The sequence below is a fragment of the Lithobates pipiens genome, unplaced genomic scaffold (assembly GCF_037356315.1).
Source record: "Lithobates pipiens isolate NorthernLeopardFrog02 unplaced genomic scaffold, aLitPip1_a1.2 Scaffold_18, whole genome shotgun sequence".
NCBI classification, from domain to species: domain Eukaryota; kingdom Metazoa; phylum Chordata; class Amphibia; order Anura; family Ranidae; genus Lithobates; species Lithobates pipiens.
In genome coordinates, this window is record NW_027507758.1 from 226,722,280 (window position 1) to 226,794,368 (window position 72,089).

The following is a 72,089-nucleotide window of genomic DNA, read 5'->3' on the forward strand; positions in this document are numbered from 1 at the left end:
TTTGCCACAAGTTGCGGGAAAATGACAAACTTTATAAATTTTTCACAAAGTTGTCACTAAATGATATATTGCTCACACATGCTATGGGCATATGTGAAATTACACCCCAAAATAAATTCTGCTGCTTCTCCTGAGTACGGGGATACCACATATGTGGGACTTTTTGGGAGCCTAGCCGCGTACGGGGCCCCGAAAACCAAGCACCGCCTTCAGGCTTTCTAAGGGCATACATTTTTAATTTCACGCCTCACTACCTATTACAGTTTTGAAGGCCATAAAATGCCAAGATGGCACAAAACCCCCACAAATGACCCCATTTTAGAAAGTAGACACCCCAAGCTATTTGCTGAGAGGCATGTTGAGTCCATGGAATATTTTATATTTTGCCGCAAGTTGCGGGAAAGTTACAAACTTTTTTTTTTTTATTTTTTTTTTTCACAAAGTTGTCACTAAATGATATATTGCTCACGCATGCCATGGGCATATGTGAAATGACACCCCAAAATAAATTCTGCTGCTTCTCCTGAGTACGGGGATACCACATATGTGGGACTTTTTGGGAGCCTAGCTGCGTACGGGGCCCCAAAAGCCAAGAACCGCCTTCAGGCTTTCTAAGGGCGTAAATCTTTGATTTCACGCCTCACTACCTATTACAGTTTTGAAGGCCATAAAATGCCAAGATGGCACAAAACCCCCACAAATGACCCCATTTTAGAAAGTAGACACCCCAAGCTATTTGCTGAGAGGCATGTTGAGTCCATGGAATATTTTATATTTTGCCGCAAGTTGCGGGAAAATTACAAACTTTTTTTTTTTTATTTTTTTTTTCACAAAGTTGTCACTAAATGATATATTGCTCACGCATGCCATGGGCATATGTAAAATGACACCCCAAAATAAATTCTGCTGCTTCTCCTGAGTACAGGGATACCACATGTGTGGGATTTTTTGGGAGCCTAGGTGCGTACGGGGCCCCGAAAGCCAAGAACCGCCTTCAGGCTTTCTAAGGGCGTAAATCTTTGATTTCACGCCTCACTACCTATTACAGTTTTGAAGGCCATAAAATGCCAAGATGGCACAAAACCCCCACAAATGACCCCATTTTAGAAAGTAGACACCCCAAGCTATTTGCTGAGAGGCATGTTGAGTCCATGGAATATTTTATATTTTGCCACAAGTTGCGGGAAAATTACAAACTTTTATTTTTTTTTATTTTTTTTTCACAAAGTTGTCACTAAATTATATATTGCTCACACATGCCAGGGACATATGTGAAATGACACCCCAAAATAAATTCTGCTGCTTCTCCTGAGTACGGGGATACCACATGTGTGGGACTTTTTGGGAGCCTAGTCGCGTACGGGGCCCCGAAAACCAAGAACCGCCTTCAGGATTTCTAAGGGTGTAAATTTTTGATTTTACACCTCACTACCTATCACAGTTTTGAAGGCCATAAAATGCCAAAATAGCACAAAACCCCCCAAAATGACCCCATTTTGGAAAGTAGACACCCCAAGCTATTTGCCGAGAGGCATGGTGAGTATTTTGCAGCTCTCATTTGTTTTTGAAAATGAAGAAAAAAAAGAATAATGTATATTTTTTTTCTTTTTTTCAATTTTCAAAACTTTGTGACAAAAATGAAGGTCTGCAAAATACTAACCATACCTCTCGGCAAATAGCTTGGGGTGTCTCCTTTCCAAAATGGGGTCACTTGGGGGGATTTTGTGCTATCTGGGCATTCCATGGCCTCCGAAACTGTGATAGGCAGTGAGGAATGAAATCTAAAATTTACACCCTTAGAAATCCTGAAGGTGGTGCTTGGATTTTGGGGTACCGTACGCGGTTAGGCTCCCAAAAGGTCTCACACTTGTGGTATCCCCGTACTCAGGAGAAGCAACAGAATGTATTTTGGGGTGTAATTTTACATATAACCATGGCATGTTTGAGCAATATATCATTTAATGACAACTTTGTGCAAAAAAAAAAAAAAAAATAATAATAATGTATTTTTTCCACAACTTTTGTCAAAATATAAAATATTCCATGGACTCAACCTGCCTCTCAGCAAATAGCTTGGGGTGTCTACTTTCTAAAATGGGGTCATTTGGGGGGGTTTTGAACTGTCCTGGCATTTTATGCACAACATTTAGAAGCTTATGTCACACATCACCCACTCTTCTAACCACTTGAAGAAAAAGCCCTTTCTGACACTTTTTGTTTACATGAAAAAATATTTTTTTTTGCAAGAAAATTACTTTGAACCCCCAAACATGAAGTGTTTTTTTAAAGCAAAAGCCCTACCGATTAAAATGGTGGGTGTTTCATTTTTTTTTTTCACACGGTATTTGCGCAGCGATTTTTCGAACGCATTTTTTGGGGAAAAAACACACTTTTTTTTATTTTAATGCACTAAAAATCACTATATTGCCCAAATGTTTGATGAAATAAAAAATATGATCTTAGGCCGAGTACATGGATACCAAACACGACATGCTTTAAAATTGCGCAGAAACGTGCAGCGGCGACAAACTACGTACATTTTTAAAAGCCTTTAAATGCCTTTACAGGTGACCACTTTAGATTTACGGAGGAGGTCTACTGCTAAAATTAGTACCCTCGATCTGACCTTCGTGGTGATACCTCACATGCATGGTGCAATTGCCGTTTACATATGCCACCAGACCAACGCTTGTGTTCCGCGTTGCGCCTTAGCAGGGGGGGACAGGGGTGTTTTTTTTTATTTATTTTTTTTTTATTATTTTTTTTGCTTTTTTATTTTTTTTTTTAAACTGTTCCTTTCATTTATATATATTTTTTTATGATTTTTATTGTTATCTCAGGGAATGTAAATATCCCCTATGATTGCAATAGGTAGTGACAGGTACTCTTTTTAAAAAAAATTAGGGTCTATCAGACCCTAGATCTCTCCTCTGTCCTCAAAGCATCTGACCACACCAAGATCGGTGTGATAAAATGCTTTCCCAATTTCCCAATGGCGCTGTTTACATCCCGCAAAATCTAAGTCATGAAATGCTCGTAGCTTCCGGTGTCTTAGGCCATAGAGATGATTGGAGCCATTCTGGTCTCTGATCAGCTCTATGGTCAGCTGGCGGAACCACCGGCTGCATTCTCAGGTTCCCTGTTGGGACAGGAGAGCCTGAGAAAACCATGGAAGATGGTGTGGGGGGGGGGGGACATTCCCTCCCACTGCTTGTAAAAGTAGTCTAGAGGCTAATTAGCCGCTAGGATTGCTTTTACATAAAAGCCGACCGCTGGCTGAAAAGAATGATACCAAGATGATACCTAAACCTGCAGGCATCATTCTGGTATAAGCACTCAAAGTCCCGCAACATACCAGTATGTTGCTGGAACTGGTTGGGCATATATTGTATTTTTTTTTTCATGCAGCCTGTGGGCTGAACGAAAAAAAAATATTGATCGGTGGGTATGCCCACCATTAGATACCACCCTTCATCCACCCACTTTCTAATGGTGGGCATACATGCACCATTTATATATGCCGAAGCATGGGGGCATCCTCCCGCAAAAGGTAGGAGCAGATCGCTCCTCCACCCCTTATGCCCCCATGCTTCGGCATATATGCTCTTTTTTAACTGTGGTGGTGAAATCACCCCCGACAGTGCTAGAGTCGCGGCTTTATGTATCATGGGAGCAAACGCTGTTGCTGTCAAGATAAATAAATCCGCTCTGCAGCAGAATGGCGTACCTGCTAAGCAAATGATGGTTAACAATAAAACAAAGTAACATTACAGTATAACAGTAGGACTTACCATACCTGCAAAGCAAATACAAAAAAAATCGCAAAAAATAACACATTTAACACAATCTGTGCCTAAAATATATATATGCCGAAGCATGGGGGCATCCTCCCGCAAAAAAGTTATGCCGCGTACATACATTCAAACTTTTCCACGGGCAAGCCCTCCGTCGGAATTTTGACTGTATGTACGTGGCATTAGGAACAAAATCGCTCCTCCACCCCTTATGCCCCCATGCTTCGGCATATATGCTCTTTTTTAACTGTGGTGGTGAAATCACCTCCGACAGCGCTGGAGTCGTGGCTTTACGTATCGTGGGAGCAAACGCTGTTGCTGTCAAGATAAATAAATCCACGCTACAGCTGAATGGCGTACCTGAAAACAAAAAATGGTTAACAATAAAACATTGCAGAATAGAATACAGTACAAAGGAGCAGAACAATAGAGAGAGAATAGAGAGAGAGAGAACAATAAAACGACAACTATTTTTGGTTTTTTTATTTTATATTTTTTTTGGTTTTTTTGGTTTTTTTACTTTTTTTTTTTTTTTTTTTTAACACTTTTTTATGTAACTTTAACACTTCTGTTGTAACGGTTCCAGCGGTTTGGGTCTCTCAAAATGTGATGGCATCTTGGGAGACCCTGTGAACGTGTGCCTAGCTTGTGCAATGCTGTACCCTACGCTAATACTCAACTAGTTCATGGTAGCGTTCAAAACACTCACCCTGACAAAGACCAGGCTGGCCAGGACAGCGGGGACAATAAGAACGGGTGTCACGCCTAAATCCGCGCTTTCTGCAGACACGACATTTTCTTTGGGGGGCTCGTTGGGTAGGGGTACTCGGGAGGACTACTGCTAAAATTAGTACCCTCGATCTGACCTTCGTGGTGATACCTCACATGCATGGTGCAATTGCCGTTTACATATGCCACCAGACCAACGCTTGTGTTCCGCGTTGCGCCTTAGCAGGGGGGGACAGGGGTGTTTTTTTTTATTTATTTTTTTTTTATTATTTTTTTTGCTTTTTTATTTTTTTTTTTAAACTGTTCCTTTCATTTATATATATTTTTTTATGATTTTTATTGTTATCTCAGGGAATGTAAATATCCCCTATGATTGCAATAGGTAGTGACAGGTACTCTTTTTAAAAAAAATTAGGGTCTATCAGACCCTAGATCTCTCCTCTGTCCTCAAAGCATCTGACCACACCAAGATCGGTGTGATAAAATGCTTTCCCAATTTCCCAATGGCGCTGTTTACATCCCGCAAAATCTAAGTCATGAAATGCTCGTAGCTTCCGGTGTCTTAGGCCATAGAGATGATTGGAGCCATTCTGGTCTCTGATCAGCTCTATGGTCAGCTGGCGGAACCACCGGCTGCATTCTCAGGTTCCCTGTTGGGACAGGAGAGCCTGAGAAAACCATGGAAGATGGTGTGGGGGGGGGGGACATTCCCTCCCACTGCTTGTAAAAGTAGTCTAGAGGCTAATTAGCCGCTAGGATTGCTTTTACATAAAAGCCGACCGCTGGCTGAAAAGAATGATACCAAGATGATACCTAAACCTGCAGGCATCATTCTGGTATAAGCACTCAAAGTCCCGCAACATACCAGTATGTTGCTGGAACTGGTTGGGCATATATTGTATTTTTTTTTTCATGCAGCCTGTGGGCTGAACGAAAAAAAAATATTGATCGGTGGGTATGCCCACCATTAGATACCACCCTTCATCCACCCACTTTCTAATGGTGGGCATACATGCACCATTTATATATGCCGAAGCATGGGGGCATCCTCCCGCAAAAGGTAGGAGCAGATCGCTCCTCCACCCCTTATGCCCCCATGCTTCGGCATATATGCTCTTTTTTAACTGTGGTGGTGAAATCACCCCCGACAGTGCTAGAGTCGCGGCTTTATGTATCATGGGAGCAAACGCTGTTGCTGTCAAGATAAATAAATCCGCTCTGCAGCAGAATGGCGTACCTGCTAAGCAAATGATGGTTAACAATAAAACAAAGTAACATTACAGTATAACAGTAGGACTTACCATACCTGCAAAGCAAATACAAAAAAAATCGCAAAAAATAACACATTTAACACAATCTGTGCCTAAAATATATATATGCCGAAGCATGGGGGCATCCTCCCGCAAAAAAGTTATGCCGCGTACATACATTCAAACTTTTCCACGGGCAAGCCCTCCGTCGGAATTTTGACTGTATGTACGTGGCATTAGGAACAAAATCGCTCCTCCACCCCTTATGCCCCCATGCTTCGGCATATATGCTCTTTTTTAACTGTGGTGGTGAAATCACCTCCGACAGCGCTGGAGTCGTGGCTTTACGTATCGTGGGAGCAAACGCTGTTGCTGTCAAGATAAATAAATCCACGCTACAGCTGAATGGCGTACCTGAAAACAAAAAATGGTTAACAATAAAACATTGCAGAATAGAATACAGTACAAAGGAGCAGAACAATAGAGAGAGAATAGAGAGAGAGAGAACAATAAAACGACAACTATTTTTGGTTTTTTTATTTTATATTTTTTTTGTTTTTTTTGGTTTTTTTACTTTTTTTTTTTTTTTTTTTTAACACTTTTTTATGTAACTTTAACACTTCTGTTGTAACGGTTCCAGCGGTTTGGGTCTCTCAAAATGTGATGGCATCTTGGGAGACCCTGTGAACGTGTGCCTAGCTTGTGCAATGCTGTACCCTACGCTAATACTCAACTAGTTCATGGTAGCGTTCAAAACACTCACCCTGACAAAGACCAGGCTGGCCAGGACAGCGGGGACAATAAGAACGGGTGTCACGCCTAAATCCGCGCTTTCTGCAGACACGACATTTTCTTTGGGGGGCTCGTTGGGTAGGGGTACTCGGGAGGACATAAGAATAATGCCTCTCATGCAGCCGGCTTACTGCATCTGGTAGGGGAAGGTGAGGTGGAGCACCGCCTGGATACAGAAGGGCTCTGACGATATCCTCCTGGAATTTGAGGAAGGATCCAGTCCGTCCTGAAGCTTTGTGTAGTACATAAGCATTCAGTATAGCCAATTGGAATAAATAAACAGACACTTTTTTGTACCAGCGTCTGGACTTACGGGCAACTAGATACGGCGCCAACAACTGGTCATTGAGGTCCACCCCTCCCATGTTAAGGTTATATTTGTGGACACAGAGGGGTTTCTCCACAATACCAGTCGCCGTAGGAATTTGGACCGTCGTGTCTGCATGAAGGGAGGTAAGAACGAAAACATTCTTATTATCCCTCCACTTCATAGCGAGCAAATTATTACTGCGCAAGCAGGCTCTCTCCCCCAGCCTAAGACGGGACTCTACAAGCCGCTGGGGAAAGCCCCGGCGATTAGGTCGCACGGTGCCACATGCTCCAATCTGATGATCAAACAAGTGACTAAACAGTGGCACGCTTGTGTAATAATTGTCCACGTACAAGTGGTACCCCTTTCCGAATAAGGGTGACACCAAGTCCCACACTATCTTGCCAGCGCTTCCTATGTAGTCAGGGCAGTTCTCCGGCTCTACGTGACTATCTCTTCCCTCATAAACCATGAAACTACGTGTATAGCCTGTGGCCCTGTCACAGAGCTTATACATCTTGACCCCGTATCTGGAACGCTTGTTGGGGACTTATTGTTTGAATGACAAGCGACCAGAAAATTTAATCAGGGACTCATCAACGCAGACAACTTGATCGGGAGTAAACAAGGCTGCAAAACGTTGGTTGAAGTGGTTTATGAGGGGCCGAATTTTGTAGAGCCGATCGTACTCAGGGTCTCCACGAGGACGACAGAGTTCATTGTCGCTGAAGTGCATGAACCGCAAAATCATCTCGTATCGTGCCCTGGACATGGAAGCAGAGAACACGCGCATATGGTGAATTGGGTCAATGGACCAATATGACCGCAACTCACTCTTTTTGGTTATGCCCATGTTGAGGGAGAGGCCCAGAAAGATTTTAAATTCGGAAACCGTAACTGGTTTCCATTGTCTGGCAAGGGCGGACTGGGGAATAGTGGCGATGTGTTGAGCAGCGTACAAATTGGTTTGGTCCACAATAGATCTATAGAGATCTTCGGTGAAAAACAGTGAGTAAAAGTCAAGTGTCGTAAAATCAACTGTTTCCACGTTAATGCCAGGTTGGCCAGTGAATGGGGGAAGTACGGGTTCTGCAGAAGTGGTGGGCACCCAAATAGGATTGGCGAATTCTGCAGGAAGGGCACTATGGGTACGACGGGCCTGTCTTTGTTTTCTTGGTGGCAGCGGGACACTACTTGTGCTTGCCACCTCGCCAGCTTGAACTGCACTTATGGGACTCGCCACGTCACCACGTGTTACTGCAGTGCTGGATGTAGGTCCAGGGTGTACTAGGCCGCTGGTGCTTGCCAGTTCACCAGAAGGATGAGCGGCTCTAGTACGTCTCTGCTCCATACGAGTGACCTGCGGTTCCTGCACCTCAACAACAGAATACATACGGGATTGGGCACACCTGTTCTTAGCAGCGGCCTCATCTCCGTCGTCAGAGCTATCTGTCATGGAGCCGCTGTCCTCTACAGGATCGTATTCTGAGCCTGAATCTGACAGATGAGTGACGTCCTCTTCACTATCTGTCATGCTCAGAAACGTGTAGGCCTCATCACTAGTGTACCTTCGCTTTGCCATTTTGGGCTCTAAATTTAGGGGTACACTAGTGAGACTCACAGGTAAAAAAGCACCTAGCCTGTCAGCGACTGTTTCAAAACGCTACAAAAAAAACTGTTAGCGATCGCAGGGATCAAGCCTGACTCTGCGAACGCTGCAGTTATGTGTGTTGTGTTTTGTAAGTGACAGTGATCGATCGATACTGCACTTGGGTGGGCTGGGCTGGGCTTGGCGGAGGGGCTAAACGCAGGTGCTAGCGGGTATCTGGGCTGATCCCGCTAACAATGCGTTTTGGGAAACCTAAAATGCTGGCAACGATAATATATATCTGATCAGATACTATATTACTAAGGGAGGTGTATGCTTTGCGCGTGGGTGTTAGCGGTACTGGCACTAACCTGACGCTGGGGCGACGCAGGCCTTATCTGACCCTAAAAAACTTATATCACCCGCCGGGTGATCAGGGGGTTAAACCTTTATTAGGTAATAAATGGCGGGTGCCCTGAAACAAAAAAAAAAATAACTAACCAACCAGCGTCACCTGTAACAGTTATATGGTGATCACTGGTGAAAGGGTTAACTGGGGGGCAATCAGGGGGCTATGCGGTAGTATATGGGGGTCCCTGACGCTATAAAAAGCTGCGGCGAACCCAAATACTTACCTGCCTATCTAGGGTCACCTGTGACACTAATACAGCGATCAGAAAAAAATCGCTTATTAGTGACACTGGTGACGGGGGGTGATCACGGGGTTAAACCTTTATTGGGGGGGGTTAGGGGGGCACCCTAGAGCTAAAGGGGGCTAGCCCTAATTGCCCTAACAGTTATTACAGTCACAAATGACACCAATGCAAAAAAAAAAAGAAAAAAAAAAAATGCACTTGGTGTCACTGTGACTGGGGGGGGCAGGGGTGATTGGGGGGTGATTGGGGGTGATCAGGGGGGTGAAAAGTGTGCCTGGCGTGTTCTACTGTAAGTGTAGTGTTGGGTGCAACTTACCGATCCTCTCTCCTCCGTGCCGGAACGAAAAAGACCGACACGAGGAGAGATTACTTCACTTCCTCTCCTGTGTTTACATTACAGGAGAGGAAGTGATGTCACCGAGCATTTTCATTCGTCGGGAGCGATCGCGAGGGGGTGGCCATGAATGAATGGCCGTCCCCTCGTCCGGGATCGCTCCCGAACGAATACCGACCGCCGCAGGCACCGGGCGGGGGCCCGATCGGGCCCCCGACCCACGGGAGGCAAGGGACGTACATGTAAGCCCTTATGCCTGCCCGTGCCATTGTACCGACGTACATCGGCGTGCGGCGGTCGGCAACTGGTTAATATAGGCTTACCTGTAGGTAAAAGTGGTTGTATAGGGTGTACAGGGTGTACATCCACTTTAATCTGACCAACACAGTATTTTCTTTCCTATTATTCCTATTATTATCAAATCAATTTCTCCTCTAGTCCCTCATGCTTTCTTTCTGTACAGCACACATTAAAAGTACTCACTGATTTCTTCCTTTTTATTCCTCGTAATCATAATGTACATACAGTATAGCGCTGATCAGGGGAGGCTTGTTCATTAAGGGCGCACAGATGCAGCCCCCTCTGTCACTCCACTCTCCTACAGGGCAGCCATCAGAAATTTTGGGGCCCCTTACACAGCTTTAGCCCCGGGGCCCAACCCCCAAATTTCTCCAGGGCCCGCCCACTGGTCATCCCACCGAATCGGCCCACTGGCCATCTCACCGAGTTCTTCGGTGCACCCACTTTTATTTTAACACTCCTTAATATATGAAAAATGGATTAAAAGTCATCAGTGCTTTCAATATATAACAGTAATGCCCCTTTCACACTGGGGCGGTGGGTTTGTCAGCGCCGATATTTTTAGCGGTGATTTACCTTCAAATTTGTGGTGCTATTCGGACGCTAGCGGGGGTAAAAGTGCCAGCTAGTGGCCGAGAAAGGGTTAAATCCACCGCAAAGTGCTGCTGCAGCAGCACTATGCTGGCAGTATAGCCGCACTGCCCCAGTCATTTCAATGGGCAGGACTGGTGGAGGAGCGATATACACACTGCTCCTTCACTGCTCCAAAGATGCTGCTAGCAGGACTTTTTTTAGTGTCCTGCCAGTGCACCGCACCTGTGTGAAAGCCAGCCCGCTCCTCCAATGCTCCTCCCCATTGAAATCAATGGGGCAGCGCTGCGATACCACCGGCAAAATGCCGCTCCAGCGAGCAGATTTAACCCCTTTTTGGCTGTTAGCTGGGGCTTAAAACCACCTCGCTAGTAGCCAAAATAGTGCTGCAAAAATGACAGTAAAGCGGCGCTAAAAATAGTGCCGCTTCACAGCTGACGCCGGTGGAGGCACAGTGTGAAAGGGGTCTTAGGATGTCCCATCCAGAAATTTCTTCATGCTTTCTTTCCTCTTCCTCTCCCCAGCAACCAGCCAATAAGCGGGGGGGGGTTTCCAATGGCGAAAATGTGTGATCTCCTGCTGCCAGCTGAGAAGCAGGGGGGGTGGGGCTTGAAAGTGTGATCTCATATTTCCTTCTCCTCTCTTCAGCTGCCAACTCACTCATTGTCGGGGGGGATGCGACGGCTGGGCCCCTGGAGACATGCGGGCCCCTTACAGGTGTAGTGTCTGTACCCCCCTGCTCTCCTATATTACTAATGGATGGCTACTGCTGCCACCCCCTATTCAGGCGTCTGGCCCCTTTTCGGATGCCAGGCACTTGAATTTCAGCGGTGGGGATGTTTTTTTTAAGCACCCGATTAGAGCCATAGGCTCTAATATGCTTCAAGAAAGGTGGACTTGGAGCGCAGAGCATTGTGCTTGCAGTCCATCCAGATGTGTTAGAAAAGCAAATTTAAATTTGCTTTTCTAACACTGAATCGCCTCTCTGCCAATCAGGTAACATGGGTCTGATACCCTTACCTGATTGGCTGAAGGCACTCCGATTGGACACCTATCAAAACAGAATAACAGAGGAGGGGGAAGCTTGGAGGACACAGGAGCCGTCCAACACCTCTCCACCGTCACCGCTGCCTGAATCGCCACTAAGATGGGGTAAATGTTGAGCAGGCAGCAGGCGGCCAGGGGTCACATATGATGGGCACAAGTTGCTGCATTTGATGGGCACAAGTGGCAGCATTTGATGGGGCACAAGTAGCAGCATATGATGGGCACAAGTGGCTGCATTTGATGGGGCACAAGTGGCTGCATGTGATGGGCAAAAGTGGCTGCATATGATTTGAAGAAGTGGCTGCATTTGATGGTGCACAAGTGGCTGCATTTGATGAGCACAAGTGGCTGTATATGATGGGCACAAGTGGCTGCATATGATGAGGCACAAGTGGCTGCATTTGATGGGCACAAGTGGCTGCATATATCATCAAGCACAAGTGGCTACATTTGATGGGCACAAGTGGCTGGCTGCATATGATGGGCACAAGTGGCTGCAGCTGTTTTTTTTCAGTATTTTTTAGTTTGTTTGCCCCCCCGAAACATTTTGAGCACCAGCCACCACTGGTGCTGATTTTCTTGTTATGTGAGGTAACATTTCTCTTTATCTATGTCTACTGCATTAATGTGTGCTGCTCTCAGTAAGGCAGCCATTGTCCTCCTTTCTATAACGTTTTTACTCTACTTTTTCTCTGCTCTTCTTTTTTCTTCTTTGGCAGGATTTCCTGTATTTCTTTTTTTTGTTGCGCATTTGGTCATACACAGGACATGCCTTGATGCATTGCTTGCTACTTTTATATGCTTATATACAGTAGCTGACAGATATTTAGATGTAATGCACATGAAAGGGCTTGCTGGATGTTTTCATCCATTTGTTGGCTGTGTACACACATGCCTAGATGGCAGGCCAGATGCCTTTATGTACTGATAGTTCTAGGCTAGCGGATTCCATATTCTTACCCACTGTACCACATGTTTCCTGTGTATGTTTGCCCATGTTTATTACTTGTTTAATCTGCGCTCTTTGCAATTGTTATAATTATTGCTAGTATTGGACCCTAAAGCTGGCCATACATCCATAGATTATCTGCAGATTTTCTATGGTTAGATGGAAAAAGTGAAACAGATTTTTCCGTTAGCTAAGCTGTGTGGATGGAGGAATCTCCCACTTTTTCCATCTAACCATAGAAAATCTGCAGATAATCTATAGGTGTATGGCCAGCTTAAGGGGAGTGGTGATTTCACTCCCTCTGTCCTGTGCTTGTGTCTATTGATTGGTTGTTAAATCTGAGAACTGTCACATGGGGGGAGGTCTTATGTTCCCTCATACCTGGAAGTGCTGGGTATTTTTGCCAGATGAGATGGTGGAAGGAGGAATGGGAAAACAATGATAAGGATAATATCAGTGAGTGGATGCACTCTTGACATTAAGTGGGGCAGTAAAGATTTAGTCCTCACTAGAGAGAGTCCACCCTCTGTCTACCTTTTTTCCATTGGCAGGTTGCCTAAACAAGCGACATTTGGATTTATTTACTATAGAAGTTCATAATCCTTACACCATAAATTGAGTAAATATTCTCTTCAGTTATCCAGTCACATGAAAAACTATTTTCCTGACAGACTCCATGGCAGCAACGTGTGGGTTAAGTCCCGCCTCCACTACCCTATAGGACACCACTCCCATAAATCTTTGCTCCCTGCCCATGGCCGTGTTCTTTTTTTGTCCTCCTCCGTAGGACCAGACGTTATGGTCTTTCTACCTGAAGATTGCTCCCACACGGTTCCATTGTTGGTTTGGCCGAATTGCGACTGGATGGAATTGTCGCATGACTCCGTTAAGCCCTAGCTACTAGCGGGGTATGGAGTGGGCATTGGATATAAGCGCTGGAGGAAGCCAGGAACCTAGCCACTGGCAGGCAGGCTGCGCATTTGGTCGGATAGTCCAGCTAAATAGCAGGTGACCTATTTTGCCCTGAGAAGTCCGGTATGTTTTGTTCTTACCTTCGGCCTGGAGACGATCGTGTGGGAGCGGTAAGATTGTTCCTCTTTTTCATGGCAGCAGTTTGTGTTTGTTCCTTGCTTTTCCTTCATTTCCGTTCGTTTTTTGTGTTTTCATGTATAAGGGTATAGGCATGGCGGCTGGATTAGCCTGCGTTCCAGCCGCCGCTCACTTCCTGGGTTTTCGTTAGATACGTTCGTTCTGCGCATGCACGAGTGCGGCACAGGAACGAGGCTTGGTTCGCGCATGCGCGATAGCGGCAAAATGACGCTATTCGCGCATGCGCAGTAGCGGCGCACAGGATACGATGATGGCGTCACTAAGGCGCCCTATTTAAACATAGGAAATAGCCTGCAAGCTTTGGGATTGCTTGTAGGCTATTATATGACTTCCCCTTGTCCAGGATTTCTTCTGTGGAGGTAGGTGGCCTTCTGGGAAGAGGGGGGTGGGCGTGTGTGTGTATGGTGCTCTCAGCCTTACTTATATGTCTTTGCAGCATTTATGGAAACCCCTAGAGATATGGACTCACCTCCGCCTGTATTTGGCCAGCCCTCTCATAATAGGTACTGTCTGGGGGGGGGGAGTAGGGGGGGTGGTCCAGTATTAGTCAGTCTGTTATCTTTCCTTATCTGTGTGTCTCTTCTATCTCTGTCTTAGCCCATCTAGTTCAGAACAGCAACGCAGCTCAACGCATAGAGGAAGCGATTCTTCTAAGTCTTACCACCGGCATTCATATTCTAAGTCTAAACATCACGGCTCACCCTCAAGATCCGGGCGCCGTAGCGAGGATCGATCTCGCTCCTCCAAGGCTCATCCAGCCGTTCAGTTATTAATACTTGCTGGGGATGCAGATCGCAAGTTCCTACTGGGAAATCCCTGTGTGACCTCTGCTTTTCCAAAGCCTCTAGTGAGAGAGGGGGTACGGACCAGCATCTAAGGTCCCTTGTGGAAAATGTGGTGAAGAATCCCTCAAGGGGATCGGTGCCAGTCAGGCTCCTGTGCCTCAGTCAGAGTCACCTCAGTCTCCAGTCAGGGAGTCACATGCTCAAGAGCTTCTGAGGAAGATAGTACCTGTGTGGGGTTTGACTTTGCCTTACTCTCCCCCTTGGTGAAGGCTATCAGAGAGGCTATCAGAGAGGCTGTGAACTTGGCTAATCCTTCCAAACAAAGGAAGTATTTTAAGCAACTTAAAAGGGAGCGTCTTAACTTTCCATTCCTGTCTGAACTTGGTGAGGTCATCACGGATGAATGGACTAAAAGTTGAGAAAAAGAATAGTATGCTCTCAAAAGTCCTAAGGTTATATCCCTTTAAGGAGGATGAGGTCAAGTATCTGGTTTCAGCTCCTCTCGTGGATGCAGCGGTGATGAGACTAGTAAAACATGTAACCCTTCCATTGGAAGATACAGCTTCATTTAAGGATGCCTTAGATAGGCGGATTGATTCCGATTTAAAGAGAGTCTACCTCACTGCTGGTTTGGCATGCAAGCCAGCATTGGCTTTAGCGGCAATGTCCAAGGCCATTGAAGTCTGGACGGACAGGGTGGATGATACCCTCAGAAACATTTCGGATGAAGTCGCAAAACTCTCCTATCCAGGAGTTACGGCTTGTATCGGCTTTTCTGGGGGAGGCTTCGATTGACATCATCCGCTTAGTGTCTCGGGTTATGCTTTCAGCTGTAACCGCCAAACGGGCTCTTGGGCTCCGTCCCTGGCTGGCTGATCCAGCATCTAAACAGGTGTGGTGCCATATCCCTTTCGAGGGTTCTTCCCTTTTTGGGAATAAGTTGGATAATGCCATAACCCGGGCCTCTGGTGGGAAGTCGGGGTTTCTCCCTCAGGATAGACGTTTAGAAAGCCAGAGGAGATTTTTTCCTAAAAAGCAATATCAAGAGCTGGCCAGGGAGGCCCGTAGCTATAGACCGGGTCGAAAATATTCCAGGTCATGGAAGTCAAGGCAGTCCTCCTTTCAAGAAATCCGCCAAGAGCAGTGCGACAGGAGAGAGGGAACCAACCAAATCTTTTTGAGATTGGGCCCGCTCAGATAGGCCAGGTGGGGGCTCATCTTCTACTCTTTCGGCATGTCTGGGCAGCCTCAGTCCAGGACTTCTGAACCGTCAGAACGGTCTCTTCAGGTCATTCTTGGACCTTCAGCAGGTCCCCAAGACTAAAGTATGTTCCCACCTCCCTTCCGACCTCAGAAGAAAAAAGGCAGATCCTGTTGGCCTACGTGAAATCTTTACTGGCTCAAGGCGCTGCCGTTCCCGTGCCAGATGATCAACGAGGGAGAGGAATTTATTCTCCTCTTTTTATGGTCCAAAAGAAAAACGGTTCTTGGAGGCCAGTCATAGACCTTACACATCTGAATCATTTTATCAAAAAGGAAAAGGTTCAAGATGGAAACCTTGTCAACAATACAACAGTCAGGCGTCTGGATGTTTTCAATAAACCTAAAGGACGCTTACTTTCATGTCTCTGTGGCAGAAGATTTTCAGCAGTTTCTGCGATTTTCAGTAGGAAAACCACATCTTCAGTTCGTATGTCTTCCGTTCGGGCTTTCGACATCCCCCCGAGTCTTTCAAAGGTGTTGTTGGCCGTAGTGGCTCTATTGAGATCCAAGGGGATTCGTCTTCACCACTATTTGGACGATCTTCTGCTGCTAGTCCAGGACAGAGACCGTCTGTTATTGCACAAGGATCAGGTTATTTCCACTCTTCAAGAATTCGGTTGGATCCTGAATCTAGAAAAGAGTCAGTTAATTCCTTCTCAGTCTCTCTTGTATTCCTAGGCGCACTCTTCAACACAGTGAAGGGCACCATCTCATTACCCGAAGAGAAAGTACCGGTAATTCGGGACAGAATTCGTCCGGCCCTCTCAGCCTCCCATCTCCCGGCTCTTCAGTGCCTGAGAATTATTGGCACTATGGTGGCCACCATTCCAATGGTGAAGTGGGCCCAATGGAAGATGAGACCATTCCATAAAGGGTTTCTTCACCAATGGTTAGGCGACAAGGCTCAACTTATCCGGATCACATCTTCAATGAGAATCTCTCTGCCCTGGTGGCTTCAGAAGGAGAATCTATTCAATTGTCATTCCATTCTCCCCATCTCATGGATATCAATAACTTTGGATGCCAGCAACAGGGGCTGGGGCGCCCACTGTTTGACGGAAGTAGCACAAGGCACCTGGGACTTCCCTTCCAGGGGGATGGTGTCGAATATTCTAGAATTAAAGACAGCCCTCCGGGCGCTCCTAGCCTTTCGTCATCTGATCTCAGGAACTTCGGTTCTTCTCAGACTAGACAACACAACAGCAGTGGCATATATAAGGTGACAAGGAGGTACTCGGAGTCTGTCCCTTCTTCAGGGGGTAGAGCCAATCATGTCTTGGGCTCAGAAGAACCTGGTCAGCATTACAGCAACTTATGTTCCAGGAACGCAGAACGTCCAAGCGGACTTCCTGTCTTGAGTCAATCTGGACAACAACGAATGGTCTCTTCAGGAGGAAGTTTTCAGGTGGATTCTAACGTTGTGTTTCTCCCCAGAGGTTGACCTATTTGCCTCTCCTTGCAACAAGAAACTGGCAAGGTATTATTCCAGGTTTCGGGATCCTCAGGCTTACGGAGTGGATGCACTGACGGATCGATGGCGGTTCAACAAAGCTTACGCCTTTCCTCCGATTCCTATTATTCTACAGTTCCTGCGGAGACTCAAATCAGAAGCAGTAGAGGTGATAGCTGTAATACCTTTTTGGCCCAACAGGCCATGGTTTCCGCTTCTAATGCTCCTCAGCGTCAGAGATCCGATTCCCTTACCTCTCAGACCCGATCTTCTATCCCAGGGCTCGAAGCTCCATCCCTGTCCGGCCCATCTATGTCTGAGGGTCTGGTTTTTGAGAGGGGAAGATTAGAGGCTCTGGGTTGTCCCAAGGAGGCCTTTCCTACTCTCATGGGTGCAAGGAGGAAAAGTACCAACCAGGTGTATGAGAGGATTTGGTCTAGATTCACAAGTCACTTGTCTTCCAAGTCTTGCTCTAATGGTAATCTGACGGTTCAGGATGTTTTGGGTCTCTTACAGTCCAGACTAGACATTCCCCTATCTGTCAGCGCTCTTCGTGTACAAGTCTCTGGAGTATCCTGGGCTAAACATCCCTTGGTTCAGCAATTCTTTAAAGGAGCAATTAGACTTAGACCACAGAGGAAACCTAGATTCCCCAAGTGGATCTACCGCTGGTTCTTGTCTTCTTCTCACAACTGGACAGAACACTTTCAATCAAAGAATTGTCCCTAATGACATCTTTTTTGGTAGCCATATCTTCAGCAAAGAGAGTCTCTGAGTTTCAGTCTTTAGGATCAAAGGATCCTTTCCTCACATTTTTTCCTGACAGAGTGGTCCTAGTGCCAATACTGGGGTCGAATCCAAAGGTTACCTCAGTCTTCCACGAAATTCAGGATATTACTCTTCCTACCTTTAATTCGGCTGGGAGTCAGGATCTTCATCCTCTCGACATGGGAATTATTCTGAAACGATACTTGGAGGCAACAGCTTCTTTCCGGCAATCGGATTATCTTTTTGTTCTTTTTCACAGTAAAAACAAAGGCCTTTGGGCTTTGGTCAGAGCCATCGCCACGTGGGTGGTTCAGGCGATCCAGTGGGCTTTTAAAGAGAAGGGCTTGGCTCCTCCTGAGGCGGTTACGGCACATTCCACGAGAAGTCTCTCTACTTCTTGGGCAGCTTCACGTCATGTGGCTCCTGAGTTTATCTGCAAGGCTGCCTCTTGGTCATCCATTCATACATTTATGGCTCACTATTGTGTCGAACCTACCAGTTTATCTTCCATTGATTTTGGTTTAAAGGTGCTGTCGGTTGACAGTGTTACATACATTTTTGTTCAGCATTTTTGCCCACCCGAGTGTGTTTGGCGAGTTATTTCCCACACGTTGCTGCCATGGAGTCTGTCAGGAAAACGGAAAATTCCTATCAAAATACTTACCGTAATTTTCCTTTCCTGATGGACTCCATGGCAGCAGGAGTTCCCTCCCAAAATGGCTGGAGTAGGCTAGTTACCGAACACGGCCATGGGCAGGGAGCAAAGATTTATGGGAGTGGTGTCCTATAGGGTAGTGGAGGCGGGACTTAACCCACACGTTGCTGCCATGGAGTCCATCAGGAAAGGAAAATTACGGTAAGTATTTTGATAGGAATTTTCCGTTTTCAGTTCACTTTGAATTCACAATCATGTGCAAGTTAAATAAATAATCAAGGATTTCCTTTTTCACAGAATTGAATAATTAAAGTGAATATTCACCCAAATTATTATTCGAAAATTCTCTTTGGTAAATAATTATATTAACTTGTATTTACTTCACGCATCCAAAGATGTGCAAAGAGTAAAATGGAGCGCACTTCACTTAAGTACATGAAACACTATATTAAATGAAGCCTAGGCTCACATCAGTTTACTAAACTGCACCTTAGTAAAACTGGCTATAGCTGTTTTTTTTTTTTGATTCAGCCAATGGGCTAAATGGAAAACACTAACAAATGAGCTAAATAAATTAAACTTAGCTACAGTGTAAAGTAGTGAGTGTACAGCTTGTATTAAGCCCCAAACACACTATCAGATTTTCTGCTGATTTTTTCCTTCAGCTTTACCAAAACCATATAATATGAGGTCAAACCTTAAGAGTTTCAATTTGTATGCAATCAGGCAGACCCTTGCACTACATGGTTTTGGTAAATCTGTAGGTAAAAATCAGCAGAAAATCTGATAGTGCATATGGGACTTAACAGTGTAAATTTGATGTTTTTGGCCTCTTGCCCAGGGGCAGCGATAGGCGACGTTAGGCATGCCCTAGCCTTCCTATCATATTGCCATATGTAGCTAGCCCTTGCTCGCAACACCATCAGGCTGTACCTAGCCGGCATCTAGCATTTTCTATCATTACAGGACCCCAGTAGTCTGTCAGTAATCTCGGCCCACGCAGTCAAGTCACTCCTATGGGGCATACAATAGTACCAACCTGTAGCCAGTGGCAAACACTTGCCTATCATGAGTGCCATCTTCAGGGACATGTCTGAAATCCTTACCCATTCTCCTTTTGGGACTGGGGCTTTGTCCAGTCTAGTCATCCAGGCAGCCATCTACCTGGCCTTCTACGGTTTCCTATGACCTAGAGAATTTACCCTCAGTGCCTCCGGCAGTCAGACACTGCTCCGACACCACCTGTCTCTCTTTCTGAAAAATTACACCCTTCATCTCACAGTCTGCAAAATGCAACAAACCAGCCTGGGGTTGACATCAACCTGTTTCAGACTAACAACACCCAGTGCCCAGTGACAGTCCTTGACCGACTATTGTCCCGGCTACCCAGTCAATCTGATGGTAGCCCGTTGCTACCCTTTCTAACAAGACCCCTGAGTGGCAGCCAGTTTATCAAGTATGTCAGGATCCCCCTAAGCAACTTGGGCTTCAACCCCAGTCAGTTCTCTGGACATTCTTTCCAGATTGGAGCAGCTTCAGCTGCCTCCCAACATGTACCAGACCACGTAATCAAGAAACTAGGCTGATGGAAGTCTGCTTGTTTTGTTACATACATCCCAAATCCTCAGGAAAAAATGCCACAAGCCTTCACCAAGCTGGCTCAATAACCACAAGAAATCAATAAAGAGTTCTTTACCTATCTGAGTCTTTTGCCCGACCAGACCACCAAGAACACTTCAGGTCTATTTATGTTGTAAGTCTTGTCGCGTGTTTATGTGATCCACACATTTCTGATTGTTTCAGAGTATTTCTGAGTGTTTTGGAGTATTTGTGAATGGCTCTGAGTGGCTCCAAACAGCTCCGAGTGTCACCGGTGCCCCCACACCTCTGGCCAAATGTGATACTGCACAATGCAGAGGCTTGAATCCTGCTTATTTTGCAATACAACATTCACAAACTTAGCCAGGATTTTTTTTAAATAATTGCTTGTATTGCAAAACGCTCGTTAACCTCGTTACCCGCAATCCAAGGTTCCACTGTACTGATATGTGTGTTTCAGATTTATAAAATAATGTAAATGGCATGATGTTATGGTGAAATAGCAGATATATATTCCACAGAATGATTTTGTTTAGCATGTAGAATGAAAACCAATGTAACCAACATAATGAACAAATTTTTCTCTCCTTGAGCGTTCAAAGGAACATTTCTGCTGCTATTTATTACTGAAGCAATGCACTGACAGCAAATGCAAAGGTGTTCATCCTTTTTTCTGCAACCACAGAAAAAAAAGGCAACAAAGATGTTTGCCAGACAAAAATAACATTGTGTCTATATAATTATACAGTTTTTTTTCTCCCTTCACTTGAATGTCAACCTTTGCAAAGTGTTTTAAAATGAAGAGTTTGCATGAAGCCAAATGTCTCTGCATGTATAAGTAAGAAAGAAGAGTTTTACATTAGACTAAAAAAACGAATGTCAGATTTAATAAACAGACAATTTCCTATGCATACAAAGTGCCAGAAACACCAGTCTTTAAAAATTAACTGCAGATATAACACAGCATACATTTTTTATTGCCGGTGGATAATGTTCTGTTAAAGGTACCCACCAAAGCTCTGCATGGCAGAATTGAACAGAAACAAAGTGAGAACAGAATTTGCAACACTGCACAGTCTTCTGGTTTGGCCATGCGCAAGGAATAGCCAAGAGTAAGACTGTGACTGTATTGACAAGAGCAAGATGAATGACCCCCTAGGGACTATAAGATTTGTATTCTACTTCGCACCACCTTTTCATCCTTTGAACCCCCATTTTAATTCACATGCAGATGAACTTAGACCAAGGCCTTAGTAAATAAGGCCTTTTTTCACTAAGGTTTGTAAGGTAGACTGGAGAATCTAAATATTTATGAGCTTCTTTCCCCTTTCCTCCATGGTTTATGATACTCTCTTGTTGAATGTTGAGGAATTACATTAATGAATGCATGCCTGCACACACAGACACAGAAACCAGGCAAGGAAAAAAAAAACACACAAAGCTTTGTCAGCTCTAATGTCGGCACTTACCAAACAGTTCCCATGAAAAAAAGACAGACAGAGAGATTTAAAATCCGTTGCCAGGACAAAAATAAATTGTACAGCTGAGCTGAAAAGAAAGAACAAAGTTGAATCCTTTCTTCTTCTAACTGCAAAGCAGTTCCTGTTTCATAATGCCTAAATTTCAGAGAAAAGCAACTTCATTTTCACAAGCGAGCTTTTTTTTTTAAATGTAGAGTTATGATTGTCACAGTACTGGGTCCTTTAAGGACAGAATAAGCGAACCAGTGTGCAATCTGCATTTTTCGTCTTGAAAAGAGTTACAACAGACAGTTTTAACAGCATAGTTTAAATCACTGCATACAAATGTTGTGCTGCTATAATGCCAAGCTAATCACATACGTGAAATATCTACCAAACCCTTTCGATTGTTTAGACAAAATATGGGTCATTTACTAAATGATGAGAAAAGCCATGCTTAGTGATAATATTAATATAACAGCATACCCATTCATTAGGACATTGAAAGAAATCCCCAGATAGTTTATGCAAAAGCATCAATTGACACAGCAATACACATATTTTTCTTCTTTAGATGGAAAGATTGTCCTTTGACTGGATTGGCTTTCTATGGCCAGCTTACAATTATAGACAATCTCATATTTGATTCTCGTTCATATGTTAGAAAAGTAACAGTGACTGACATTTATTTGTTTTTATAAAACTACCCTTCTTAGAACTGCAGCAAATGTATTAGCAAGATGTTGTGGGAGTGCGTACCAGTTGTACATGAGCCCATAATGATCAAATGTGCTTGATGAATATTGCTTCTGACATTAGTATAATGTTCTAAATAAGGACAGATCCACCTTGCACACATCTGTTTGGTCATACGATTTAATTTTGATTGAACTGAGTAAAATACCTATGTGCATTCCCAGACTGTAATACTGACAGCAATTTACGCTGTTTTATCAGAAGAAGTATCTGAGATACTCTTTGCTGACTTAAAGTGTATGTAAACCAAAATACCAAAGTGGTTGAAATAGTTTTTTTTTTTTTTTTAATTGGTGTGAGAAAATGTTTAAAAAAAAATGTTCATCTTGATATCTCCGAGACCCTCCTTAGAAGAGAGCCATTGCTATCCCATCAGCTCCCCATGCTGCTGGAGCATTGTCACCCTTCTGTTTGAACTGAAGACAGCTGCAGTTAATACTCCCTGCTGGTTGATTGACAGCTGCCCTGGCTTTTTAGCAGCCAAAACTAGAATTTCCTGTTTCAGTGATGTCACCAACAACCTCAACATTATTGACAACCTCAAGTGTCTCCCTGGCCTGCAGGGACAGAAACATCCGTATAGTAGCAAGTAGGGATGAGCTTCGTGTTCGAGTCGAACATACGTTCGACTCGAACATCGGCTGTTCGCCCGTTCGGCAAATTCCGAACGCTATGGGCCACTCGCGCTAAATTCGTGTGGCGCTCACAGCCCACAATGCACTGCGCCATCGCAGTGCATTGCTGGCTCATGATTGGCCATGCATGCACTGTGACCCCGCATGCTTGGCCAATCACAGCGCCGGAAGCGAGGAGAGCCATGATTGGCCACAGGCAAGATGCCTGTGGCCAATCATAGCTCAGGATGTGTAGTACACGCCCCACACTATATAAGTCCTTGTGTAGTGTGTTGGCGTCTGTAGGAGTTAGTGGGTGTTCTGTGTACCTTCAACACAATATACACCGATCGTTATCGGCCGATTTTTCCTACATAGCTCTTCTCTATTTGAGCCATCTGCCATCTGCAGGAGTTAGTGGAAGTTGTGTGTGCCTCCAGCACAATATACACTACCCAATTGCTGGTTTTCCCAACTCCCTTCAGGCCATTACCATGTCTGGAAGGCCAGCAAGGAGAGGCAGACAGGCGCGAGCTGATAAAAGATGGAAAGCAGGCTCTGTGTCTAGAGACAACAGTGCTGGTCGTGGACGCGGTGCATCGTCATCATCAGCACGTGGCCATGGGACACGCTTGTCCTTCTTTTCGGCAGCTGGACATGTTGAGCCGCAACATGCCAACGACTTGGTAGAGTGGATGACCAAGCCCTCTTCATCCTCCTCATCCTCTCTCACCCAGGCTCAGGGTACTAGCAAAGCAGCTGCCAACGCATCGTCTTCCCTCCTCTCAATGTCATCATCAGTTACTCCTTCCCTAGACCCACCACGTCCTCCTGAGGAGTCTCCTGAGGAGTCTCCTGAACTCTTTGAGCACAGTGTTGGGTACATGCTCCAGGAGGATGCCCAGTGTTTTGTAGGCTCTGATGATGATACTCAGCTAGAGGAAGGCAGTAGCGTGAATGCAGAGAGAGGTGATGCTCAAGAAGGACAGCAATCTGGCAGTCATGTTCCACAAGCTGCAGCATACTGCCAGGTTGCTCCAGCGATGAAGAGGGAGGGGGTGATGAGGGCACTGACTCCACGTGGGTGCCTGGTAGGAGAGAGGAGGAGGAGGAGGAAGCACATGTCCAACGAGGCAGGCTGCCCTCCGGGGGCCAGCTTAGGGGCAGCACACCAACTGAATCACACCGCAGAGCTTCGCCTGTGCAGGGCGCTGCCTCTGCGCGTTATTCTAAAAGTTCTTTGGTGTGGACCTTTTGTGAGACGAGTACATCAGATCGCACCGCTGCTATTTGAACATATGTCTCAAGCGTATCTCACGTGGCCAAAACATCAGCCGGTTGGGCACCACATGCTTGACCAGACATATGTTGACCTGCCATGCAGCTTGTTGGCAAGCGTACCTCAAAGACCCACACCAAAGAACAAAGCAGACCTCTCCTTGCTCCTCATCAGCTGGGATCTCCAACCCCACTAGACCTTCAGTCCTCTCTGAAACCTGCTCTGAGAGGAATGAAGGTGTACAATTAGGTGTGTCACAGCCAAGTGCTTCCGGGCACTCTGCTAGCAGTACACCCACGTCCGATTATAGCAGGCAAATGTCACTGCCCCAGCTGCTGGACCGGCGAAAGAAGTTCACTCCCAGCCATCCACATGCCCAGCGGTTGAATGCTAGCTTGGCTAAATTGCTAGCACTTCAACTGCTGCCTTTTCAGTTGGTAGACTCGGCCCCCTTCCGTGAGTTTGTACAATGTGCGGTCCCCAAACGCCACAGTGGCAGGTCCCCAAACGCCCCTTTTTCTCACGGAAGGCGATTCCGGCTCTCTACCGGCATGTGGAAGGCAATGTCCTTGCCTCGCTGGACAGGGCGGTCAGCAGTAAGGTGCATATTACCACTGACTCATGGTCCAGCAGGCATGGACAGGGACGTTACCTGTCTTTCACGGCCCATTGGGTCACTCTTCTGGCAGCTGGGAAGGATGCAGGACAAGGTGCAGTAGTGTTGGAGGTTGTTCCGCCACCACGCCTCTAAAATGCTACTATTGGTTGTGACACACCTCTCTGCTCCACTCCCTCCTCTTCTTCTTCCTCCATGGCCTCTTCCAGTGCTCTGTCCTCAGAACCAGCGGTGCTCTGTAGGCGTTCCAGGGGCTACGCAAGTACGCAGGCAAAACGATGCCATGCCGTGCTTGCGCTGGTTTGTTTGGGGGACAGGAGCCACACTGGGGCGGATGTTTTGTCAGCTCTGCAGGGGCAGGCTGAGAGGTGGTTGACGCCACGCCAGCTTAAGCCAGGAATGGTGGTTTGCGACAATGGCACCAACCTCCTCTCCGCCCTCCGACAGGGACAACTGACCCATGTGCCCTGTGTGGCTCACGTCCTTAACCTGGTGGTGCAGCGGTTCTTGGGCAGGTACCCAGGCTTACAGGATGTCCTGAAGCAGGCCAGGAAAGTCTGTGTGCATTTCCGTCGATCATTTAATGCCTGTGCTCGGCTGGCTGAGCTCCAAAAGGAGTTGAACCTGTCCAAGAACCGCCTTATATGTGACGTGCCCACCAGGTGGAACTCAACGTTGGCCATGCTGCAGCGGCTGCACACGCAGCAGAGGGCCATCAATGAGTACTTGTGCGACTACGGCACCAGGACAGGGTCAGGGGAGCTCGGTTTTTTCTCACCACGCCAGTGGGGCATGATCAGGGATGCATGCACTGTCCTGTCACCGTTTGAGGAGGCCACAAGGATGGTGAGCAGTGACAGTGCATGCATCAGTGACACTGTACCTCTTGTCCACCTATTGGAGCATACGCTGCGTGGAATAATGGACAGGGCACTTGAGGCAGAACAGAGGCAGGAAGAGGAGGACTTCCTTGCCTCTCAAGGCCCCCTTTATCCAGACAGTGTTCCTGCTGTGCCACCCATCACACAGGAAGAGGATGAGAAGGAGGAGGAGGAGGAGGAAGAGGAGGATGATTGTGTCAGCATGGAGGTGGAAGCTGGCACTCAGCATCAGCAGCAGCAGTCTTGTAGGGATGATTTACAGTCCCAAGAAACCGGTGGACTTGTACGTGGCTGGGAGGAGGTAGATGCGGATCATGTTGTCCTTAGTGACCCAGAGGACTCCGGACCGAATGCCTCAGCTAACCTACGCTGCATGGCCTCCCTAATCCTGCAAAGCCTGCGGAAGGATCCTTGTATTCTTCGGATCAAGGAGAGGGACCATTACTGGCTGGCCACTCTCCTTGATCCACGGTACAAGGGTAAGGTTGCCGACCTTATCTTGCCGTCGCAGAGGGAGCAGAGGATGAGACATCTCTGGGAGGCCTTGCAGAAAGGTCTATTCAATGCGTTTCCAGGGACTGGGAGGTTACAAACTCCTGGTCCTGGGGAATGTGTTGCTGAGGCATCGGTCAGAAGGAGCGGTGGAGAAGGTGGCCATCTGACCGATGCTTTCAGGCAATTTTTTTAGTCCGCAGCCCCAAGGTATGATCGGTTCCAGCAACCATCGCCAGCGTCTGATTTACATGGTGCAGGAATACCTAGGGGCAAGGTCAGACTTGGACACCTTTCCCACCGAAAATCCTCTGGCTTACTGGGTCTTGAGGATGGATCACTGGCCAGAGCTTGCACAGTATGCAATTGAGCTACTGGCCTGTCCTGCATCCAGCGTTCTTTCGGAACGCACCTTCAGTGCTGCTGGTGGCTTTGTTACCGATCACAGGGTGCGCCTGTACATCGAATCAGTTGATCGACTGACCTTCATCAAGATGAATCAGTCTTGGATCACCCACAGCTACCAAGCACCTGAAGCTGATGTAACCGAATAATTTTTTTTGAAATATCACATCCCTTCAAGACTGCCTATGCTGATGCTGAGTGACTGTCCTGTTATGTTGATTGTCTATCCTCTTCCTCCTCCGCTGATATGTTGGAAGAACATTTTTGGTTCTGGGTGATGCCATCAGCCCAATTTTTCTGCCCCTGTTTAACAGGGGCGTTTAATTACAATTTTTGATGCAATGCTTTGCAGCAGGGCTAATTCCTGCACTAAAACTAGAGTATATGGGAGAGGTTGCAGTGTGGTGGCACCAGCACCAGTGCCTAAGGCCCAATTTTTCTGCCCCTGTTTAACAGGGGCGTTTAATTACAATTTTTGATGCAATGCTTTGCAGCAGGGCTAATTCCTGCACTAAAACTAGAGTATATGGGAGAGGTTGCAGTGTGGTGGCACCAGCACCAGTGCCTAAGGCCCAATTTTTCTGCCCCTGTTTAACAGGGGCGTTTAATTACAATTTTTGATGCAATGCTTTGCAGCAGGGCTAATTCCTGCACTAAAACTAGAGTATATGGGAGAGGTTGCAGTGTGGTGGCACCAGCACCAGTGCCTAAGGCCCAATTTTTCTGCCCCTGTTTAACAGGGCGTTTAATTACAATTTTCGATGCAATGCTTTGCGGCAGGGCTAATTGCTGCACTAAAACTAGAGTATATGGGAGAGGTTGCAGTGTCGTGGCACCAGCACCAGTGCCTAAGGCCCAATTTTTCTGCCCCTGTTTAACAGGGACATGTAATTACAATTCTTGATATAATATTTCACAGGAGGGCCCGTTCCTGTGCCCACCCAGAGTAACGGTGAGGACTTATAGTGTTGTGGCACCAGCACCACAACCACCAAAGGTCAATTTTTCTACCACTGTTCAACAATGGCATGTAATTACAATTCTTGATATAATCGTTCACAGCAGGGCGCTCCAGCGCCCACCAAGAGTCACTTTGAGGGCTTACAATGTTGTGGCAAAACCAACACCTTTTTCCGCCATTTCTGCAGAGCATATAGGGCAGGCCCCTACTTTCAAACATCCAACTTACAAACATCTCCTACTGCAACCGGAAGGAGACAACATCAAGTGAGATGAAAAAAGACGGACGGCAAAAAAAATTATACAGGGGTGATAACCCTTCCCTATGTTTTCCAAAAAGCTTAAAAATAGTTTTTTTGACTGGAGCTACACTTTAAAAATGTACCAGTTGAAAATTACAAACAGATTCAACTTAACAGAAGAAATCTACATAGTCCCTGTCTTGTTTGCACCGCCTGTATACTACTGTTCTGAATATATAGGGCCTGGGGGCCACACGTATTTCCTTTTTTTAATATGGGTACGGGGTTCCCCTTAATATCCGTACAAGACCCAAAGGGGCTGGTAATGGGCAGGGAGGGCTACCCATGCCATTTTTCTCAATGATTTTCAACCATATTGCAGGAACCAGATATAACATTAAAACCGCAAGCAGTTTGAAATGACGTTATTTCTGTTAAATGTCATTTTGTGCAGGGACTGTTCTAAACACGGGAAACACGTGGCACTTCACAGGCATACTATAGACACCCCCCAGGCACAATATTTAAAGGAATATTTCACTTTTTTTTTCACTTTAATCGTCATTAAAATCAGTGCTCCCGCCAAAACGGCCATTTTTAAAAACATTTTAGGCATTGACCCATGTCCCCTGGGGCAGGAGCCAGGTCCCCAAACCCTTTTTAGGACAGCATCTTGCATATTAGCCATTAAAATTAGCACTTTTAATTTCGAACATTCGAGTCCCATAGACTTCAATGGGGTTCTAACGTTCGTACGAATTTGGGGTCAGTTCGAAAGTTCTGGTGCGAACCAAACCGGGGGGTGTTCGGCTCATCCCTAGTAGCAAGCAAAAATTGTGTAAAAATTATCTTTTTCATTAGAAAACCTACAGTATTTATATTGTATGCCTATTTTTAGATATTTTGGGTTGACATATACTTTAAAACAGCAAAACACGTACAAACTTTTATTTCCCAAGCAATTATATGCATTTATAATGGATGTAAAAGGAAGTATAATTTACTCAGGAACTTTTTACTGAATTTAGTTGAAAACATCATCTTATCCTAAATTGAGTAACAAGTAGCCATGCCAACACACAGCACACTAGAATATTGCACTGTAGTTACTGCAGTAAAACTGTGATGTCCTATTTGTGGCAAACAGTGCATACTTTACCAGGTAGATCAGGTAAAGGGTCTACAGTATTTAAAAAGCACAAGAGAAGGCATGGAAAATGAAAAATGTATTTAGAAATTAGCTGATTAATTAAATTTTGTAACCAAGTAGTACTTTCAGTTCTTTACAAAATTAAGGGGTGTACAAAATTTGCCCATATTTCACCCACAATTTGATGGTGAACATTCAACAAGGAACTTCACCTATAATTTGTCCACAATCTGGCCATGATTCTCCAAGTGAAAAATTTAATTTCTTCACATTGAGCAACATCTCTTCATCAAAAGGAGAATATATTTACTGTAACATCCACCCTATGTAACAAAAGGGTAAATGATACCTTTAGAAAATCCATATCAGGCCCTTTGGGCCTGGTAAGAATTTCGGGGGGGGGACCCTCATGCCAAAAAAAAAAAAATCTTGTGAGGCCCCCCCAAAATTCATACCAGACCCTTATCTGAGCATGCAGCCTGGCAGGCCAGAAAAGGGAAGGACAAGCGAATGCTTTGCCTACTAAACCATACAAGAACACATGCCCACCACCAAAAGCACCTTGTCCCCATGTTGATGAGGACAAAAGTCTCAACCCCACAACTGGATACTAACATTTATAAATAAAGTTGACCCAGGGAATATCCGTTTGCCTCTCGGGGGAGCAGGAAGGAATTTTTTTTCAGTTTTTTTTTGCCTTCCTCTGCATCAACTGTGGGTAAAGGATTGTATATATGGAATTGTATTATTTGTTTTCCAATTTATCGCTTGAACTAGATGGACTTGTGTCTTTTTTAATCCAGACTAACAAAGTAACTATGTTACCCTGGCTGGTAGTTGTGGGAATGTGGGGGTGACTTATAAGAATCTGGAAGACCACTTTAACAAGGAGTTCTCTAGATCCCAGCCCCCCATGTGAGTGAGTATGGGGTACATAGCACCCCTACCAATACACCAAAATAAATGGCCAAAGTAAATAAATCTCAAAGTCAGTTTTTGTCAAGTCCTTTACTTAAAAAAGAAAAAAAAATTAAATAAATGCCTCCTGTTGTAAATCCAGAGCCAATTACGATGACCGCTGGCTGCAGACCCACAAAAAAAACATCCGCAACAAATGCCTGGCTCCTGTCCACTGACAGCTAAACTAACTTGTGACATCATTGGCAGAGGCACACTGGATCACCCAGTTATGTCACCAGGTGACCCTGCCCATTAGTTTATTTAGCACCCGCACCCCCATAACCACTGAGCCAGGGTTGTGGGTCATTAAGATGGAGGCAGAGTGCTTTGGAGAGAATCTCCCCAAAGCCCCCTATGTTGAGGGCATGTGGTCTTGTATGGTTCAGGAGGGTGGAACGCTTGCTTATCCTCCCCTTTTCTGGCCTCTTCTGGATAAGGGTCTGGTATGGATTTTGAGGATGACTTCAACCAAATTTTTTTTTACTTTTTTTTTAATGCTGGCTTTTTGCATGCTTGGACCACATAAAGGGATAGTGAAAGGACATTTTCAGTATTGCATGCGTTATTTGGGAAAAATGTGTCACATAACCCAAATACAATATGCTTTAGATAATTAAGCTTATTTCCTACTATTATTTATTTTCTCCCTTTATTGAGGTACTGATGATGTGCTGCATTATTTTGCTCCAGCCAAAGGGGGCTGTGCTGAAGTCAAGCAAGCCCATATACTTCTCTGTAGAGTGCTGAGAATCCTGGGAGTTGTAGTTTTGGACAGTAGCCAAATAATGGGGCAATTGACTCCTTACGCTATAGATCCCACTAAGCACTGAGCAGTTAGAGGACTGAGAGATGATTTTTTATTAACCACTTGCCGACCGCTGCATGCCGATATACATCGGCACAATGTCAGTGGTGGGCCAATGGGCGTACCTGTACATCCACTTTAAGAGCCAGGGATAGCTGGCACACGCACACCTCCCGTGGCCGCATACAGCGTGACCGTGCCCGTGGACTGGCGGACATTCATTCTCCCGGCGATCATGTCACAGAGCCTCAGAACGGGGAAGTGCCTATGTAAACAAGGCATTTTCCCGTTCTGACTTTTGTCATGACAGAGATCACTGCTCCCTGTCATCGGGAGCGGTGATCGCTGTCATGTGACTTGAAGCCCATCCCCCCACAGTTAGAATCACTGCCTAGGACACACTTAACCCCTTCATTGCCACCTAGTGGTTAACCCCTTCACTGCCAGTGTCATTTCCATTTTTATATCACTGATCGCTGTATAAATGACAAAGGTTCCAAAATAGTGTCAAAAGTATCTAATGTGTCCGACATAATGTCACAGTCCTGATAAAAATTGCAGATCGCCGCCATTACTGATAAAAAAAAAAAAAAAAAAAAAATGCCATAAAACTATCCCCTATTTTGTAGACGCTTTAACTTTTGCACAAACCAATCAATATACGCTTATTGCGATTTCTTACAGCAAAAATATGTAGAAGAATACATATCGGCCTAAACTGAGGAAAAAAAATTATATACTTTTTGGGGATATTTATTATGGCAAAAAGTAAAAAATAATGCGTTTTTTTTTTCAAAATTGTTGCTCTTTTTTAATTTATAGCGCAAAAAATAAAAACTGCAGAGGTGATCAAATACCACCAAAAGAAAGCTCTATTTGTGGGAAAAAAAGAAAGCCAATTTTGCAATGTTGCAAGACCATGCAATTGTCAGTTAAAGTTGTCAAAAAGTGCTCTGGTCCAGAAGGGGGTAAAATCTTCTGGTACTGAAGTGGTTAAACTGCTCAGGAAAGTTCTTTCTCTTGGCACTGAGGGGGTTAGAGAGAGATTACTGCCAGAGGGAGACCATATCAGCAGATATTCGAGCCTGAGGACATGTAGGGGTAACGCAACACCAACCACATCGCAGCACTTGCAGAGTGGAACATTCACTCACCCTCTGTTTCCCACTGCCGATCACTGGTGATTGTGACAGTTTTCATGTGACGCAGTGTGGAGTGAATGCTCAGTCCATAACATTTCTAGATGTTGAAATTCATAAAAATACAGATGAGTCCATTTCCAGTAGCCTGTTTAGGACAAACAGAGCAGGAATTAATGCCACTAGCTTCCACCAATGTTCATTAGTTTCATCAATACCCTATAGTCAGTATCTCAGAGTTCCCTGTAACTGCTCTGATGAAACTATCTTCAAACACGAAGCAGAAAAGCTCAAACAAAGATTACTCTATTACATCTATTATGGCTACTCTATTACATGTTTAAATAAAGCATATAAACATACAATTCAATTCCTTTGCGTACCGTCACAAAATTCTCCTGTAAACACATCCAAATTCCAAAAATTGTAACAAAATCCTGGCATCTACTAACAATGGATTCCAGTGTGGGACCTTTTGTGCCACAGAGACCCACCTTTACTTTACGGCGTCCCACTTCGATCAGAGATCAGGCGGAGCAAAGTGAATACAAAATCTTGAATAGACATGATCCGTGTAAAAAAATGGGAACATTCACATGTGGTGGCTGCAAATATTGCAGATACATCAACATCAACCCCCAAACCAGACTACCAAATGGACGCATGTATAAACTGCAGCATTATGTCAACTGTCAAACTTACGGAGTGATATACCTACTTATGTGTGAGTGTCACCGCTTCTATGTAAGCAAAATAATTTTGGAAGAGGGCCTACAGACACATTTTGTCCATTAAGACTTGCAATCCAGAATTACCTCTGGGTCACCACGTTAAACAAATGCACAACAAGAAGAAATTTCCCAAAATACAATTTCTAGTACTTTATCGCATTCACTCAGGTTTACGTGGAGGAGACTCGAACAAATGTCTCCTCCAGTTAGAATTAAGATGGATCTTTCATTTAAATGCTACAGTTTTTCCTGGCTTCAATGAGACAATCAACTACAGGCCTGTTCTAGAAGGCTTGCAGTTGGACGGTATGGAAATCTAAACCCCACCCCCTCCCCTAGTCTTCCTTTTTTGTTCCCCCATTCCCCCTTGTGAGGTCTCTGTTTTTTAGTGTAATGATCATTTTTAAACATATTTGTATAATGTAATTTGCAGATTGATTTAATGTCTTCATCCACATTATGAAGTGCAGCTGCAGCTGCAGTTTCTATCCATGTCCCTGGCGCACAAAGGCTGCTGCCTGCCTACCCTCAGTGGAGGGGGCGGGGACAACCTTCACATTGGCTGGCCCCAGTGATGCAGTAAAACATGTGTTCAACTGCATCTCTTGCACACACCGGCCTGCCCTCCATGTGCGCAGGCGGCCGTGTTATGTGCAATGTCATCCTGCCCCAGTTGTTCTCAAGCTCTCCTCCCTCTCACTCCTGGTTACCAATTAGCCCCTTGATCTACAGATTTTATATATACAGCGATGCTGCCATGCTGTCTATCTACACTCTGGCCAGTCCTGATCTGAACCTGATAGAACACCTTTGGCATGAATTAGAGTGGAGACTGTGAGCCAGGCCTTCTTGCCCAACATCAATGCCTGTTTTTGCAAGTGCGCTTCTGGAAGAATGGTCAAACACTCCCTTAGACACACTCCTAAACCTTGTGGACAGCCTTCCCAGAAGAGTTGAAGCAGTTATGCAAAGGGTGGATAAACTCAATATTGAATGCTACAGACTAAGATTGGGATACCATTAAGGTTCATGTGCATGTAAAGGCAGGCATCAAAATACTTTTGACAATATAGGGGAGAGAGTAAGAAATATATATATATATATATATATATATATATATATATATATACATATATACATACACACACACATTATCTCACAAAAGTGAGTACACCCTTAACAGTTTTGTAAATATTTTATTATATCTTTTCATGTGACAACACTGAAGAAATGACACTTTGCTACAATGCAAAGTAGTGAGTGTACAGCTTGTATAAAAGCATACATTTGCTGTCCCCTCAAAATAACTTAAAACACAGCCATTAATGTCTAAACTGCTGGCAACAAAAGTGAGTACACTGGGCCCAATTAGCCATTTTCCCTCCCCGGAGTTATGTGACTCGTTAGTGTTACAAGGTCTCAGGTGGGAATAGGGACTAGGTGTGTTGAATTTGGTGTTATCGCTCTCACACCATGACACTTCATGGCAAAGAACTCTCTGAGGATATGAAAAAAAGAATTGTTGCTCTGCATTAAGATGGGCTAGGAGAGAAGATAGGCCAAAACCCTGAAACTGAGCTGCATACAGCAATTTAACAGGACAGGTTTTACTCAGAACTGGCCTCGCCATGGTCGACCAAAGAAGTTGAGTGCACCTGCTCAGCGTCATATCCAGAGGTTGTCTTTGGGAAATAGACGTATGAGTGCTGCCAGCATTGCTGCAGAGGTTGAAGGGGTGGGGGGGTCAGACTGTCAGTGCTCAGACCATACGCCACACACTGCACCAAACTGATCTGCATGGCTGTCATCCCAGAAGGAAGCCTCTTCTAAAGATGATGCACAAGAAAGCCCGAAGTTTGCTGAAGACAAGCAGACTAAGGACATGGATTACTGGAACCATGTCCTTTTGTCTGATGAGACCAAGATAAACTTATTTGGTTCAGTTGGTGTCAAGCATGTGTGTGGCAACCAGGTGAGGAGTACAAAGACTACAGTCAAGCATGGTGGTGGGAGTGTCATGGTCTGGGGCTGCATAAGCTCTGCCGGAACTGGGGAGCTACAGTTCATTGAGGGAACTATGAATGCCAACATGTGCTGTGACATATTGAAGCAGAGTATGATCCCCTCCCTTCGGAGACTGGGTCGCAAGGCAGTATTCCAACATGATAATGACCCCAAAAACACCTCCAAGAGGACCACTGCCTTGCTAAAAAAGCTGAGGGTAAAGGTAATGGACTGGCCAAGCATGTCTCTAGACCTAAACCCTATTGAGCATCTGTGGGGCATCCTCAAATGAAAGGTGGAGGAGCGCCAGGTCTCTAACATCCACCAGCACCATGATGTCATCATGGAGGAGTGGAAGAGGACTCCAGTGGTAACATGTGAAGCTCTGGTTAATTCCATGCCCAAGAGGGTTAAGGCAGTGCTGGAAAATAATGGTGACCACACAAAATATTGACACTTTGGGCCCAATTTGGACATTTTCATGTAGAAGTGTACTCACTTTTGTTACCAGTGGTTTAGACATTAAAGTGGTTGTAAACCATTTATAAGCACTTTTGACTACAGGTAAGCCTAAAATAAGTAGACATGTGCAGAGTAAAATATTTCGTTTTGGAATTCTGTTTTTGTCCGAAAAATTTATTTATTTAGTTACTCCCTAAATTCGTTTTTATTTATTTCGTTTTTCGTTCAAAAATTGCATTCGTCCGAAAATCCACATGAATTACGGTCCAATCTGTCTTTGAAGGCTTATGGTGTCTGTCGAATGTATAAAGAAGATTCGACGGAGCTAGTATATAGCATACTTCGTGTGAACTTTAGAACCCTATTAAAGTCTATGGGACTCCAACGTTCAAAATCTAAAATACTAATTTTAAAGGCTAATATGCAAGTTACTGTCCTAAAAAGTGTTTGGGGACCGGGTCCTGCCCCAGGGGACATGTATCAATGCAAAAAAAGTTTTAAAAACGGCCGTTTTTTCGGGATCAGTTATTTTAATAATGATTAAAGTGAAACAATAAAAGTGTAATATTCCTTTAAATTTCGTAGGGGGGGGGGGGGGTGTCTATAGTATGCCTGTGAAGGGGCGCATGTTTCTGGTGCTTAGAACTGTCCCTGCACAAAGTGTCATTTATGCAGGAAAAAAAGTCCTTTAAAATCACTCGCAGCTATTATGAATTGTTGGCTCCGTAATACAGAGAACACTCATTGAAAGTCATTGATAAAATAAATAAATAAATAAAAAAGCATGGGGGTCCCCCAAATTCAATTACCAGGCCCTTCAGGTCTGGTATGGCTAATAAGGGGAACCCCGCGTCCCCAAACACTTTTTAGGACAGTAACTTGCAGAATCTTTTCTCTCTGTCAAATCTTTTTTCTCTGTCCAATATTTTCTCTATATAATCTTGGACTAATAGAGGTAAGGTTAGGCACATTCGACCACAGGTTCTATAGACACAGATTTTTATTGTCATAGTCACGTCGAATCTCCTATTCTATATCGAACTGTTGTAACAACTAAAACAAAAATAAAGCATTTATTTATGTCGGATTCTGTGCTTTCGTTATCGTTTGTCAAAACGAAAATAGCTGAAATTCGGACGAAAATGCATTCGGACGAAAAAGAATGCACATGTCTAAAAATAAGGCTTACCTGTAGCTACCTCGGATGTCTCCTAAACCAGCACGGTCTCCTCTATCAGCATGTGTCGAAGTGATCGGCACATGTACACTGAAGCAATGGCACGTCCGTGCCGTTGGTTCAGCTAGTGTGACATCATTGCGGCTCTGGCCAATCACAGCGCTGGAGCTTGCAGTACCCAGGAGTAACTCCGGGAGTGCTGTCGCCGGCCGGAGCGGTGTATGAGGACCTCTGCAGGACTTTGATCTAAGGTATGTAATTTATAATGAGCTAGTATGTTTTATTTGGGGGGGGGGGGGGGGGGGGGGTTTACAACCTCTTTAATGGCTGTGTGTTGAGTTATTTTAAGAGAACATCACATTTACACTGTTATACAAGATGTACACTAACTACTTTACATGGTAGAAAAGTGTAATTTCTTCAGTGTTGTCACATGAAGAGATATAATAAAATATTTACAAAAAAAAAAATGTGGGCTTGTACTCACTTTTGTGAGATACTACATATATATATATATATATATATATATATATATATATATATATATATATATATATATATATATATATATATATATATATATATATGTTTCCTCTGCATTCTATTTCTGTGTTTACACTTCTCTGGCAATATCCACTGCTCCATGTGCCTGAAGAAGGGGCCCTGTGTGGCTTATGTTTACCATGTGACCAGGAAAATAAAGCTTTGGAGCTTTTTTGAGAAATCCTTGGTGTACTCACTGTGACCTGACAGGCTGATGAAACAGCTGCATAAACATTTCACTGGTGGCCAGGAAGTGTGAACTATAAGTGACAACTGCACAAAAGCATTAAAGCATTATTGGGAGCAGATTAGGACAGGTAAACCCTACCACTGAGAGCTATATTACCCCTCTCTACCTCTCCTTCTCTTTCTATCTTACTCTCATCCTTTGTAATTATATGTCTCCCTCCCCCTACCCCCCATCTCCCTTTCTTTATCTCCCAGCAGCTCCCACAGATCAGATCTCCTGAGCAGATCCCACTGAGTGCAGGACAGGGACAAGGGAGATACAGGACAGGGACAAGGGAGATACGGACAGGAGCCCAGGGTTATGTGCAGTCATGGGAGGGAGAGGGCACATGGTAGGCTGAACCCTTTGTGATCTCCATTTTTTCCTGGTGCCCAGTTGCTGATTCCCCCACTGGATGTTCTCCCTGTAAGTGAGAGGGGCAGATCCCCTTATAGTATGTGGGGAGGTACTACTGCCGGATGGGTACATAAGCTTAATACCGCAACAAAAGCAAGACACATAGCCAGACATATGGCAGTCTACAGTGTATTCTTATCAATTTTAATTTTCAAAGAATTTAATTTTCAAAATGCAGTACTTATACAAAGAACATACATGTTACTTGTGAAATCATTAGCAAATGCAAAGAGGCTTTCAGAATCTTAAAGGAATAAGTAGGTAGAGCCACAATGGCCTGCATACCCGATATTTTGCGGAAGAGTGACATTCATAAATTCCCCTGAGAGTCTGGGACAAGGGTAGGATGAGATCCGAACCCCCCAGCACCCCGGAAGGGAGCAAGCTGTGCCGGGCAGAAGGACTACACCCCTCTCCGAGCACCCAATCCTCCCCACCAGGGAAAATCTTACAAGGATACTTGAACATCAGACCTGAAGCAATTTGGGTGGCATAAAGTCAAACGTAAAACATACCAACACTGGCTTTACCTAAGACCTTAGCCATTAACCTCTAGACTGAAGGAGGTTAGGTGGAAGAAGAGCAGAGAAGGAGGAAAAGAGAAGGAAGGAGAGCTCAGAGTGAGCAGAGAGAGGAGAGTAAGAAGAGCATCGCCTAATACTCCGGAAGTAGATTAACGCGGCCGTGAGGGAGGCCCGAAGGAAACTCCCATCTGTTAGGCCCAGGGTTCCTACACCTTTTCAAATTTTTTTGTTGTGTTTAGCAGTATGCGCAAGAGTTTTTCCTGCGCCATTATCCATGATCTTTTCCTTTTGGCTGCAGAGAAGAACACTGACGGTTGTTTCCAAGCTCTGGCTACAGTGAGCTTGGCTCCTAGAAGAATTAAATGAATTAATCTCCTGAGGGGTTTGGTCACTAATGGGATTTGGTCGTTCAAGAGGGCAATCATTGGAGTTCTGGGAATCCGGCCCCCCATCAGCTTGTCAATTGAATTGAAAATATGTTTCCAAAAGGAACGGACTCTTGGGCATTCCCACCAAATGTGGACCATCGTTCCTACGTGTTTACACCCTCTGAAGCAGAAGGGGTCAGCTGTTGGGTAGATTGTGGCCAGTCTAGAGGGGGTGTAGTACCACCTCGAGATTACCTTTAGGCTGGCTTCAGTTAAGGCAGTATTCAGTATACCGCTAAAGGATTTGAAGGTGGCGGTCTGCCATTTATCCAAGTCCCACTGGAATTGGAGGTCAGATTCCCAGGCACACATATATGCTTCCTTAGAGGTCGTGAAGGCAAGAGACAAGTAGATCAAAGAAATGACCCCCCGTGGACCATGGCTTGTCCGCACCATAACCCATAATCTGTAAATTTCGGGGGGAGGGATGTATCCCTCCATAGGGATTTAAGGAAGTGTGTGATTGGTTGAAACCGGAATCGCTCCGAGTTGGGCATGTCTAGTTTTTTGATAGAGTACGTAAGAGTGAGTGGACCTGCTGCCATAAAGAAATGTCCAATTCGGTACAGTCCCTTCTCCAACCACCATTTGAATGCTAAAATCTCCATCCCAGGGTGGAATTTCGGATTATTAAAGAGGTGAGATAGGGGTCTGCAAGTTGATACCAATACCGGTGAGGAGCGTAGTTTATCCCAGAGGCCGAAGGAGTGGGACAGAGTAGGGGCTAAGATCGGGGGACGCTCTTTAGGTGGAGTCCATAATAGGAAATCAAGTGTGTATCTCGGGGTAGCTAATTTTTCTATGTGTACCCAATCGGGTTTTTCGTACTTGGAATAAATAACGGATAACTGAGCCAACCTAGCTGCCTGGTAGTATTTGTAGAGGTGGGGTAGACCTAGGCCTCCCTGTCTTCTATGAAGGTATAGAATTCTTTGTGGTATTCTGTTGCCTGCTTTACCCCAGGGTAAATTTCAGCACCTTGCTTTGGAAAGATTTTAGTCTGTCCTTATGGAAATGGGTAAAGCTCGAAAGAGGTATAACAACCTAGGGAGTAGGGTCATTTTTATTGAGTTAACCCTCCCCAGCCATGATAAATTATTCCTAGACCAGGAGGACATGTCTACATCTAGCTTTCTGTACAGAGGGGAGTAATTAGTTGCGTATAGAGATTCGATTCTAGGGGTCAGATTGATGCCCAAGTACCTAATGGATGAATCATTCCAGGCAAATTTGAAGGTTTGTTTCAGGTGAGCAACTGTGTCAGTGGGAAGTGAAACGTTAAGTGCTTGGGATTTGGCGTAATTTACTTTTAGTCCCAATATCTGAGCAAAGTCTTCCAGGGTCTTACATATGTTCGGGAGGGAGGTAATGGGGGAGGTGACAAAGAGGAGAATATCATCCGCGAAGAGGCCGCATTTGTGTGTGTGGGGACCACAAGAGACCCCTTCTATGTTTGGATTGTGGCGAAATAAGATAGCCAAAGTTTAAATCGCTATTGCAAAGATGAGGGGGGATAGAGGGCAGCCTTGCCTGGTGCCTCTCTGTATAGGGATGGAATTGGAGTAACATCCCTGAAGTCTGATATGGGCTGTAAGGTTAGAGTATAGGGCTTGCATCAGACCCATAAAGCGCGTGCCGAACCCCCAATGTTCTAAAATTGCAAAAAGATAATGCCACGACACTGAATCAAAGGCTTTGTGTAGAGACAGGAGCATCCCCTGTTGTCTGGATCCCCCAAGCCAATTCGTTTCAAGAACTGGAGACAATATCTATCGTCCGCCTTATCTGATCATGGCCTTGTCTGCCCCGGATAAAACCCACCTGGTCCTTATGTATGTAAGCGCTAAGGCTGCCAGTCTATTCGCTAAAATTTTAGTGAGGATTTTCAAATCGCTGTTTATTAGTGAGATGGGGCGATAGTTGCCTACCTCTTCCGGGTTTTTGGCTTGGGGATTACTGCAATATAGACTTTGTTAAGTTGGGGATCGAGAGGGCTTCCCTGAGTTTTAAAGTTTAAGAACTTTGTAAGAGGTTGTGATAGGGTATCGAAAAACGCCTTATAGTATGGGTTCGAGAGCCCATCGGGACCTGGAGCTGAACCCGTTTTTAGATCCTTGATTACTCCCAGAACTTCCTCCTCAGTGAAAGGGGCTTCCAGCTCTGCTCTGTGGTCCGAGGAGAGTATCGGGATGGGGAGATCATCTAAATATTTTTGAAGAGAAGCCTCCTTCCCAGATGTATGAGAGCTGTAAAGATTCGTGTAAAACGACTGAAAGGCGTCCATGATCTTGGATGGAATAGAGGTAGCACCCCGTCCAGGAATGTTAATTTTAGGCATCACATAGGACCGGGAGCGGGGCGTAAGCTTAGAGGCCAGCGTAGAGCCCAGCTTGTCACCGTGGGTGTAAAATTTATTCTTGCTCCATCTAATTTATTTATCTGCTTTGACTGTTAGGGCTAAATTGAGTTCTAGCCTGGCTTTATCTAATTGTGCTACCGTGTTGGGGGAAGGATTCATTTTGTGTACGGCCTTCAGCCATGCAAACTGTCTTTCCAGCCTCTCTATGTCTATCGCCCGCTCTCTCTTTATCTGAGCCAAAATCTGAATTATCTCTCCTCTGATAAAGGGCTTGTGGGCTGCCCATAGGGTTTCTTCTGATATCCCCTCTACATTATTGAAAAGGAAGTATTCTTTTAGGGCTTGGTTTAGCTGAGAGACTCTGGCCGGGTCAGAGAGGATAGATTCGTTAAGTCTCCAATGTCTCTGGCCCGGCCTGGGCCCAGAAGTCTGAATGGACATGAGCACCATGGAATGATCTAACAAGACCGTATCCCTAATGCATGAACGTACCACCAGATGGATAGAGCGGCTCGGCACCAAAAGGTGATCGATACGCGAGTATGCATTATGGGGGTGGGAGAAGTGTGTATAGTCGCGTTTTCATTTTGCGTTAATTTCTCTCCACATGTCGGACATACCCTGAGCATGGACAAGTTTCGCTATTTTTAAGCTCTCCTTAGTCTGCCGTGTTAGTTGTGCCGATGGGGGTTTAGTTCTATCTAGACCCTGATCAAATGCTGTATTAGAGTCCCCCCCCGAAGATAACCGTGCCCTCTAGCTTAGGAGTCAGAGTCTGGAAAAGCTGTTTAAAGAAGGATGTTTGTCCTTTATTGGGGGTGTAGTAAGATACTAACGAATATAGATGGCCATCAATCGTACCCTTGACTAGAATAAACCTGCCATCTGGATCTTTTACATCCGATAACCAGGAGAATTTACAGGATCTAGCGAACAGAATAGCCACTCCCTTGGATTTGTTAGCTGCACTAGCTAGATAAAAATTGGGGAAATGTGAGTGGAGAAACTTGGGACTGTACCGACTCGGGAAGTAGGTCTCCTGCAGCATTAGTATGTCCAGTTTAGAAGATTTATACGTGTTAAAAAGTTTTCTACGTTTGAGGGGAGAATTGAGACCCTGAACGTTGTGCGTGGCGACCTTTAGGGTTGGCTGGGCGTGATCAGCCATGGTTCCAGTGGTGGTGCACATTGCAAAAGCTACTGTCCCTTACCTTCGAAGCCTTCTGTTGTCCCTTGACTGCGGAGTAGGAGCTGATACCGTTCCCCCTGCTTCTGGAGGGATAGACATTCTCCCCCGGGAGATTCTCTGCAACAAATGACATGATTAGGCGATGCTCAGGACAGGAAAGCAAAGAGAGATAGAAAGAAAGAAAGAGGAGAGAAAATGGAGGACCTCCCTGCCAGAGGGTAAACGAACCCCAAGGCAGAGAGAGGATCCTCGAGAACATCTCACGAGCAGTCGTGAGATTATACCCACACTTCAAAGGCTCCGGGTGAAATACCCTGGAGATCCTATCCCACGAAGACCAGCTGGTGTTCAAGGGGTAGGAGGAGGCGCATGGGGACAGCCCCAGACCAGGGCGCCCTGTTAGTGCAATCATGTAAGCTCATTGAGCAACCTGAACAATAAGTGACCGTGACAACGTTAAATCCCCCAAATCCCCCACCCTAAACCCAGGGGGAGGGGGGACCCGTCAAGTAAAAACATATTGAATGTGAACCCCAGCTATATCGTCCATGGTAGGAGAGAAAATTATCCCGTTCGACTACCGAATGTTGATTGATCAACCCTTTGGGGTCCAGATAATAAAGTGTCTAACAAGATAAGAACTGTCACCGAGTATAGAACTCTAACAACAGGAACTAATGTTTTTTTTTTAGAGTTTCACGGAAGTCCGTGACCGAGGCTTAAACCGCCAAAAAAAGGAAAACAGGTCATATTAAAAAAAAAAAACAATTGAGAGAGAAAAATAGATGCATGAGCATGGTGCAATAATACGAGGGCCCTAACAACCTCTCTGCATGATCTCAAGGAGGGCCTTTGTGCAATGATCTTCGGGTCTTGGACTTGTTCCAGAGAGGATCTTGCGGGCTGTTAGGAGGGGATCGCTTGTGTTGACCTGTTGATGCAGTTGATGTGTCCATGTCCACTTCCTGAGAAATTATCTTCAAGTAAAGGAGCAGCTTTTCACCTGCTGTAAAGCTGGAGAACGCCTGATTTTGGCCTTTATAGGAGAATTTTACTGCAAAGGGAAAGGCCCATTTGTATTTAATCTCCTTCTGGGTCAGAACGTTCAATAATGGTTTCAGAGACCTCCACTGTTGTATAGTAGAAGGAGATAGATCCGCAAATATCTGCACGGGGTGGCCTTGGCAGAGTACTTGTGGCATCGAGCGGGCTTGCTTCATGACTGCTTCCTTGACGGCATAGAAGTGGGGCTTTACAATGATGTCCCTAGGAGATCCGTCTTTTCTGGGGGGACCTAACGCCCTGTGGGCTCTATCCAGTTCCAGGCGGGATGGCGGTATGTTGGGGATCAGAGATTTCATAAGGTCCTGAGTTTCTGGCTCCACATCTTGGATTGATTCAGGAAGTCCCCTGATCCTGAAGTTATACCTGCGGGACCTGTTTTCAAGGTCATCTATGCGGGAGAGAGCCACATCTAATTGGTCATGAAGGGTATGAATGAGACCAGTATTTTGATGCGACACCGCTGTTGTCTGATCTAGCTGACTTTCAATGGCATCCTGGAGCCTATGTTTTGGAGATCAGCCTTCATTTCTCCTGTTGTTTTGGCTGCTGTGGATGCAAGGCCGGTTTCCAGGAGAGTAGACAGATTGAGGTACAGGTCTGCTGCATTAAATGAATGGTCCGGGCCTATAGTGCCATGAGGAAAGGAGCCTGTGTGGGGACAGTCAGAGGGGCCAGACTGGGAGTAGGCCTGCTCTCTGAGAGTGTGGCTGAGGAGGGATTCCGTGGAGGCCGGAGACGGGGTGTATGGCTGCTGGGTAAACCCCTGTATGCCAGGGGCGAATGTCAAATGGGCTGGGGCCAGGACTTGCCTGTGTTCCGGCGTTGTTTCTGAGGCCGGGGCCTGAGGCTGAGAAGACGCTGCAGCCGCAGTGGCCATCTTGGTACACCCGGTCCGGGTGGAGACGGCAAATTCGGGCCCCAAATTGCGCCTAGCACCCGATCGGTGCATACAGGGGGAATCCTCAGTGTGTCGGGGAGGTAGTGACCGGTCCGTGGCGGAGCGATGGCGGTTGGGTCCGGCGCTGCGGACGCCGTGGGTCTGGGGTGGCACGGAGCACCGAGGTTAAGCGTCCGTCTCGGTTCCCCTGTGCATGCGCACTCCCATTCTTATCAATTTTATGCTATCCCTTGTCCAGGGTATGAGGGGGTTACCTACAGCTAGCAGCAGAAATCTTTGGAGCATGGCATTACTGTTGGGTTTTAGTACCACATCATATGTTGGGATTGTCCAATGCTGTTCCTCCTATACCATTTTCCAAATACTAGCCTTTGATCTAGGAGGTTTCCTTCTACAGTGTGTAATCTGTTGTGCATCACTTTCAACCTTCAAATCATTGTGGTATGACTATCTGTGCTCCTGTAAGTTTTTTATTTTGTTTATGTTAAAAAGCCCTACATACTGCATATGATTTTTCTTTTCATATAGTGCGTGATAAAGACACTAGTCCATACAGAGTGTGTGTGTGTATATATGTGTGTTTGTGTTTATGTCACTACCATTTTAAGAATCCCTGTAGGGGGGCGTAACCAGATGTGAGCTGCGGCGGACATTTTTAGAAAGAGCTCCGTACATCCTGAGCCCAATCCGTCTCCATCCTTACTTCATCAGACCTGCTGGGAGCCTGAAACTGTGGCTGCATGTTCCCTGGGATGCCCTGAGGTGATCGGTGCCATTATTTTGTATTTTCTCCCCTTCAGTCGGCCGAGGAGAGGTCACCGCCGGGAGCTCGCGGCCGCCATCTTGCCGCTCCGGAGGTCCGGTAATCCGCTGGAATTGGGCCGCATCGGGAGGTAGGGGACCCCCATCCACCCTCCCAATCTACTGGGCTCTGCCCCCTGTGTGCTCCGGTGGCTTGTTTGGGCCTTGGAAGTAAATGGGGAGGCCGCGGACCGCTCCGGCCTAGTGCGGCGTAGTGAGGCCTGTGAATCCCCGGTCTTTCCTACGGCGGCCGGCCGCGGAAGGCCATCGCGACCGAACAGCTTTCCGCCTGGGGGTCTGAGTACCTTTTCACCTGCCTACTCATTGCATTCTGAACTGGCCAGGCCTGATAACGCAGTGTGTGACTGGGGGGCCTCAAATCTGGATGACTCCCTGACTACCCTCACTGTTCCTTTGTGCTCAGCCCTGCCCTTTATCATAGCCTGGACTTAGCTGCCACAGTATATGCACCCCGGCCTTCCCTGATTTTCCTAGCCGTCTGACTCCCACCCTGCTGCTGCAACTGCTGGTTGAGGATTGCTGTGGATGGACACTGCCTTTATTACCACCGGGCCACCCTTGCCTGCTTGAAACCACATAATCTAGGAGGGAACTGACCTCACACTCCAGTATAGCAGTAACTGCTTGCATTGCTCCTCTCCCCCTCCTCCATGCCGGCAAAGAACAACAGCGCTACCCCGCACTCCAGCAAGAAGCAACCGCCGGTGCAAGCCAAACGCCCTGCCACCGTCTCAACTGACAGGCTCCACAATTTGCTAGCTGACCTAAATATGGAGACGAGACAGGGAGGCCCTTCTGCCCCGGAGGTCCCAACCTCTGGAGACACGGCGGTGATCCTACTTGCCATTGAAAACAGTAGATCCTCACTACTGACCCGTATTGACAAGCTCACGGAGGAATGTAACTGCATACGGGCCGACCTGGACAAGTTTAGAGGCCGCCTCACAGAATCTGAATCCCGCATATCAGCCGCGGAGGACCTGACCGCTAATCATGACCACCGCATCGAGGCGTTGGAGGGCACGGTTAAAATGCTGGTAGCTAAATCCGATGATGCCGAGAACCGCCTAAGGAGGAACAATGTGAGAGTGCTTGGATTGCCGGAGGGATCCGAGGGAGATCGTCCTGCAGACTTTGCTGAAGCCTTCTTTAAAGGCATCCTGGACCTGACTCCTGTCTCGCCGACCTACGTGGTGGAACGGGCACATAGAGTACCGACTGGCCATCGTCCACCTGGGGCGCCACCTAGACCGTTCCTGGTACGGTTCCTTAACTATCGAGATAGGGACCGCATCCTAAGTGAAGCCAGGAAACATCCAAACCTTAAGTATGAAAACGCCGAAATACATCTATATCCCGACTTCTCGGCGGATCTGCAGAAGAAGAGGAAAACCTTCCAGGACATCCGTCGATGCCTCAGAGAAAAGGGCCTACCTTACAGTATGCTATATCCGAGCCGGCTACGTGTGGTGCATGCGGGCACTGCAACATTTTTTGACTCCCGGAGCAGGCGGACTCCTGGTTCTCTGCCCTGCGATAGGGTGTCCTTGTTTGCAGTGATTCTGGTGTTGGGCTGGTGAATTTCTCTGTCCTACGAAGGCCTTACTCCTCTACAATATTACCACATGTGCTCCTGTTCCGTTCTCTTGATATTTTTGCATCCTGAAATAAACGGAGCAACGACAATTGGAAGACGGTTACATTCGGGGACGCTGTCCCCTCCCCCTCTCTTTTTTTTTATTGTCTTTTCTTGTTCGAGTCTGTCTCCAACTCAAGTACTGTCATCGCATCACCTAAGAGTGGGGGACATAGAACTATCGAGTCCTCCTCGCCCAGCGATTGGTTTTTGGTAATGGACTGTTCCAGTTTTTTGTTTGGGGATGAAGCTGACCTACCTCAATGGTTCTGGTGGGTTGGCAGGGGTTGTTTGCTTGCTGCTAAACTACTATACTTTAATGCTACCTATTTACTTAAGTGTATGCACTGTTTGTTATGGGTGGGTGTTGGTGGTACCATATTGCTATGGCTGTGGCGGGTCGGAGGGTGGGGGGACAGGGCGATTGGCTCTCCCCCCTTCGTCCGATGGGCTACTTTATTATTTATGTATATCCTAGATGGAGCTTAAATTGATGTCATGGAATGTGCGTGGCCTAAATAGCCGCTTCAAGAGAGCACTTATGTTCAAGTATTTTCAAACGCACAAACCACACATTCTTTTTCTGCAAGAAACCCATCTCACGGGCAGTCGGCATTTGGCCCTCCGCAGGAGGTGGGTAAGACAGTCCTTCCATGTCACATATTCTAGTTATGCCAGAGGAGTGTCCATTCTCCTAAACAGATCCCTCAATTGTCAGGTTGAACATGTTATCTCGGACCCGGTGGGGCGGTTTGTCATATTGCTGCTGTCTATAGAAGCCCAGTTGTTTGTGGTTGTGAACGTATATGTCCCACCCCCTTTCTCGACATCTGTGCTTCACGCAGTGTATGACAGGCTGGCTCCTCACGTGGTCACGAGACTTATCATAGCGGGAGATTTTAATGGCATTCTAGACCGGACTTTGGATACTTCCAATCCGACCAGGCTTCCGGATACGGATTTGGAGCAATGGGCCACGGCCCTGCAGCTCACGGAGGTCTGGAGGTGGAAAAATCCACAGGAGAGGCGCTTCTCCCACCTGTCTGCGGTCCACCGCTCGGGCACCAGAATAGACCTGGGCTTTTGCTCTCCGGCTATGCTCCCATTGGTAGCCTCGGCAACATACTTGTCTGCGGGAATTTAAGATCATTCCCCCCTGGAGGTCATTCTGCAGCTTGGGGGGAGGGAGGGCAGGGGTAGCTGGAGATTAGCGACTCGCTGGCTGCGGGATGAGAGGGTGGAGGAGAATATGCGAGGGCAGATTGCTCAATATTGGGACTGTAATGATAATGTGTCCACCCCACAGATCACCTGGGATGCCTTCAAGGCAACCGTAAGAGGAGATTACATTTCGGCAATAAAGGCTGCCAGGGTGGACTGTGCCTCAGAGACCAAGGACCTGGAATCCAATGTGTGTATGGCAGAGGGGGAGTTTGCGTTGGATCCTTCTCCTGGGGCATATTCCCCCCTGGCACGGGCTCGGAGGGAGCTGTCTTTACATTTTTCTAATGAGACGACCTCCTCTGAGTGGTTTCTCAGAGCCAGGGTTTTTGAGTCAGGGGACAAGAATGGGAGGCTTTTGGCCGGTCTGGTGGCTGACCCCAAATTTCAAACGGTTGTGCCCATGATACATACTGCAACAGGGGGGGTGACTTCTAACCCAGCTGACATCCTTAATGAATTTCAAATGTATTACTCCTCACTATATAGATCCACCACTGAGCAGTTGTCCCCTGAGCACCTCTCATTTCTCCAGGGTCTGTCTCTGACGGGTTTGACGGGGGAGGACGTGGCCCTACTGGAAGCTGACATTTCAATAACTGAAATAGAAGCAGCAATCCGCTCCCTACCGCCTAATAAGACGCCGGGTCCAGATGGGCTTCCAGATGACTGGTACAAAATGTACATGGCTGATCTAGTCCCGCGGCTCCATAAGTTATATGCCCTTAGTTTAGAGACGGGTTCTCTGCCTGACTCAATGACACAGGCCCACATAGTTCTGGTACATAAGCCGGGGAAGGATGCCTCCTATTGTTCGGCATACCATCCTATATCCCTTCTCAACTATGATTTAAAGATACTGACGAAAGTGTTGGCCACCAGGCTGATGGGAATCCTCCCGTTTTTGGTAAACATAGATCAGACTGGTTTTATGCCAGGGAAGTCAACGGATGTCAATATCCGTAGAGTCTTCACTCATCTGCAAATCCCTTCCATGGACCAGGACACCAGGGTTTTAGTGGCCTTGGACCTTGAAAAGGCATTTGACTCAGTGTCCTGGGCCTACATGGGAGGAGGTACTTAGGTTGTATGGCTTTGGCCCCATCTATAGGAAGTGGATTCAACTGTTATACCAGAAACCAACTGCATAAATTAAACTGGGAGGGGTGCTGTCCTCCTCATTCCCGGTGGAGAGGGGCACCTGACAGGGGTGTCCTCTATCCCCGGCCCTTTATTCCTTAATGGTAGAGCCCTTGGCAGTTGCGCTGCGATCCTCGGACGCCGTTCGGAGGGTGCGGGTGGGATCCTTGGAGAAAAAGGTTGCACTGTATGCTGACGATATTATTATTTTCCTCCGGGATCCCGGCCCGTCCCTCCGGGCGGCGTTAGAGCTTTTGTCACGATTCGCGAGCGTGTCGGGCGTAAAGGTAAACTGGCATAAGTCCCAGATTCTGCCAGTGGACCCGGGTGCTCGAAGGCTGGCTGACTCCTCACTTCCGCTGCAGTGGGCGGAACAAATTAAGTATCTGGGTATCATCATTTCTCCCAGGGTACAGGACTTTTGTAAACTTAATCTTCTTCCTATCCTACAAACTACACAGAATAGGCTTAAAGTGTGGGCCAGCCTTCCCCTTACGCTGATAGGTCGAATTAATTTAATTAAAATGAAATTGCTTCCCCCTCTCCTCTACGTAATGCGCCATTCTCCAACGTGGATACCCAAAATTCTTTTTCAGCGACTAAACTCTCACATCTCCAGTTTTTTGTGGGGCACCACACCTCCCCGATTCCGCTTATCCGTACTACAGAGACCTTGGACGCAGGGGGGTCTGGCGTGCCCTAATTTTTTTCTTTATTTCATAGCGGCGATGCTCACACACGTCCATGGCTGGCTTACCTCGGATGCCACCAATGCAGCAGTTGCCTTGGAGGCCTCCATTGTGGGATCATTTGAAGCACTGCGGAACGTTTTATTTCGGGGCCCTAGAGCTCCGCATCCTCTCACCGCCCCGATGAGGACAGTGCTGAGGGCGTGGTCTGGGGTGGTTGGTCACCGGCTGGCTGGGCCCCGGGTGCTTTCTCCTAATACTCCATTGTGGCTAAACCCCTCCCTACCTGAATTCTACTCTATTCCGGATCCGATTGTGTGGGCGTCAAGGGGCATTCGGTGTCTACACCACATCTGCGAGAATGGTGCATTACTGACATTTGACCAGCTTAAATCTAGGTTTAACTTGCCCAATGTGTACTTCTTTCGGTTCCTGCAGCTTCGCCATGCATATGGGGCTCAGTTTGGTAGTTCGCTCCTAACCTTGTATCAATCTAATATAGAGTTGCTTCTGCGACAGGAGACGCTGCTTAAACCATTATCCACGATTTACAAGGCTTTGCAACCCTCGGTTCATAGCGGATTAGAAAAACTCCGGGAATTTTGGGTGGCGGAGCTGCCGGGACTAGATGGAGAGGACTGGGAGGACATTTGGGACTCCCCTTTAGACATTTGATCTCCTCAAGAGATCGGCTGATTCAATTTAAAATACTGCATACATTTTATTACACCCCATATAGACTTCAAAGGATTTACCCTGACTCTTCACCACAGTGCTGGCGCTGTGGAGCGGATTCGGCGGGGTACATTCATATGATTTGGGCTTGCCCCGTGGTGCAACATTACTGGACACGAGTGCTCTCTTTTATTACTGAGCTGACAACGATCCCTATACCTCAGACGATGGAGATATGTCTGCTTGGGTTGGTGGACGCTTTGGTTCCCTCGCGGGCAGTCCGCACATTACTGGGGCTGCTGCTCTTCTATGCAAGGAAACTTGTTGTGCTCCGGTGGAGGGCCCCCATAATGGCCCTCACCCTGAGGGCATGGAAGTCATTGGTTAACCTGGCAGTACCATTGTACAAGGAAGCATATTTCATCCGGGATGCCCTCAGAAGTTCCAGAAGGTTTGGAATATCTGGTTAGAGTCTGAGACAACGGTTGTGGAGCAAGACGACCCTGTTGGATTGTCAACCCAATCTATTTAGTAGACAACTCCTTTGGTAAGTTTTATCTGGGGTAGAGTTTGTACCGCCCAGGTGTTCAGTTGACGCCCACTTATAGACCTTTGTTTGTAGACTGCCTGTAGTGCATCACTGAACTTAAGTTGATTACTGAAACTTACATTACTCCTGTCACTTTTAGCAGCAAGCTACGGGGTTTGGTTGTTGTATGTTCTTTGGGTTAGGCTGATGGTTTTTTGGTGTTGTGCCTTACCTGTTGTGTTGTATTGTTCGAGCCGGGGAATGCCCCAAGGCTCTGTTCTGTAACCTTCTCTTTTAAAACAAATAAAAATAATTTATAAAAAAAAAAGAATCCCTGTACATCTAATGCCCTGTACACATGGTCGAAAATTCAGATCGAAACGGTCCGATCGGATTATGTAGTTGAAAAATCTGATCATGTGTGGGCTCTATTGGATTTTTTTCAGAGGGAAAAAATGTGAGAGCTGGATCTAAAATTTCCCGACAACAAAATCCGACCTTTTGCGATTGTTTGTAGAGAATTCCAACGGACAAAGTGCCATGCATGCCCAGAATAAATTACGAGACGAAAGCTATTGGCTACTGGCCTCTACGTAGTCCCGTCGTACGCAATGAATGTCACCGCGTTCAGAACGATCGGATTTTCGACAACTTTGTCTGACCTCGTGTATGCAACACAAGTTTTGGCCACAATCCGTCAGAAAAAATCTGATGTATTTTGTGGTTGGAATGTCCGACCGTGTGTACAGGGCATTAGAGATTTTTGGCTCTTTTTTTTATCTACACTCCCCGCTGAGGCCACCAACTGTGAAAGGGAATTCCACATTCTTACTGCGCAACCAATGAAGAACCACTTACACAGTTTAGGATTAAACTGCTTCTCATCCAACCTCATTGTTTGGCTGTGTGTCTTCTCTAGTGACCTTAGGTCAAATAGTTTCCTCCTAATGCTATAGTCCGCATTTAAAGATTTGTATATTGCGTTCATATCCCCTCTTAAGAGTATCTTCTTCAGGGAGAAAATGTTTAATGTTTGAAGTTGTTTCTCATAATGAGGTCATCTAGCCCCTTATTCAGGGCTCAAGTCCTGTGGGAACGCATGGGAACAGAGTTCCTGTACTTTTTCCGCAACAGGAACTCAGTTCCCGTTAGCAGCCTTGTCCTGAAAGACTTTGAAGTATGCGAGCTGTGTGGCAGCAGCAGCAGCCGACACAGCTCGCAATAATAAGTGCCGCACATCTGACCATTCAGGCATTGCCAATAGGGGGCCCCGTGACAACTTCCGCTTCGATCTACCTGTCAATCACAGCTAGCTGACGGATAGATCAGGTCTAGGTCTAGCTGATGGGTAAATCAGCTATTCTGCTCACAGGACATGCAGGGAGAGAGGTGAGCTGAGGGAGGAACATCAGTTTTGGGTGGTAAGCTGAGCACAATAACTGGCAAAGTTTAATGCAAGGAGGGAAGTTTATGTGGAAATATGTGAAGTGTTGGAATAGCAGCGAGTGTGTGTTGGAGCCCTGCAGAGTTTGCAGCCCCCCCCCCCCAAGCTAACATACATATCCTAAGCAGGAACACATCACTATCTCCCCAAGCATTCTGTCCAGATAATGTGCAGTTAATTTATGACCTTTCCGTTTAACCCTGTGATATCCAAACTCTGTTCAATGAAAAGTGTAAACTCATCACATAAACACTCTATATACAAAATAAAATTCCTCAATAAAGATCAGAACATCACGTTCACATTTGCATGGAAGCACAATTGAATGAATGCTGATTATTCAGACAATTACCGCATTTATGTCTATTGAGGATTGTATTTTTTTATGTACTAACAGTTAAGCTTCATACACACAATACGAAAATTGGATGAAAAATACCACTTTTGAAGCATTCATGCATATGAGCGTATCATTTTTTATTTTTTTGAGAGTAGATCTTGGGTGGGAGTTCCCACACTTTTTTCCCCAGGACTTGACTTAGCTTTTGTTGCCCCTCGCTGCACTCTCTCCAGTTCAAGCACATCCTTCCTGAGGACAGGTGACCAAAACTGGACGGCAAACTCAAGCCAAACCAGAGTTTTGTAAAGTGGTAGAAGTATAATTTTATCTCTTGAGTAAATACTGCTAGCGATGTTTGTTGCAGCTTGGCATACCATTTCTGAACCTGTGACCTGCTAGGACCCCTAGATCCATCCTTGATTCCCCAGAGGTTCTCTACATAGGGAGTAACTTGCATTCATATGTAGAGATGGACGAACTTCCGACGGGACGTTTTGCGAACACGAACCGCGAACGCGGCCGAAAGTACGCAAACCGCAAAGTTTGCGGTGGGCCCCATTCTTTTTTTATATGGGAAATTTTGACAATTCAGGACTCATGAGCGCATGAAGGCAATGGAGGAGAGGAAAGGTCAGGGTAGGCTATGAAAAGGGTGCAGGAGATGATCACCAGCACCGTGATATAGAGCACTGGCACCAGCACCGTGATAGAGTGCACTGACACCAGCACCGTGATATAGAGCACTGACACCAGCACCATGATAGAGTTCACTGACACCAGCGCCGTGATATAGAGCACTGACACCAGCACCGTGATAGAGAGCACTGACACCACACCAGCACCGAGATAGAGAGCACTGACACCACACCAGCACCGTGATAGAGAGCACTGACACCAGCACAGAGATAGAGAGCACTGACACCACACCAGCACCATGATAGAGAGCACTGACACCAGCACCGTGATAGAGAGCACTGAGACCACACCAGCACCGAGATAGAGAGCACTGACATCACACCAGCACCATGATAGAGAGCACTGACACCAGCACCGTGATAGAGAGCACTGACACCAGCACTAAGATAGAGTGCACTGACACTAGCACCGTGATATAGAGCACTGACACCAGCAACGTGATATAGTGCACTGACACCAGCACTGTGATATAGAGCACTGACACCAGCACCGAGATAGAGAGCACTGACAGCAGCACTGATACCAGCAACTCGCTGCTGGGCCCCAAAAATATGACACCGCTCAACCTCTTCAAATAGGAGGGTATGGGCATATAGTACGGTGTGCTTTTTTTGTACAAGGAAGTGAGCCAAATGTAGAAAAAAGGTCTGTGTGCTCGATTAAATAAATAGTTTATAGAGATATACATGGTCTACAGGTCACATGTGTTGAATTCCTCCGAGATCCATGTCTCATTCATTTTTAGAAATGTGAGGTAGTCAACACTGTCGTGAGCTAGGCAAGTGTGCTTATCGGTCACGATCCCCCCTGCTGCGCTGAACGCCCTTTCGGACAGGACACTGGATGAGGGGCAAGCCAACAGTTCCATTGCAAATTGGGCAAGCTCTGGCCAGAGGTCAAGCCTGCCCACTCAGTAGTCCAGGGGTTCATCACTCCTCAGAGCGTCCACATCGGCCGTTAACCCAATGAAGTCGGACACCTGTCGGTCTAGGCGTTCTCTGATGCTGGATCCGGATGACACCTGTAGATGGGTCAGCTGAAAGAATGACCTCATATCAGAAGTCACCAACACATCTTCAAACTGCTCTCTTCTTGCAGGCGCTGTTGGATTGGTACCCGCAACTCTTTCTCTGGGAGTGGGAATTGCTCCTCTGCCAGCGCACGCAAAAGCACGCAAAAGCAGAATGCAGTATTTCTCGAAGCAAGGCCTGGAAGTGCTCCATTCTGACAGCCCTCTGGGATGGTGGTAACATTTTCACCATTTTGTGTTTGTACCAGGGCTCTAAGTACATTGCCACCCAGTACTGGTCCTTGACCCTTATGCTTTTTATACGAGGGTCCCTGTTAAAGCACTGGAGCATGAAGGCCCCCATTTGGAAGCGGCGTGGTGGCCAGGCTCCTGCTCATCATCCAGGATAATGTCGTCCTCCTCGTTCTCCTCTCCCCATCCACACACAACAACCGGGATCCCAGAAAGGTTTAAAGCATGTTCTTCTTGCTCCTCCTCATCTGCCCCGACACCATCCTCCTCTGACTCCTCTTCAGACTCCTGTTGTTGACTTGTCTCAGATAGAGTTGCCCCCTGGGAATTCATCCAGCATTGCGACTTCCTCATCTTCCCACTCCTGCTCCTCCACGGCTTGAACAATGACACGATGCAATGCACGCTCCATAAAGAAGACATAAGGTACCATGTCACTGATGGCGCCATGGCTGCGACTGACCAATTTGGTGATCTCATCAAACGGCCACAGAAGTCTGCATGTGTCACGCATGAGCAGTCCCCAGAACCTGTTCTGCCACAGAGTTCATACAGGTAGACGTTAACTGCACATTTCTGCTGGAGCAGCCTATCAAGCATATAGAAGGTTGAGTTCCATCGCGTCGGGCAATCGCAAATAAGACGTCTGACCGGCAGATTGTGTCGCCGCTGAATGTCAGCAAGGCGAGCTATGGCCGTGTAAGATCTTCTGAAATGGGCCGAGATTTTCCTTGCCTGCCGCAAGATGTCCTGGACCCCTGGGTATTTGACAACTAATCGCTGCACGACCAAGTTTAAGATGTGTGCCATGCATGGCAGGTGCATAATTTTGCCCTGTTTCAATGTGCTAAGCAGATTGGCACCACTTTGCCAACTTTCAAATTGAGCGGTGTTAGCCACTGATCTGCCTGTGAAAGCAAAGCTGAAAGGATTGGCGGGCCAGTGTGGTTCTTGGCTTCCAGGCACAACAGACGCAGCACGGCATGGCAACGTCTCACCTGGCATGTCGAATAGGTTCTGGAGAGCATGGGCGGTGCAGCGGAAGAGACGCTAGCAGCGGAAAAGGAGGAGTCAGCCGAGGAGGAGAGGGAGGAGGATGGAGTAGGAGGAGAAGGAGAAGAAGAGCCAGGCCTGCATGCAATCTATGGCGGTAAAACCGAATCTACACGGGTGCCACGGGTTACATGCTTGACGGCCGTCAGAAGGTTCACCCAGTGGGCAGTAAAAGTGATATACCTTCCCTGCCCGTATTTGCTAGACCACTTGTCTGTGGTCAGATGTATCTTGGCACCGACACTGTGTGCCAGAGATACATTCACTTGCCGCTGAACATGGCCATATAGCTCTGGGATGCCCTTCTGTGAGAAATACTTCCTTCCTGGGACCTTCCATTGTGGTGTTCCAATGGCCACACATTTTCAAAAGGCCTCCAAGTCCACCAGTTTATATGGCAGTAGCTGGCGGGCTATCAGTTCTGACAAGCCAGCCGTCAACCGTTGGGTAAGAGGGTTATCCGGCGTCATCATTTTTTTATGCTCGATCATTTGGCCCACGGAAGCCTGCCTTTTTGCAGAAAAACTTGAGCTTGGCATGATGGAAGGTGGAGTGGAGGACAATTGTGAGGAGAGAGGAGAAGTAGAAGTAGAAGACGAGGCTGGACGATGAGAGCCTGGAGTGTGGCTTTATGTGTTCCTTTGCTCCCACTGGGCTCGGTGATGGCAGCTCATGTGGCTTCTTAAGGCAGTCATCCCTAAGTGAGTGTTGGGCTTACCGCAACGTATGCGTTGACTGCAAAGATTGCAGATGGCAACACTATTGTCTTTAGCGGACACGTTAAAAAAAGCCCACACTGCGGAGCCATGTGACGGCGTCCTGGGAACGCCAGATGTGACCGTACATGGTTGATGCCTTGCTCCTGATACATTCGCATTCTGCTTTGTCCCTTCTGTGCAATCTAAGTTCTTCCTGCTTCTCCTCCCTATCTGCTGGTCCATATCTCCCTCTGAACTCCCCTCCTCTTCCTCTCTTGTGGGCACCCACGTGGCATCACTAGACACGTCATTATCAACGTCACCTTCCCCACCACTATAATTAGAGATCTCGGAGTAGGCAGCAACAGCGGTGACAAACCTCTTCCTTGGGCTGATCTGGGTACTGTCGTCAGGCTGCTCAGCGGCGGTTGTCGCCAAGAGTGGCTGCGCATCGGAAATGTCTTGAAATGTCTTTTTTTTATTGCGTTTTTCACTCTTTGTAGTATCGCTGCAGAACCGCTCAGCAGTCACAATGCTGTACAGTGGAAATGCACTATACTATGCTTTCTATGTGTGCAAGTATTTTATACGTGTATTACACACCTATATACTGCACACTAAATAGTGCACCTATACCAGTCCTTACAAGGACCTTTGTGGACCTAGTAGCTAGTGATTTGCAGACTGTACCTCAGTCCCTACACTGATAAAGGACTTCTGCAGAATAGGGCAGTAATTTGCAGCAGTGCACCAGTACCCTATATATTGTACGCCTATACCAGTCCTTACAAGGACTTTTGTGGACCTAGCAGCTAGTGATTTGCAGACTGTACCTCAGTCCCTACACTGATAAAGGACTGCTGCAGAATAGGGCAGTAATCTGCAGCACAGCCCTGCACCAGCACCCTATATATTGTACACCTATACCAGTCCTTACAATGACCTTTGTGGACCTAGTAGCTAGTGATTTGCAGACTGTACCTCAGTCCCTACACTGATAAAGGTCTTCTGCAGAATAGGGCAGTAATCTGCAGCACAGCCCTGCACCAGCACCCTATATATTATACACCTATACCAGTTCTTACAAGGACCTTTGTGGACGTAGTAGCTAGTGATTTGCAGACTGTACCTCAGTCCCTACACTGATAAAGGACTGCTGCAGAATAGGGCAGTAATCTGCAGCAGTGCACCAGCACCCTATATATTGTACACCTATACCAGTCCTTACAAGGAACTTTGTGGACCTAGAAGCTAGTGATTTGCAGACTGTACCTCAGTCCCTACACTGATAAAGGACTGCTGCAGAATAGGACTTAATCTGCAGCACAGCCCTGCACCAGCACCCTATATATTGAACACCTATACCAGTCCTTACAAGGACCTTTGTGGACCTAGTAGCTAGTGATTTGCAGACTGTACCTCAGTCCCTACACTGATAAAGGACTGCTGCAGAATAGGGCAGTAATCTACAGCAGTGCACCAGCGCCCTATATATTGCACACCTATACCAGTCCTTACAAGGACCTTTGTGGACCTAGTAGCTAGTGATTTTCAGACTGTACCTCAGTCCCTACACTGATAAAGGACTGCTGCAGAATAGGGCAGTAATCTGCAGCAGTGCACCAGCACCCTATATATTGTACACCTATACCAGTCCTTACAAGGACCTTTGTGGACGTAGTAGCTAGTGATTTGCAGACTGTACCTCAGTCCCTACACTGATAAAGGACTGCTGCAGACTAGGGCAGTAATCTGCAGCAGTGCACCAGCACCCTATATATTGTACACCTATACCAGTCCTTACAAGGACCTTTGTGGATGTAGTAGCTAGTGATTTGCAGACTGTACCTCAGTCCCCACACTGATAAAGGACTTCTGCAGAATAGGGCAGTAATCTGCAGCACAGCCCTGCACCAGCACCCTATATATTGTACACCTATACCAGTCCTTACAAGGACCTTTGTGGACCTAGTAGCTAGTGATTTGCAGACTGTACCTCAGTCCCTACACTGATAAAGGACTGCTGCAGAATAGGGCAGCAGTCAAGTATAATATTCTTTCTATATTTGGAAGAAAGTATATTATACGTGTACAACCCTATATACTGTATACCTATACCAGTCCTTAAAAGGACCTTTGTGGAGCTAATAGTAATAGCTAGTGATTAAACTAACTGTCCCTGCTGCACACAGCGTCCTGTCCCTCCCTGTACTGATAAAAGACAGGCTGCTGCAATCACCAGCACAGCAGTGCGCTGAACCCTATATACTGTACTACACTATACCATACCAGTCCTTAAAAGGACTTTTGTGGACCTAATAGCTAGCGATTTGTGTCACTACAGTCTCTCCCTGCTCCACACAGCAACCTCTCCCTATAATGACATAAGGCAGAATGTAAAATGGCCGCCAGATCAGGTCTATTTATAAGGTAGGGGGAATGTCCAATTGTCCATGTGCTGAAATGTCTCAATTGGCTGTCCTGTACCCCATGATGGACATGTCATCATGGGTCAAAGTTCTTTCACACTGTAAACACATATGTCCGCCGGGTGAACAGCGGCAATAGTCCGCCGATCGTGCGAACCGCGAACATGCAAAATTCACCGCGAAACGATCGCCGGGCAAACAGTTCAGCCATCCCTATTCATATGTTTAGCTCCTAGGTGCATTACTTTATATTTTTCTACATTGAACCTCATTTGCCATATATCTTCCCTCTCCTCTAATATAACTAGTTGTAAAGTTACTGTATCCTGTTGTGAAGTTGTTTCTCTTAGCTTTTCGCTTAGCTTTGCATAATCAGCAAACATTGATATCAAACTATTTATTCCAACCCCTGTATCATTTATGAGCAAGTAAAACAGAATTGGTGCCAGAACAGAGCCTTGGGTTACCCCACTCACACATCTAGACCATTCATAAAATATGACATTATTCACCACCACCTGGCTACTTTCATGCTACCAGTTTTCTATCCAGGTACACACAGCTTCATCAATGCTAAAAGACCATAATTTGTAAATTATTAGTTTATGGGGTACTGCATGGTTTTCTTTTTGAGTAATGTCTTTTTTTTATTCTTATGTATGTTGATTGTTTACTTTATTTTTTGCTGTTTGAACACTGCACTTTTTTTTCTGTATTTGTTATGTCTGCACACAGTGGTTCCTTTGTGTAAATCTGCATCTTTTTGTGCTAGCCTCTGTCTGTAGTCCAGTCCCTGTTATGACAATGGTGAGAGCTGATGAACCCCAAACTGTGTGGAGTTAATGGGGAGTGGTACTGAACATAGTACCTCTCATTTTCCCAAAATCCACAAGTTGGTAAAAAAAACAGTCAGAATAAAATCTCACATTTATGCTAATCAGCCATGGAGGATGACAAAAACACAGTCCAAGCAAGAGAGAATGCAGAGATATTATAAACCTCAACTAGCCAGAGAATTCAGGGGGGGGCCCTATCATAAATGGTCTGGAGTGTAGTTTGGGGAATACGCATCTATGAGACTTTGGTAGGGGCCTACACTGAACCCTTATACATCTTAAACTCTTATGTTTCATTTTATATTATTTAACTAAAGTAATATAGTTACTTTCCTAAATAGTGGCTACACTAATGTAGAAGACGCCAATCACACCTATATTTCAAGGTCTAGAAGGCTAATATGATACCTTGGACCTCTTAGGAGAAAGAGAGATCATAGACCTGTCATATTTAATGTCTAACAAATCCTAATTGTATTATGCTAACTAATGTTCTGTTTTTTGGATTGTGAAATCTTGTCATATGGAAAAGGATTGTACCCAAGACAGCTGGCATTAAGGGTTTGTCCACCGAGCATAAAAAAATCCTCCATCACATCTACATCACATTCATTTGGATCCTTTAATTGGGTGCAATTACTGTAGCTCCGCAACAACCTCCCCAGGAACAAATAAAGATGGCTTTATCAGCAGCTCAGATCCCTTGTTTTACTATTAGAACTACTAAAGATCACTCATCAGATTGGACTTATCATCAATTGATTCATATTTTACTCTGTATTGAGATCAAACTCACTCTACCTAAGTATTTTTTACCTTTGAACTCTCACTGCAAGAGCCATGTTTGCGTAGTTCACAAAAAATTTAGGCTTGAAGAAGCACAAACCCCCAAAACATTATATATTTTCTGAATGCAGATACCCTATAGCACAAAATAATGTTAGTTCCAATTTTTTATATCCCACAATATTTCCGCAAAGGTCTAGAAAATGCAAAATTTCTGTAAAAATGACACAAGTTAATTTTGGTGGCACAAAAACACAATAAATTACCACATTTTTTGGTAAAATATTAAAGATAAGGTTGAACTTAGTAAATTCATACCTGACATATTAAAACTTTAAATTTGCGTGCCCTTTTTGAAATGGCAACAAACTTCAATACTGTTATTTTCCATAGGGAGATATGAAGTTATGTCAGAATAGTGGGGGTGCCTTCATCGCAAGATCAAATTGAAAACAGGATACACTCCCGAGAAACAAGGGACTCTATAATGACACTACAGTCCTTTGTATCCCTGGAGAGTATGCTGTTTTCAATTTTATATTTTCAATTGGTCAGGCTTTAAAAGTCCCCTGCAGGTCATCCATTACAGAGGAAGTCTGGTGTCATAAATATGGCTCTCACTCTAGCGTGTGTGGCGATAGGTAACATGTGCATCGCAATAAACGTTTTCATGAATAGGCTCTCCCACCACATTTTTGTACACGCTGTTACATGTGTATCTGTGTGAATGGGGTCTCATAAAACATTTTGGGGAGAATTTTATGTGCTTGGCTGTAACTTACATTTTTTACAATTCAAAGAAAAATAATTACTTAACTGTTTTTATTCATCACAAAAAGTCCCCTATGTATAAATAAAAAGATGGTAATTATAAAATTTTACATTGCACAATATTTGTGCAACTGTTTATTAAACTTTTATTTTCAGTAAATAAGACACTCAAATTTATTTTGGTGCACACAAACACAATATAATTCACATTTTTTAATTCAAGAGATGCGACACAGTTTGCTTGTGTTGCCCTTCAGTTTAGAGTTAACTGTAAATCATTGCCCTACATTTATTTCTCTCACCCCAACATGTGTAGCCATACCTAAAATATGTTTTATTATTTAAAAACACTTTTTAAAAGTGTATTTTAATTAACTTTAGCACTATTACAAGTAATACTAACATTTATAGGTTAAGTTGATCCAGGAAATATCTGATTGCCTCTCGGGGGATCAACTGGATCAACTGTGAGTATAAGATTGTGTATATGGGATTGTATGATTTTTTTCCCTTTTATTGGTTAAACTAGATAGACTTATTTCTTTTTTCAACCAGACTAATGCCGCCGTATACAGGACCGTTTTTTCCATCAGAATAAACTTTGACGGTTTTTCCGACGGAGTTTCGCTGAAATGGTCTTGCCTACACACTATCACACCAAAGTCCGATCATCTACAACGCGGTGGCATACAATACGTACAACGGGACTAGAAAAAGGAAGTTCAGTAGCCAGTAGCCAATAGCTGCCCATGCAAAATCTTTGGTCCATTGGAACAGCATACAGACGAACGGTTTTCCTGATAGGAATTGATTCCCTCAGAAAGATTTAAAATATGTTATATTTCTAGGTCTGTCAGAATTTTCAAAAAAAAAAAAGAGCCAGATGAGGCCCACACACGATCGGAATATCAGATGAAAAGATTCCATCAGACTTTTTCTGCCGGAAAGTCCGACCATGTTTACATGGCATAAGGCTACTTTCACACTGGGGCCGTATGTCAGATCCTTCATTAGTATAAGCACTCCCAGTGGCTGGATTACCTGAGTGCTCAAAAAATAGAGTCTCTTCCTGAGCTACTTCTTCACATTTGCTCCTCTTAGCAAATAAAGCTTTCTACCACAGTAATGGTCCAATAGCGAGGTTTATAAAATGGGAATGGACAGGGCATACAGTAGTTTTCAATCCACCACCAATATTTGGTGTATCTACCCTTTGTCTCTTAAACAGCATTTATTCTTGCAAGTACATTTGTAGAGAGTTAAAGCATATGCCTTGATTAACCACTTAAAGACCTAGCCTATTTTTTACACTTGATGTTTACAACCCCCAAACATTATATATATTTTTTTCAGATACCCTAGAGCAGTGATGGCGAATCTTGGCACCTCAGATGTTTTGGAACTTCCCATTTTCCCATTTCCCATGATGCTCATGCACTCTGCAGTGTAGTCGAGCATTATGGGAAATGTAGTTCAAAAACATCTGGGGTGCCACGGTTTGCCATCACTGCCGTAGAGAATAAAATGGCAGTCGTTTCAATACTTTATGTCACACCATATTTGCACAGTTGTCTTACAAATGCAATTCTTTTGGAAAAAAAACACATTTTTGAATTAAAAAATAAGAAGACAGTAAAGTTATCCACATTTTTTTCATATTCTGAAAGATAATGTTACGCCAAGTAAGTTTATACCTAACATGCCACACTTCAAAATCACACCCGCGACAAACTTTGATACTTAAAAATCTCCATAAGCGACGTTTAAGATTTCTACAGGTTACTAGTTTTGAGTTACAGAGGAGGTCTATAATTATTGCACTCACTCTAACGATCATGGGGATACCTCACATGTGTGGTTTGAACACCGTTTATATACACCGTTTAGGAGATATTCTAGTGAGCAGCAACTGATCATGTCAGAGGTATCAATTGATCAACTAGGGTACAACCAGCCTGTTGTATTCTCTTGCGATTATCGCTAGCGGCTACAATAAAAGCCCCCCCCCCCCCCGCCGGGAGAAGACAATGGCCTGGCAGGAGGGATTCTTGCATCAGCACGTCATGTCTGTGTTGATGGGGGAATCAAGCAAATTTCTTTCTGGCTGCTACCTGTGGTTGCAGGAAATAAATTTACTCCATGTATGGCCAGCCTAACATGTTTGCCAGAGACAGCAGCATAAGTCACAGGAACCCGGGAGTATGTGCTAAATCTCAGTGCAATGCTCACAATCTCAGTGGGTCTTTTCTGTTTTACAATTAATCAAAACACTGGTGACAAAGTTAAAATGGATATATTTTACATAAGAGAATACCAGTGTGTGTTTTTAATGGTCAAATTATTGCTAATGCAAAATGCAGGATATGTGACTAGCTGTGATATTAACCTTTTTAAATTGAAAAATTGTTTCTTAATTCTACCTAAGGATTTTTTTTTGCTGTTGTTAAGGTAGAAGGACATATTTTAACTATAAGAAAATGTTACTAAATAATTTTTAATTTGTGAAAACCCTTAACACTCTGGTCCCTTAGGCATTCCCCTTAAATTTATATTTTGTCAGATCATTATTACACAGGTTTACAGATCGATTGGCGGAGGCCAGCTGTAAAAGTTCAAAATCAGTGGTATTTAGAGCCAGAATTTGCACATAAATGAGAAATTACAAACAACATTAGAACAACATGTTTATGGAAATAAATTAAATGTTAATGTGACCCAAAAGCAAATCAAAATTAAATTACAAACAGACCCCTTTTTCATTTCCTTTCAAATCTGCTTTTAAAGCAGATATAAAACCTGGGCAGTACAGTGGCTAATTCTCCCTAGCAATGCCAGGGTTGTTGGTAGACTTGTGCACAACGGAAAATTTTGTTTAGTTTCAGTTCGTTGTCATTCGTAAAATACATCATTTCGTTCTGTTATATTCGTTATGTTACGTTAATACGTTTTCGGATAATTTGTTATTATTCGTAGAGTGTCGAATTCATTCGTTCGTATTCGTTGAAATTCGCTATTTATGTATGTATAGACATTCGTGATAATGATTCATAGTTTGGAAAGTCGTTTGTTTATTGAATGTTTTAACACACACAATGACAATGTCTCTTCTCCTCGGCTCAAATACAATACAACACCCTTCTAACTCAGTTCTCAGGAATGCACTTTGCCAGTAATCCAACCTCCGTCACAAAATTAATTAGCTGATTGGACTATAAGATTTACTTTGAGCTGACCTTTTGTTTCATTAGATCTTTAAAGAATTACCAAATTCATTTGAATTCATTCAAATTCATTCGTTATATTTCTTTCGTATTCGTTGTTATTCCTTACTTTTTTATTTGGACATTCGATTCGTTACGAAACGAATGGCACAAGCCTAGTTGTTGGTTTGAATTCCAATCATAGCACTATCTGCCTGGAGTTTGTATGTTCTCCCTTTGCCTGCATGGGTTTCCTCCTACACTCCAATGACATGTTGGTCAGTTAATTGGCACCTGTCTAAATTGTCTCTACTATGTGTGTGCCTGAATGTGAGCTAGGGACCTTAGATTGTAAGCTCTTTAATGGCAGGGACTGATATGAATGTATAATATATATGTAAAGCGCAAATTGATGGCTCTATATAAGTGCCTCTAATAAATAATAATTCTAACTCTTGATGTCCTAAGATGATGATGTAAATGTATGGCATTCTCGCAAAGCCAGCCAATTAGCAACTCTGCTTGAACCCGACTCTTGCCCCTTATTTACAGAGAACATGTGTCCCACTGCTGGGCTTCAGCAGCTAGAGAGAGCCTGGAGTTGTAGACATGTACGTATTAAACAGCATTTAATAGACTATGCCCAAAGTCAAAACATTTGTATAGAGGAACCCAAGATGGTTTCCAAGACAAATTTAAGCTAATTTGTAAAGATCTATGAAGTCCACCTCATAATTATATGATTTCAATAAAGTGAATTTCTAATAGTTTTTGCTTCTTGCACTTTTTTTATGAATACAAAAGGTTGTCTTCTTAGTATTGGTGGAGTTATGTGTGTTGTGTTAATGTTGTATTTCAGAGAATTTTTTCCCAGAAAGGTAAACGCTATTAAAAAAACAAAGCATAAAACCATAGAAATATTTTTACACCATCTATGTGCTAGTTGTGAAAATAAAAAATAATGCTAACCTCAAAACATTCAGAGATAAATGGAATAATTAACCCAAAATGCACAGTTAAAATATGATCATTTGTTTGTATGCCTTATTATATACCTGTCTGTGTAAATTTAAAATGTCTACTATATGGTGACTGACCTTATCCCGTCTTTTCTCCCTTCCCCTTCCATCCCCACCTTCCTTTCTTCACTCTCCATCACTCCCTCTATCCCTGACAGGTGCACCTTATTTACCCACATAAGTGCCTTGTGTGATTACTTTTGGTATATTTACACTGATAATGCATTAAGGGTAAATTTGTTATATTGCCCCTTCTACCAGCTGGTGTATCTTGTTAGCTACACTCAATTTTATTTATCTTGTTTCCGTACCACTTTATTTTGTTTTAATAAGAAGAGATGATAGCGAGGGGTGGGCGTGTTGTCTACCCCCTATGACATAATTTTCTCCCATATGGGGTGTTTGGTGGGGAGGGACAACATCCTATAACTTCTAATGAGCAATTAGTAACTTCCTTCCCATTGTTTACTCTAATTGCCACTGTTGCTCTGTCATTTGTACATGATTAACCTCCCTGGCGGTATGATTCAGTCTGGATTTAGGTGCTGAAAGCGGTACAATTATTTTGCATGGAAATCTGGAAGTCCTGTAATTCTTAGGAATAACTCTCTTAAATCTGTTCAAACCAGAGTCATCCCGGGTATGATAAAGTTTATAATACAGTATAATAAAGAATAATAAAAATTATTCAATAATGTAATCAAATCCTAAAACACTGAAAAAGGGACACGTTTTGGTTGCTATGGACAATCTCCAAATTCCAGGCAGAAAAAACAGTATTTATAATTAGTGATGGCCGAACGGTTCGCCCGGCGGTCGTTTCGCGGCGAATTTCGGCTGTTCGCGGTCCACCCAATCGGCGGACTATTGCCGCCGTTCGCCCGGCGGACTTCCGTGTTCACTGTGTAAAAGAACTTTGACCTATGATGACACATCCATCATGGGGTACAGGACAGCCAATTGAGACATTATAGCACATGGACACTTGGACATTCCCCCTAACTTATAAATAGACCCGATCCGGCAGCCATTTTACATTCTTTCTTCTGTCACTATAGGGAGAGGTTGCTGTGTGGAGCAGGGAGAGATTGCAGTGACCCAAATCGCTAGCTATTTGGTACACAAAAGTTATTTTCAGGACTGGTATAGGTGTTAGGTGTAGTTCAGGATATAGGTTTGAGGCAGTGCTGTGCTAGTGATTGTTGCCGCAGCCTGAGTGTCTTTTGTCAGTGTAGAGAAAGGGACAAGACGGTGTGTGCTGCAGGGACAGTCAGTTTAGTCATTAGCTGTTACTATCAGGTCCACAAAAGTGCTATTCCAGTTATTGTTCCAGCAGCCTCTGTTTTGTCAGTTTATATAGGGACAGGCAGGAAGCTGTGTGTGAGGCAGTGAGGGTCAGTTTAATCAGTAGCTGTTACTATATTAGGTCCACAAAGGTTCTATTCAGGACTGGTATCAGTGGCATGGTAATAGGCTTGTACACGTATAATATTCTTTCTTCCAAATATAGAAAGAATATTATACTTGACTGCTGCCCTCCTGCTGCAGTCTGCTAATCAGTCACAACCTACTTGTTCCACAAAGGTCCTTATAAGGACTGGTAACCTGGTGTAGGGTGCTACAGTACATAGGGTTGAGTGAGGTACAGTCTGCTATTCTGTAAGGAAAGGTATAGGTCCACAATACATAGGGTTGAGGTGCACTACTGTTGACCGCTGACCTATACTGCAGCAGTCCTTCATCAGTATAGGGACTGACGTACAGTCTGCTAATCAGTCACACACAACCTACTTGTTCCACAAAGGTCCTTCTAAGGACTGGTAACCTGGTGTAGGGTGCTACAGTACATAGGGTTGAGTGAGGTACAGTCTGCTATTCCGTAAGGACTGGTATAGGTCCACAATACATAGGGTTGAGGTGCACTACTGCTGACCGCTGCCCTATACTGTAGCAGTCCTTCATCAGTATACTGACTGACATACAGTCTGCTAATCAGTCACGCACAACCTACTTGTTCCACAAAGGTCCTTCTAAGGACTGGTAACCTGGTGTAGGGTGCTACAGTACATAGGGTTGAGTGAGGTACAGTCTGCTATTCTGTAAGGACTGGTATAGGTCCACAATACATAGGGTTGAGGTGCACTACTGCTGACCGCTGCCCTATACTGCAGCAGTCCTTCATCAGTATAGGGACTGACGTACAGTCTGCTAATCAGTCACACACAACCTACTTGTTCCACAAAGGTCCTTCTATGGACTGGTAACCTGGTGTAGGGTGCTACAGTACATAGGGTTGAGTGAGGTACAGTCTGCTATTCTGTAAGGACTGGTATAGGTCCACAATACATAGGGTTGAGGTGCACTACTGCTGACCGTTGACCGCTGCCCTATACTGCAGCAGTCCTTCATCAGTATAGGGACTGACGTACAGTCTGCTAATCAGTCACACACAACCTACTTGTTCCACAAAGGTCCTTATAAGGACTGGTAACCTGGTGTAAGGTGCTACAGTACATAGGGTTGAGTGAGGTACAGTCTGCTATTCTGTAAGGACTGGTATAGGTCCACAATACATAGGGTTGAGGTGCACTACTGCTGACCGCTGCCCTATACTGCAGCAGTCCTTCATCAGTATAGGGACTGACGTACAGTCTGCTAATCAGTCACACACAACCTACTTGTTCCACAAAGGTCCTTCTAAGGACTGGTAACCTGGTGTAGGGTGCTACAGTACATAGGGTTGAGTGAGGTACAGTCTGCTATTCTGTAAGGACTGGTATAGGTCCACAATACATAGGGTTGAGGTGCACTATTGCTGACCGCTGCCCTATACTGCAGCAGTCCTTCATCAGTATAGGGACTGACGTACAGTCTGCTAATCAGTCACACACAACCTACTTATTCCACAAAGGTCCTTATAAGGACTGGTAACCTGGTGTAGGGTGCTACAGTACATAGGGTTGAGTGAGGTACAGTCTGCTATTCTGTAAGGACTGGTATAGGTCCACAATACATAGGGTTGAGGTGCACTACTGCTGACCGCTGCCCTATACTGCAGCAGTCCTTCATCAGTATAGGGACTGATGTACAGTCTGCTAATCAGTCACACACAACCTACTTTTTCCACAAAGGTCCTTATAAGGACTGGTAACCTGGTGTAGGGTGCTACAGTACATAGGGTTGAGTGAGGTACAGTCTGCTATTCTGTAAGGACTGGTAAAGGTCCACAATACATAGGGTTGAGGTGCACTACTGCTGACCGCTGACCGCTGCCCTATACTGCAGCAGTCCTTCATCAGTATAGGGACTGACGTACAGTCTGCTAATCAGTCACACACAACCTACTTGTTCCACAAAGATCCTTATAAGGACTGGTAACCTGGTGTAGGGTGCTACAGTACATAGGGTTGAGTGAGGTACAGTCTGCTATTCTGTAAGGACTGGTATAGGTCCACAATACATAGGGTTGAGGTGCACTACTGCTGACCGCTGCCCTATAATGCAGCAGTCCTTAATCAGTATAGGGACTGAGAGTTTTGTCACAGGGTCATTTAAAAAATGACAGGCAGAGGAAGAGGCATGCCCTTCCGCATAGGTGGTAGGGGTAGGGCAGGAGCAACAGGCTTGAGCCAAATTGGGAAGTTGCAGAAGGTGCGTTCAATTACTTGAAAGGACGTACCAGACTTGGTTAAGTGGCTCATTCAGCCTTACTCTTCTGCACCCTCCTCATCCTCTCGATCTGCACCCTCTTCTTCACTCTCTGCTATGTGCACCCCCAAAGACACTACCACCAACAACACCACCACCACTACATACCTTCCGCTTGAGTCACAGGAATTATTTTCCGATCCATATCAAGACATTTCTGATGCGCAGCTACTCTTGGTATTGGATCAGGAAGAGGAGGTAGCAACAACCGCCACTCAGCAGTCTGACGACAGTACCCAGATCAGCCCAAGGAGGAGGTTGGTCCCCGGTGTTGCTGCCTACTCCAAGATCTCTTCTTATAGCGGTGGGGAAGGTGACGTCGATGATGACGTGTCTAGTGATGTCACGTGGGTGCCCACAAGAGAGGAAGAGGAGGGGAGTTCAGAGGGAGATATGGACCAGCAGATAGGGAGGAGAAGCAGGAATAACTTACATTGCACAGGAGGGACAAAGCAGACTGCAAATGTATCAGGAGCGAGTCATCGACCATGTACGGTCACATCTGGCGCTCCCAGGACACCAGCACATGGCTCCGCAGTGTGGGCTTTTTTTAACGTGTCCGCTGCTGACAATAGCGTTGCCATCTGCAATCTTTGCAGTCAACGCATTAGTCGCGGTAAGCCCAACACTCACCTAGGGACGACCGCCTTAAGAAGGCACATGAGCAGCCATCACCGAGCCCAGTGGGAGCAACGGAACACACAAAGCCACACTCCAGGCTCTCACCGTCCAGCCTCGTCTTCTACTTCTCCTCTCTCCTCACAATTGTCCTCCACTCCACCTTCCATCACGCCAAGCTCACGTTTTTCTGCAAAAAGGCAGGCTTCCGTGGGCCTAATGTTCGAGCGTAAAAAAATGATGACGCCGGATAACCCTCTTGCCCAATGGTTGACGGCTGGCTTGTCAGAACTGATAGCCCGCCAACTACTGCTATATAAACTGGTGGACTCAGAGGCCTTTCGAAAATTTGTGGCCATTGGAACACCACAATGGAAGGTCCCAGGAAGGAAGTATTTCTCACAGAAGGGCATCCCAGAGCTATATGGCCATGTTCAGCAGCAAGTGAATGTATCTCTGGCACACAGTGTCGGTGCCAAGATACATCTGACCACAGACACGTGGTCTAGCAAACACGGGCATGGAAGGTATATCACTTTTACTGCCCACTGGGTGAACCTTCTGACGGCCGTCAAGCATGTAACCCGTGGCACCCGTGTAGATTTGGTTTTACCGCCACGGATTGCATTTAGGCCTGGCTCTTCTTCTCCTCCTCCTCCTCCTACTCCATCCTCCTCCCTCTCCTCCTCGGCTGACTCCTCCTATTCGACATGCCAGGTGAGACGTTGCCATGCCGTGCTGCGTCTGTTGTGCCTGGAAGCCAAGAGCCACACTGGCTCGGCACTCCTTTCAGCTTTGCGTTCACAGGCAGATCAGTGGCTAACACCGCTCAATTTGACAGTTGGTAAAGTAGTGTGTGACAACGGTGCCAATCTGCTTAGTGCATTGAAACAGGGCAAAATCACGCACGTGCCATGCATGGCACACGTCTTAAACTTGGTCGTACAGCGATTCGTTGTCAAATACCCTGGGGTCCAGGACATCTTGCGGCAGGCAAGGAAAATTTCGGCCCATTTCAGAAGATCTTACACAGCCATTGCTCGCCTTGCTGACATTCAGCGGCGACACAATCTGCCGGTCAGACGTCTTATTTGCGATTGCCCGACGTGATGGAACTCAACCTTCTAGATGCTTGATAGGCTGCTCCAGCAGAAACGTGCAGTTAACGTCTACCTGTATGAACTCTGCGGCAGAACAGGTTCTGGGGAGCTGGTTTTTTTTTCACCGCGCCAGTGGCTGCTCATGCATGACGCATGCAGACTTCTGCGGCCATTTGAGGAGATCACCAAACTGGTCAGTCGCAGCCATGGCACCATCAGTGACATGGTACCTTATGCCTTCTTTATGGAGCATGCATTGCGGCGTGTCATTGATCAAGCTGTGGAGGAGCAGGAGCGGGAAGATGAGGACCCCTGTTGTTGTGCGTGGATGGGGAGAGGAAAATGAAGAGGACGACATTATCCTGGATGATGAGCAGGAGCCAGGCCACCACACCGCTTCCAGTTTAGTGCAAATGGGGGCCTTCATGCTCCAGTGTTTTAATAGGGACCCCCGTATAAAAAGCATAAGGGTCAAGGACCATACGTGGCAACGTACTTAGACCCCCGGTACAAACACAAAATGGCGGAAATGCTACCGCCGTCACAGAGGGCTGTCAGAATGCAGCACTTCCAGGCCTTGCTTCGAGAAATGCTGCATTCTGCTTTTGCATGCGCTGGAAGAGGAGCAATTCCCACTCCCAGAGAAGGAGTTGCGGGTACCAATCAAACAGTGCCTGCAAGAAGAGGCCAGTTTGAAGATGTGTTGGTGACTTTGGATATGAGGTCATTCTTTCAGCCGACCCATCGACAGGTGTCATCTGGATCCAGCATCAGGGAACACCTAGACCGTCAGGTGTCCGACTACATTGGGTTAACGGCCGATGTGGACGCTCTGGGGAGTGATGAACCCCTGGACTACTGGGTGGGCAGGCTTGACCTCTGGCCAGAGCTTGCCCAATTTGCAATCGAACTGTTGGCTTGCCCCTCGTCCAGTGTCCTGTCCGAAAGGACGTTCAGCGCAGCAGGGGGGGTCGTGACCGATCGAGCACACAGACCTTCTTTCTTCATTTGGCTCACTTCCTTGTCCAAAAAAAGCACACCGTACTATATGCCCGTACCCTCCTCTTTGAAGAGGTTGAGCGGTGTCATATTTCTACTGGGGCTGCTTATTATGAGGGGCTCCCACCATCCCTGTGCTGTGCTGACTTCCTCCTGGGGCTGCTTATTGTGAGGGGCTCCCACCATCCCTGTGCTGTGCTGACTTCCTCCTGGGGCTGTACCTCTGCTGTGCATATTATGAGGGGCTCCCACCATCCCTGTGCTATGCTTATTATGAGGGGCTCCCACCATCCCTGTGCTGACTTCCTCCTGGGGCTGCTTATTATGAGGGGCTCCCCCCATTCCTGTGCTGTGCTGACTTCCTCCTGGGGCTGTACCTCTGCTGTGCAAATTATGAGGGCTCCCACCATCCCTGTGCTATGCTTATTATGAGGGGCTCCCACCATCCCTGTGCTGTGCTGACTTCCTCCTGGGGCTGCTTATTATGAGGGGCTCCCACCATCCCTGTGCTGTGCTGACTTCCTCCTAGGGCTGTATCTCTGCTGTGCATATTATGAGGGGCTCCCACCATCCATGTGCTATGCTCATTATGAGGGGCTCCCACCACCTCTGTGCTATGCTCATTATAAAGGGACTCCCACCATCCCTGTGCTATGCTCATTAT